Source organism: Zea mays, chromosome 2 (genome assembly GCF_902167145.1).
Source record: "Zea mays cultivar B73 chromosome 2, Zm-B73-REFERENCE-NAM-5.0, whole genome shotgun sequence".
NCBI classification, from domain to species: Eukaryota; Viridiplantae; Streptophyta; class Magnoliopsida; order Poales; family Poaceae; genus Zea; species Zea mays.
In genome coordinates this window covers 240,982,151-241,043,098 of record NC_050097.1, presented here as the reverse complement: position 1 = coordinate 241,043,098, position 60,948 = coordinate 240,982,151, and the positions used below count along the sequence as shown (strand labels likewise).

General features: G+C 44.7%; 2 protein-coding genes and 1 long non-coding RNA gene across 3 annotated transcripts in view; 1 reads left to right on the top strand and 2 right to left on the bottom strand.

Annotated features, from left to right (window-relative positions):
- Positions 1 to 21,294: 21,294 nt before the first annotated feature.
- On the bottom strand, positions 21,295 to 22,247 carry LOC109944635 (uncharacterized). The gene is made up of 2 exons (XR_002267770.2): positions 22,157 to 22,247; positions 21,295 to 21,972 (listed from the first exon to the last, which is right to left on the bottom strand). It is a non-coding gene; the product is annotated as an uncharacterized lncRNA (long non-coding RNA).
- A 1,364-nt stretch (positions 22,248 to 23,611) lies between these two features.
- LOC100383331 (uncharacterized) lies at positions 23,612 to 29,349 on the top strand. Its single transcript, NM_001350036.1, has 2 exons — positions 23,612 to 24,979; positions 28,815 to 29,349. Exon 1 carries the CDS (start codon positions 23,619 to 23,621, stop codon positions 24,939 to 24,941), a length of 1,323 nt encoding a protein of 440 aa, NP_001336965.1. The 5' UTR covers positions 23,612 to 23,618; the 3' UTR covers positions 24,942 to 24,979; positions 28,815 to 29,349.
- A 29,627-nt stretch (positions 29,350 to 58,976) lies between these two features.
- Positions 58,977 to 60,948, bottom strand: part of LOC103649648 (anthocyanidin 3-O-glucosyltransferase 2) — a 2,019-nt gene continuing 47 nt past the window's right edge. Inside the window, exon 1 of the mRNA XM_008675379.4 lies at positions 58,977 to 60,948. This exon is cut by the window's right edge and continues 47 nt beyond it. Within this exon, the coding sequence (XP_008673601.1) occupies positions 59,130 to 60,569 (1,440 nt within the window). The 5' untranslated portion in view covers positions 60,570 to 60,948 and the 3' untranslated portion in view covers positions 58,977 to 59,129.

Here is a 60,948-nt window from a genome sequence, read left to right as displayed (position 1 = left end):
CTATAATAGGGTGGGGGTGTAGTGACATATAGTCCTAAAATATAGTTCTTTCTAGCCCATTTTTTCGTCCACATTCATTTAAAATGTTAATGAATATAGATATACATGAAAACCATATTTATATGTTGTTTAATGAATATATGGTTAATCTAAAACGAATTATATTTTAGGACGCAGGACGGAGTGGGTACTATAAAATATTTAGGTGCGTAAAAAAAACTAGTATGTACCTAGAAAAGCTTCTGTAGTTTAGTGCTTTATAATTTTGTTTTTTTTCTATGCATTCAGCTAATAGAAATTTTAGATGCTTTCTAGACGGGAACCTATGAGTAGGGCTTCCCATCTAGCATCTATTACCTTAGTACTCCTCCGTTCACATAAATTAGTCGTTACTAAATGTTTCATAAGACTTTACACCATAAAAGTAAAATTAGTAAATTCATCATGACTTGAGCTATCATAATATATATAATTCTTTTAGTTTAAAACAATTTAATTATATATATATATTTATTGGTCGAAGTTGATAATAATTAGCTTAGAACAAAACCCAAAACGACTAAATTAGGTGAAGGGAGCGAGGAGTAATTTTTTTGCGATCGATAAAGTGCTTGGAGATTTGTGAGACGGCCCTCTTTGCAAGAAAAGTGGCACTCCTAGCCTACACCTTGCATGCACATTCATTCATGTGTGACCATAAACAAATCAAAAGAGAACCTAACCTCACCTGAAACGATATCTTTACACAGGCTAGGTAGCTAGCTAGCTAGGGTTTGATATATAGTTCTCACAAGTGTCAAGTTTATAGCTGATTAAGACCGCGCCTCAAGGTTCAGATCCAAATGCTGCTGCCCACTAGACCCACGCTCAGGTGGTAGTGTTCTTGCTGCTGGGACACATCGTCATGCCCGAATTTTTTATATTTTAGCCCTTTTTTGGAAAAAAATTCACGTTTAGACCTTATATTAAAATTTTCTAAGATCCAAACGTGAATTTTTTCCGAGGAAGGGCTAAAATATAAAAAATTCGGTCGTCATGCTCATGCATGGAGTTTTCCGTTCAATAGATGTCACCGTCGTCAGGTCATAAAACCCATCCCATCTACCCCTACACAATCCCAACGTATAATGGCTTCTAAGTACAGTCCTATAATTAAGTCAAACTTTAGAGGTTTAACGAAAGATTTATAAAAAAAGAACAATACTCCCTCCGTCCGTCATTAATAAAATGGCTGCAATTCTGTCCTACTATGTTTGGGAGAAATCAAACTTCCTTAAATTTGATCAAATTCTGAAGAACTAATGTCGACGTTTATTTTTCCCCGAAATGTGTTCAGCTTACATTCCAAGTGGCATTAGAATACTGGTACGCACCACATCGGCTTGTGTTCGGGTATGCAGGTTGCCATGTATACGTACTGCTACCACGCTTCTGTCACTAGGACAATACAGCCTGCTGCTCTAGCTCTAGTACTTTCCAAAAAATAGTAGTCTTTTATGTTTTGATTTTTATGTCTATATTTAAATGGATGGTGATGAATCTAGAAATATATGTAAAACACATATATAAAGTACTGTATGAATCTATTAAATATCTAAAACGAATTTTAATTTGGGACAGACGGAGTATACGTGAGAATGTGACCAAATGTGCACAAAAGAGAAAATCAACATATACTACTGAAAATAAGCACATTATGAAAATAAATTCAATGTATGATGAACCCAATAATACATGCGTGTTGTTATCCTAAATATTTACATCTGTGTTTTTTATAAACTCATTTAAAAGATTTAAATAGTTTGACTTAGCACTAAAATTACTTTATTTTTTTCTGAAAGGAGCTAGTTCTAGTAATAGTAACACAGCAGGACAAAGAAATGGTGTGGGGGCTACCGCTACCACGAGCAAAAAGTGCTCAAGCTCTCCGTAAGGGCAGCCACAATGATACCATGTCAGCTATATGTAAGGACTCTATGTCATTATCTATATTATATGACAAGAAATTAAATGAAGAGAGTGTGTTATCTTTGGTGGAGTAAGCCTTACACAGAAACCAATATGGTACAGAGAGAGTATGCAATTATTATATATATATACCATTAGAGCAACTCTACGAACAACTGCAGTAATTCTCTAAAAAACTTCCTAAATCAATAATTTAGTTAGTTAACATAAAAATTCTCCTCCAACAGATTTATAAATGAACATTCCAAATTTAACAACTTCTCATCTAACCTCGTTTCGTCTCTACATTTGGCAACCATTTAGTAACTCACTAAACAAAAATGTTGACTGCATTATATAGATAATGAAGGTAATTGATGACATTTGTGACTTATTTTTTTAATGTGGATAAATAAAAAAAACAAAACTACAACCTATGTTTAAAGAACTATTGGAGAGCTTACATTTTTTTACTCACAAAGTTATTTAACAACTTCTTAAATCTGCGATTTAGAGAACCAAAATTTACATAACTATTGGTTTAAATCTTAAATTTATGGAATGGATAAAAAATGATTCTGCAATGGTTCTCTAAAGAGACTCGTTAAATTTAGTTAGTAGCTATCTAACTCCATTTACTCTCGCATTTAACAACTCGATAGAAACTCTTTAAATTAATTAAGATGCCTCTCGTGTAACTGGTGTACACCCTTTACCTTTAGAAAATCCCACCGCCAAAATTAAGATGCCCGTGCACTCTTTGCCATGGAAAAGCAAAGAATGTTTGTCTAACATCTCCACCAAAACTAAAGACGATGCCCGGCCGCAGATCATGACGAACGCATGCATATGAAGATCACAAAAAGACCGGCCGGTCGTTCCAACAAATAGTCAAATACTGCTATATACTGTCGGACGTATTGACCGTACCTGATCTGCCCCGCATTTCTTTTTTAAAAATCAGCCCATACTTTACTACGGTTTTCATATAAATATGTATTGAAATATTAATTCGAATATAATTATTATTTATTTCTAAACATTAAGATATTTTTGGTCTAGTAGTTAGTCTTAAATTTATAGAGCAGAGAGACGTCCGTTCGAGTGCTTGTTTTGCACTATTTTTTATATAATTATTGTTTATTTTTAAACATTTAACTATGTGTGGTCCTGTATGGGCGGGGTCCGTGGTAGCCAGCAGCGGACTGACGTTATGGTGAGTGGGGGCACAGGCCCCCACTCAAATTTCTGATTACAGTGGACTTTCTATCTTAATTACTATAGTTATGAAAGACTATTTGATAGTAAGCCTCTATTTAGTCCCTCACTCAATAGTTGGGCCCTACTCGGATTTTGGGCTAGGTCCGTCCCTGGTGGTAGCACCAGGTGGCAAGTGCCCACCTTAGAGAGCTTTATGGGCGGGGTACGTGGTAGCCCCAGGTGGCAAGTGCCCACGTTAGGTTAGTTTTATGGGCGGGGTCGTGGTAACATCAAGTGTCAAGTGGCCACAATAGATTTTTTAATAGAGTACATAGAGTACTGTAGATGGGTATATATATATGTATGCTGATATCGATCTGATAGATATATTTGGTACGCACGTATAAGGAAAAGAAGAAAGGCGAGCAAATTTAAAACGACCACAAGTAATTAAGGTGGGCAGCACGCTTTAATTATGCTCTCCTCCTCTCAACCATCCGTTCCCTAAGCTAGCACGCAACAGCCGGATGCGGCACAAAACATTCAAGAGCATCGATCTGTTTGGCTAAAAAAAAGGAGAATGTACGTATGCGTATATCATTGCGTGTACATGCATGCATGCATGAGAAAGTGACTTGTTTGTGTGCGCTGAAGAGTGTAGAGAGAGGTAGTAAGCTGAGTTAGGTAGGTAGGGTGTTGCATGCATTTGCACTCACATGAAATGAAAATGAATGAATGAGCAAAGTGTAGCGCGCGCGTACGAGCTGGGGTGGTGAGGGTGGCAGGCATGCATGGCTATATATATGGAAGAAAGCCGAGGTTTTTAAGGCTCTCTCTCACTCACTCTGTCTCAACACAAGCTCATCGGCCTTTTGTCGACACAAGGACAATCATTGGAGCTGCTGCTTGTTGGAAGCAATGGCTCGATGCAGATCGACCCAGAGAGAGATGTCAATAGTGTGTGGGGAAAAGAAGGCAAGCCATGTGCAGTGACAACCGCAAAAGGACATCACATCATAAAGATCAAAAACATTTGCACCCGGCCCTTTTTCTTCCTCCTGCAATAACTCGGCAGAGATGAGAGATCTCGACGCGCAAGAAGCTAGAAGACGACATGCATGCATGAGCTAATGACCGGAACTCAACTGAACCGTACCGAGCGTTCTTCTAGCACTACTGTATCATATCATCGATCGATCATCAGGACAACTACTTGCTTGCACTAGCCATACATGCATATATGGTGTCGACTGTCGACAATGTCGAGCAGTGAAGCCCAAGTATGCATGGCCTGGGCAGCTGTGTTTAATTTCCTGGCCCCATTTAATTCCTGTGTCCAGTATAGATTAGGTATGTCGTCGTCGTTCATTCTTGGCCCCCATTTAATTTCCAACGAAATACACTGACGATGATGGATGAAGCATGGTGTCGTTGTGGTCTTGTGGACATCGAGCACTCAGGTCGGTTAGCTAGTAGGTTTTTTTTTATTATGGAAACAAAAAAGTTCCGACTTTTGCATCAAATACGTACAGCCATTACACGTCAATTATTAACTCAACGAACATATGCTTGAATAATAAAGCTAACTTGATAGAACTAAATATCGTGACTATGGATAACACTAGCCACACTCAAGTCTTGTATTTGATCGACATCCATGATTCGCAAAGACTTCCATCGCCACCACTTCCAAGGCTTGACACACATCGAGAATTTGTTGATGTGTTTCCTTCTTCTGTAGAAGTCTCCAGAACCTGAACCAATGAGTACCTCTGAAAATGACCTGCACGTGAGTTGCTACGTTTTTTCCGTATATCATATAAGTATGTCTTGTTTAAATAGGATATTTGTTAAACATGTTTTAAATTGTTGGACACCGTATCCTTCAGACCGACGGTCCACGTCTCGAACGATCTGTACGTTTAGCAAGAACTATCGAGGAATAGATTATAGTCTTGATCTCTTGTGAGGCTATCATAATATCTCGCAGGATTTTGTTGGATTGTCGCCTAGGAATAGTTCCAAACCCCAGTATACAAATATGAAGATGTACGACCGATTGGGACAGACCAACAATCGATATACAAAACCAACTTTTATCTTATTTACCTTATAAATTAGTCTTAGGAGTACTTATAATCGTCTTAGTTATAGTCTTTACCTCGCTTCGTCTCTACGTCGTCTTAAGTATTCGATCACCATTTCGCATGTAATCGGTAATCCGTTATGACATAGTCGATCACCGGGCTGTTCCGCCGTACTCGGGCGACCCCAGTCCTTGAGTATTCGACACCTAATGGTCGAAGAAGCCCGAGAGAGCCAACGTTACCTACGCGTGTCATTGCACATATCCTCCACTTGGGCTCCGGTGCCGTGACCGCCGAGGCCTCCCCACAGACGCCACCGCTCGCCACACGGTTCCGCCCGCCATGGTTCGTTCACCATTTCGTAAAATGATCAGATCATAGAGCGGAAGTGGTCGATAGCATTACTTCTATTTGGCTGCATCTAGTCGATTATTTGGACCATTCCACTGTACCCGGCCGACCCCGGCCCTCGAGTATGTCGTCACCTCGCGGTCGAAGAAGCCAGAGAGCCAACATTACACGCGTGTGTTATGGCGCATAGCCCCCACTTGGGCTCCAATGGCGCGACTGCCAAGGCCTCCCCAGATGCCGCCGCTCGCCACACAGGTCCGCTCGCCATGCTTGTAAACTTGTTGTATGTATTATCTTGATTATAAGTTTGGTATTCGGTTTTTACCGAAAAACCGAAGTAAAAAACCGAAACCGAACTTCTCGGTTTTTCATTTTCTAGAAAACCGATCGGTTTCTAATGTTTGAAAAATCGAAGTTTTTTAAAACCGAAAAACCGAACCGAAGTTTAGAAAAAAACCGAATGCCCAGCCCTACAGAGAGCCAACATTACACGCGTGTGTTATGGCGCATAGCCCCCACTTGGGCTCCAATGGCGCGACTGCCAAGGCCTCCCCAGATGCCGCCGCTCGCCACACAGGTCCGCTCGCCATGCTTGTAAACTTGTTGTATGTATTATCTTGATTATAAGTTTGGTATTCGGTTTTTACCGAAAAACCGAAGTAAAAAACCGAAACCGAACTTCTCGGTTTTTCATTTTCTAGAAAACCGATCGGTTTCTAATGTTTGAAAAACCGAAGTTTTTTAAAACCGAAAAACCGAACCGAAGTTTAGAAAAAAACCGAATGCCCAGCCCTACAGAGAGCCAACATTACACGCGTGTGTTATGGCGCATAGCCCCCACTTGGGCTCCAATGGCGCGACTGCCAAGGCCTCCCCAGATGCCGCAGCTCGCCACACAGGTCCGCTCGCCATGCTTGTAAACTTGTTGTATGTATTATCTTGATTATAAGTTTGGTATTCGGTTTTTACCGAAAAACCGAAGTAAAAAACCGAAACCGAACTTCTCGGTTTTTCATTTTCTAGAAAACCGATCGGTTTCTAATGTTTGAAAAACCGAAGTTTTTTAAAACCGAAAAACTGAACCGAAGTTTAGAAAAAAACCGAATGCCCAGCCCTACAGAGAGCCAACATTACACGCGTGTGTTATGGCGCATAGCCCCCACTTGGGCTCCAATGGCGCGACTGCCAAGGCCTCCCCAGATGCCGCCGCTCGCCACACAGGTCCGCTCGCCATGCTTGTAAACTTGTTGTATGTATTATCTTGATTATAAGTTTGGTATTCGGTTTTTACCGAAAAACCAAAGTAAAAAACCGAAACCGAACTTCTCGGTTTTTCATTTTCTAGAAAACCGATCGGTTTCTAATGTTTGAAAAATCGAAGTTTTTTAAAACCGAAAAACCGAACCGAAGTTTAGAAAAAAACCGAATGCCCAGCCCTACAGAGAGCCAACATTACACGCGTGTGTTATGGCGCATAGCCCCCACTTGGGCTCCAATGGCGCGACTGCCAAGGCCTCCCCAGATGCCGCCGCTCGCCACACAGGTCCGCTCGCCATGCTTGTAAACTTGTTGTATGTATTATCTTGATTATAAGTTTGGTATTCGGTTTTTACCGAAAAACCGAAGTAAAAAACCGAAACCGAACTTCTCGGTTTTTCATTTTCTAGAAAACCGATCGGTTTCTAATGTTTGAAAAACCGAAGTTTTTTAAAACCGAAAAACCGAACCGAAGTTTAGAAAAAAAAACCGAATGCCCAGCCCTACAGAGAGCCAACATTACACGCGTGTGTTATGGCGCATAGCCCCCACTTGGGCTCCAATGGCGCGACTGCCAAGGCCTCCCCAGATGCCGCCGCTCGCCACACAGGTCCGCTCGCCATGCTTGTAAACTTGTTGTATGTATTATCTTGATTATAAGTTTGGTATTCGGTTTTTACCGAAAAACCGAAGTAAAAAACCGAAACCGAACTTCTCGGTTTTTCATTTTCTAGAAAACCGATCGGTTTCTAATGTTTGAATAACCGAAGTTTTTTAAAACCGAAAAACCGAACCGAAGTTTAGAAAAAAACCGAATGCCCAGCCCTACAGAGAGCCAACATTACACGCGTGTGTTATGGCGCATAGCCCCCACTTGGGCTCCAATGGCGCGACTGCCAAGGCCTCCCCAGATGCCGCAGCTCGCCACACAGGTCCGCTCGCCATGCTTGTAAACTTGTTGTATGTATTATCTTGATTATAAGTTTGGTATTCGGTTTTTACCGAAAAACCGAAGTAAAAAAACCGAAACCGAACTTCTCGGTTTTTCATTTTCTAGAAAACCGATCGGTTTCTAATGTTTGAAAAATCGAAGTTTTTTAAAACCGAAAAACCGAACCGAAGTTTAGAAAAAAACCGAATGCCCAGCCCTACAGAGAGCCAACATTACACGCGTGTGTTATGGCGCATAGCCCCCACTTGGGCTCCAATGGCGCGACTGCCAAGGCCTCCCCAGATGCCGCCGCTCGCCACACAGGTCCGCTCGCCATGCTTGTAAACTTGTTGTATGTATTATCTTGATTATAAGTTTGGTATTCGGTTTTTACCGAAAAACCGAAGTAAAAAACCGAAACCGAACTTCTCGGTTTTTCATTTTCTAGAAAACCGATCGGTTTCTAATGTTTGAAAAACCGAAGTTTTTTAAAACCGAAAAACCGAACCGAAGTTTAGAAAAAAAACCGAATGCCCAGCCCTACAGAGAGCCAACATTACACGCGTGTGTTATGGCGCATAGCCCCCACTTGGGCTCCAATGGCGCGACTGCCAAGGCCTCCCCAGATGCCGCCGCTCGCCACACAGGTCCGCTCGCCATGCTTGGTTCACCATTTCATAATGTAACTAGATGAGTGCCCGTGCGTTGCAACGGAAACATATAATATCATGATAACTTATGTATAAATATGAGTTATACTGTTAAGATGAGCCGTTTGTTAGCCCTGGATTTGCAAAAGAACATGGAAAATCATGATATCAATGTGCAACACGCACAATTTCTTTATACTTGCAATGTTTGGAGCAACCTTTCTAATGTATTCTTCTCGCTATTTCAAGGGTAAGAGTTTAATGTGTTTGACAAGCTTGCAACAATCGAGCTTGCATTGGTAGCACTTGACACGTTCTATTTGAAACATTACCTGCAGATAATTACTAAGAAGCTTTATTACATATATGTGAATTAACTTGCAATTTTCTTTGATTTTATATAACTGAAAATAGTCCTAACTATTCAATGGCACCTACAAAACTCTTCTTCCACTAAAACAAACAAAAGCAAGCAACACAATTAGCGAGACATGAACAACAACTGCTGCGGATAACTCCTTTATCCCAATGGCATATCTCCTCCACCGCCCACCTTGCTGGAGAATCCCTACAGCAACAGGTTTTCCTTTTTACCTGCACATAGTAAAATGTATGTTTTTAGCTAACGTGGAATTACCCATATTCATTATGACTCACCCTGCTATACACACTGCATTGAATAATATAATCTTTTTGTACCAAAAAAGCCACCAAGTATCGTGCAGGGCGTCATTAAGGAATATTACCTATGGAATACAGATTATATGGTACCTATGCAAATTCTGTGTGAAGAATACAGATTTCATAGAAGTCTTCGCCAGCAGCACACATGTGAAGAAACATTGGCAGTTTTACTACTTCAGCCAACTCAAATTGTTTCTCAAAGTATCTAAATCAAAATAAATCACTCAAATGAATAGATTAAATGCCAATGTGTTTGCATATGAGAACAAGATTGTATACTTCCCTTGTACATCTGCCAGATAGAACTGAAGTTTATCATAATCCGCACCACATTCACCAACAACAACGACCTGTAGAACTTGGAACCCATGTAAGATTGTTAGTGTTTTTCCATGGGGTTGTAGAGAGTGGGAACTGAAATAACCACTGAGTGTCTCACTACAAAAACATCATATCTTAATATTTCAAAACTTAAACACCAGTTCAAATATAAGTGCATGTCCTTTTGTTGAAACTGTGGATTGACAAGTAAATCATTGCACACTACTTCGCAAGCATAGATCGGGGTAATGGTGTGTTTGCACCTGCCCTCTTGAACTATATTTCGTTCTTGTTTCTATTTCTCAAATAGGCATAATTGTTCATCATTTGCATTAAGAAGTAAACATTGTAGATTACAAATACACCCAAGTAAATCTAGCTTGGTGCAAACACACCATTACCCCGATCTATGCTTGCGAAGTAAACATTGTAATGCCAATATCCAATCTATTTCTCTAAAGGAACTACTTGTTTAAGTTATATCATTGGTTTATAAAAAATTGTTTAAGTAAGAGCCTGTCAGAAATTTCAGTAGCTCTAATCATAACACATGACCGAATAACTTTCCCTAGCAATTTATTAATAGGTTACAAGGAAACAATAGTCACAACACATTTTGCATGCTGGGAAACAATATAATCATACATAGCCTTGCCTTTCTCCAAACCCTCCATCGCTTGAGCCAGCAGTGCCAGCCTTTCCTTTCTCTAAACCATCCATCGCTAGAGCTAGCAGTGCCTGAAAATGACCCTTGGGGTCTCCACTATGCTCGAACTCCTAACCATCCAAAATGAACCAGATTGAGAAACAATAGAACCACTAAACAACAGTAGAAAATATCAATTATTCTCTGTTGTCATAGACAAAAAAACCGTAAATCCTTCTGTGTCCAATTTATTTCAATTCAAAAAAGGCAAAGAAAAAGCAAACTAATCCGTGAGTATACTGCGTCTACCCTAATAGGTAGTACGTGCTAGAATGATCGAAGAGATACCTTTATATGAACAACAATGAAACATTGCAAGATGTGACATCTCAGTTAAGTGTGTGGTTCTGAATTCTGGAAGCACCACAACCAGGCATGCATGACTGATCTACCATCACTTCATCATCAGGCTTAAACATAAAGCAACGAACGATTATAATATTTATCAGATATTATACTCGTTGTGCAGTGTGCGCTTCATTAATCATGCATCTCCATCCAGTAAACAGAGAACACTTAAAAATCAAACTAAACAAAGATCAAACTAAAACAGAGATCAAATTAAAATAGAGATCAAACTGATACAAAACATGAATCGAGAGGCGAGCAAGATTATTAACAAAATAGAACAAGCAGCGAGAGATTATAACCACGAAAGAGACGTGCGAAATCCTGACCTGCTTCTTACGCGTGAGGTGCCAGATCCACCAGCACATGTTCTCGAGCTTGGTGATGCGCTCGTGGGCGTTGTGCATGGTGAAGACTTTGATCCACGTCTGGTGGAGCCTTGGAGGTCGCTCTCGTCGATGCCCTTGACCACCTCCTTGATGAAATAGTATTTGCACTGACCGCTACATTTACAATCCGTTCACATCCTTCGTTAACTGAAATAAGGAAAACATGTGGGTTCACAACATTGGTACCATTTTATGAAAACTTGAGTGCCATTTATAAGAACAACACTTATATATTAAACAACTTTGATTGAGAAAATTTGGGAAATCGACAAGCAGACAGTGTATGCTATAGGAATAAAAAAGGCTAGTGGACGAAAACACAAGATGATAGATATCAATAGATTATTCCTGTTATTTATGAAATTAAAGAAAACTATGAAGGAGTATATATATATAACTGCAGATTTTTCTATTCCATAAGAGTGAAAGATATATTACTGATTATGAACGGGACAGTTTGAAGACCGCCTCTTCTGGACGAATGAACATGTTCATCCATATGAGTGCGCTCCATCTTTCACAACAATCATCTCTATGGTGTTTGATATTGTCCATTAAAGTTGTAATATATAGCAATATCGGATAATGGAGCTATCTTCAATGTCGACCGTTTGATAAAATAATAGACCCAATAATATAGTCACAAAATCCAAAAGATAGGAATAGATTCCAGAAGATAGAAAAAATATCACAGAAGGTATATAGTTCTACTTACAAAGAACTTGTAGGATGCCAGTTGTACACAAATTCAAATGATTTCTTCATCATCAATAATTTAAAGAAAATCTAGCTATAGAGAAATGTACACAAACATGTCTTTTTGGAGATGACGTATCCAAAGTTGAAGATAACATGCATATACTATATCAAATATAAGTGTATATAGTATGTTTATATATTAATATAATCTTTTTGTACCAAAAAAGCCACCAAGTATCGTGTAGGGCATCATTAAGGAACAATACCTATGGAATACAGATTATATGGTACCTATGCAAATTCCGTGTCATGATTTCATAGAAGTCTTCGCCAGCAGCACACATGTGAAGAAACATTGACAGTTTTACTACTTCAGCCAACTCAAATTGTTTCTCAAAGTATCTAAATCAAAATAAATCACTCAAATGAATAGATTAAATGCTAATGTTTTTGCATAAGAGAACAAGATTGTATACTTCCCTTGTACATCTGCCAGATAGAACTGAAGTTTATCATAATCCGCACCACATTCACCAACAACAACGACCTGTAGAACCTGGAATTCGATCATGTAAGATTGTTAGTGTTTTCCTTGGGGTTGTAGAGAGTGGGAACTGAAATAACCACTGAGTGTCTCACTACAAAAACATCATATCTTCATATTTCAAAACTTAAACACCAGTTCAAATATAAGTGCATGCCCTTTTGTTGAAACTGTGGGTTGACAAGTAAATCATTGCACACTACTTCACAAGCATAGATCGGGGTAATGGTGTGTTTGCACCTGCCCTCTTGAACTATATTTCATTATTGTTTCTATTTCTCAAATAGGCATAATTGTTCATCATTTGCATTAAGAAGTAAACATTGTAGATTACAAATGCACCCAAGTAAATCTAGCTTGGTGCAAACACACCATTACCCCGATCTATGCTTGCGAAGTAAACATTGTAATGCCAATATCCAATCTATTTCTCTAAAGGAACTACTTGTCGACCTTCTTCATCCCACCTAAGCTCAATTTGAATTGCATCCTAATCTATTCAAAAATGTAATATATACGAAATGGTAACAATTGAATTAAAACTAAGAAACTAAGTTATAGACAACCAATATGATGATAGGAGTTGATTTGGGACCACACGAAGAGAGGGCGACCGGAGAAAGGGGCGGCGACACTTAAAGGGGCGCCGAAGGTGTGGTCAGGTCGACCACAAGCGAATGGGGATGGTGGAGGCTGGGGCGGCGATGGAGACAGAGGTCCAGCGGCCTCCGAAGATATCGAGGTCCGGCGGGAACAGGGACTCGACGGCGAGGTCGGGAGGAGGAGCGCGACGCGAGGGCCTGCTGCTGCGCCACCATCTTTGCCTCCGATGTCGCCGTTGTCGTCATGGAGCATATAATATCACGATAACTATATATAAATGTGTTATACTGTTACGAGAAAATGTTTCATAATCTATTTGTGATTAACCATACATAAATTTTGTTATTTTAATCTAGCTATTTTACCACTACATTGCAACAAGTATCATGCAAACTTCTATATACGATATTAGAGTGCTCGTGTGTTAGGTCACAACATAAATTATTCAATGAAATATTAGTGCACAACGATCACATAAAACTGAACAATACATATATTATCATCAACCTCAGTAAAATCTTTGCCAACAACCAATACTGAACCAAGGTTGATGGAGGTTTGCGTCATATTCATCACCCTTTTGATTATTAATAGCACAATACACGTGCGTTACAGTGTCACACAATCATATTTCATACATATAAAAAATAATTTTTTATGTGTGTAACTAATACAGCTGGAATGATTCTAGACAAGCAATTTTTATGTGTTCTGTAGCAAAGGATTGGATCATGTCACTTTAATTCAAATCAAATTTTGTGGTCATCGGAGATTGTAATTACTAAATCCCTAAGCATAAAACCATGTCCAGCTTTGTACATGCATCCATGAATCAAGTACATTAATGCATCCATGAATCAAGTACATCAGTTGCGTATAGTAAAATATAATTTAAATAAATTGTTTAAAAGCAATTTTTAGGTCATCGGAGTGCTAGCCATGGTAGAGTCACTGCAAACAAAAAAATTGTATGTTTTAGATGTAGACTCACTGCAAACAAATCGAATTTTAGATATAGATATAGACTCACTGCAAACAAAATAAATACATCACACTAAAACCAAATCACTCAACCTATCCCTCATAATAAAGCAGATCACTCAGCCTATCTCATTTTGTGGACCACACTGAGTAAACACAAAGTAGATCTGCTTTTAGTGTTTACTCAGCCTATTCTTTTCTGTAGATCACTCATAAGAAACTAATAAAAACTCATAAGAAAGAAAATCTACAATAGCATACAGTATCTTGAAATCATCACAAAGTAAACCAATCAGCCTATCACGTTCCCATGTGTTTACTCGTTCTATCCCAAAAGCACATCACTCATAAAGTAGTAGCATTCTTTAGCAATCACAAAGCAATAGCATTCTGCAATAATCATCACTCACAAAGCGGTAGCATTTTTTTCATTGTAACCTACACCTGTCTGAGTAAAATTATGCCAAATAAATGATCACGCAGTAAAATATAGATACTGAACACTTGTGCAAGCCATTGTTTCAGTATTGTAACTTGTAAGAGGCTTTCAACATGTTGTAATGGGTTACATACATGAGACTCTAGTTTGGATAGGACAATCAATGGCAGATCATTGACTGAACTAACCACACATGTATGTGATTTGGAAAAAAAACTTTCTGTTCTTTTGTAAACAAGCAGCTTAACATATCATGGAAACAACAATCGTAAGCAAAAAAAATCTCATGCACTACCACTTAGATGATTGTTCAGAAAAGACGTTGTACTACCATGAAAAAATTGCACACATTTTTAGCTGAATACACACGCTTTAGCTCCGATAATTTATGTTCTACTGGTAAAGAATCTCTACTGAGGTTTGAAGCAGCCTATGCATTTGTAGCTACAGAAGAGGCTTAAATTGCATAAGTAGGAGAGAAAGGGGGCAGTAGTAGAGAGTAATAGGCTTAAATTACACATGATTGTAAATAGCAATTCAATCAACTCATCACTTACCAATTAATTGAGCAAAACAAATGGACATATTTGTTCTGGTGATAGTGATTTGCCTGGAGGTAACATGTTTATCCTGATCATGTAATAAAACAAGTAAATCATGAGCTGTGGCATAGATTTAGATTAGCTATTCAGAATAAGCAGGAATTAGTGACAACCAAATTACCAAAATTCAAGTGCAACTACGATTTTACAAAAAAATATTACATTATTACTTCCAAGCGTTTTCAGAATCCCAAGCCATGTTGGTCAAGTAGAAGACCAAAACAACATGAAAGATGAAAAGAAAAGAAATCTTTTAATCTCCATACCACTTGATGTCCAGCACGCTTCATAGTTATCTATTATGATAAATGTCCTTTTCCAGAATACAATGGATAGAATAGCATGTGCCTGCACTCTATTAACTGACATGAGTATGCAGTTATTTTAGATTTTCCAAAGGAATGTCATATCGGAAGTGGGCAGCTGCAAAGCATGGTCGAAGAGGAGGTCTTTTCAGTCACTAGCTGCAGACGAGGCAACGATGTAGAAGCATCACGAGGGCCACGCCGGAGATGGAGAGCTTGGCCACCGGTGATGTGGCGGCGCTGTCGCCGAGGGCCATCAGATTCGAGGAGATGGTGGACTCATCTACTGCCGGAGATGTAGGCGAAGAGCAATGGCTCGATGAAGAGGGTGATGCGACGTTGAGGGCGGAGGCAGACGAGTGTGAGGCCCACCACAGTTGTGACCCCCCGACGGTGACGGCAGTGTTCCAGCGGCGTGGGGGCGACGAGGAGGCCTGCGACCACGCACTCGACGTAGCCCCACACCCACATCGGGCGCAGATCCACGATCTCGGGTGGGGGTATGGGACCTGAGGGAGGGAGCTCTGCGGCGATCTCGGCTTGGAGAGGACGTCTGCGACCAGGGGGAGGAGGCTTGGGGTCGTCTCGTCGGGGAGGGGGTTTCTTTACTCTCAACCAACCGGGCGCGAGGGCCTGCTGCCCGCCGGGGTTACGGCGCGACCGCGTGGGTCGGGACCGCGCGTGGGCAGATCAAGCGAGGTCGAGGTCAAGCGAGGTCGGATCACGATGGGTGCGGCGGGAGCAGGTAGATCAAGCGAGGTCGAAGTCGAGGTCGAGGGCGGCGCCGAGGCAGGGAGGACGGGCGAGGAAGAGCCGAGCGGGAGCGAGGGCGGGCGCCCATGCGTGAGCAGTGGGGGATCCAGAGAAGCTGGCATGGATGGCGTCGGATGGTTGAGGAGTATTGCGGTGCGTGCAGCGGAGGATGCGGGGTAAGCCGAGACAGGCGTCAGGGGCGGGCGGGTGGGATGTGACAAGGCGTGCGAAGAGGAGAGGCATCACTTGCGCGCGGAGGGGAGGGGAGGCGGGGGTGGTCTACAATAGGCTCTTAATAGTTAAAAGTTTGGATAGGACAATCAATGGCAGATCATTGACTGAACTAACCACACATGTATGTGATTTGGAAAAAAAACTTTCTGTTCTTTTGTAAACAAGCAGCTTAACATATCATGGAAACAACAATCGTAAGCAAAAAAAATCTCATGCACTACCACTTAGATGATTGTTCAGAAAAGACGTTGTACTACCATGAAAAAATTGCACACATTTTTAGCTGAATACACACGCTTTAGCTCCGATAATTTATGTTCTACTGGTAAAGAATCTCTACTGAGGTTTGAAGCAGCCTATGCATTTGTAGCTACAGAAGAGGCTTAAATTGCATAAGTAGGAGAGAAAGGGGGCAGTAGTAGAGAGTAATAGGCTTAAATTACACATGATTGTAAATAGCAATTCAATCAACTCATCACTTACCAATTAATTGAGCAAAACAAATGGACATATTTGTTCTGGTGATAGTGATTTGCCTGGAGGTAACATGTTTATCCTGATCATGTAATAAAACAAGTAAATCATGAGTTGTGGCATAGATTTAGATTAGCTATTCAGAATAAGCAGGAATTAGTGACAACCAAATTACCAAAATTCAAGTGCAACTACGATTTTACAAAAAAATATTACATTATTACTTCCAAGCGTTTTCAGAATCCCAAGCCATGTTGGTCAAGTAGAAGACCAAAACAACATGAAAGATGAAAAGAAAAGAAATCTTTTAATCTCCATACCACTTGATGTCCAGCACGCTTCATAGTTATCTATTATGATAAATGTCCTTTTCCAGAATACAATGGATAGAATAGCATGTGCCTGCACTCTATTAACTGACATGAGTATGCAGTTATTTTAGATTTTCCAAAGGAATGTCATATCAGAAGTGGGCAGCTGCAAAGCATGGTCGAAGAGGAGGTCTTTTCAGTCACTGGCTGCAGACGAGGCAACGATGTAGAAGCATCACGAGGGCCACGCCGGAGATGGAGAGCTTGGCCACCGGTGATGTGGCGGCGCTGTCGCCGAGGGCCATCAGATTCGAGGAGATGGTGGACTCATCTACTGCCGGAGATGTAGGCGAAGAGCAATGGCTCGATGAAGAGGGTGATGCGACGTTGAGGGCGGAGGCAGACGAGTGTGAGGCCCACCACAGTTGTGACCCCCCGACGGTGACGGCAGTGTTCCAGCGGCGTGGGGGCGACGAGGAGGCCTGCGACCACGCACTCGACGTAGCCCCACACCCACATCGGGCGCAGATCCACGATCTCGGGTGGGGGTATGGGACCTGAGGGAGGGAGCTCTGCGGCGATCTCGGCTTGGAGAGGACGTCTGCGACCAGGGGGAGGAGGCTTGGGGTCGTCTCGTCGGGGAGGGGGTTTCTTTACTCTCAACCAACCGGGCGCGAGGGCCTGCTGCCCGCCGGGGTTACGGCGCGACCGCGTGGGTCGGGACCGCGCGTGGGCAGATCAAGCGAGGTCGAGGTCAAGCGAGGTCGGATCACGATGGGTGCGGCGGGAGCAGGTAGATCAAGCGAGGTCGAAGTCGAGGTCGAGGGCGGCGCCGAGGCAGGGAGGACGGGCGAGGAAGAGCCGAGCGGGAGCGAGGGCGGGCGCCCATGCGTGAGCAGTGGGGGATCCAGAGAAGCTGGCATGGATGGCGTCGGATGGTTGAGGAGTATTGCGGTGCGTGCAGCGGAGGATGCGGGGTAAGCCGAGACAGGCGTCAGGGGCGGGTGGGTGGGATGTGACAAGGCGTGCGAAGAGGAGAGGCATCACTTGCGCGCGGAGGGGAGGGGAGGCGGGGGTGGTCTACAATAGGCTCTTAATAGTTAAAAGTTTGGATAGGACAATCAATGGCAGATCATTGACTGAACTAACCACACATGTATGTGATTTGGAAAAAAAACTTTCTGTTCTTTTGTAAACAAGCAGCTTAACATATCATGGAAACAACAATCGTAAGCAAAAAAAAAATCTCATGCACTACCACTTAGATGATTGTTCAGAAAAGACGTTGTACTACCATGAAAAAATTGCACACATTTTTAGCTGAATACACACGCTTTAGCTCCGATAATTTATGTTCTACTGGTAAAGAATCTCTACTGAGGTTTGAAGCAGCCTATGCATTTGTAGCTACAGAAGAGGCTTAAATTGCATAAGTAGGAGAGAAAGGGGGCAGTAGTAGAGAGTAATAGGCTTAAATTACACATGATTGTAAATAGCAATTCAATCAACTCATCACTTACCAATTAATTGAGCAAAACAAATGGACATATTTGTTCTGGTGATAGTGATTTGCCTGGAGGTAACATGTTTATCCTGATCATGTAATAAAACAAGTAAATCATGAGCTGTGGCATAGATTTAGATTAGCTATTCAGAATAAGCAGGAATTAGTGACAACCAAATTACCAAAATTCAAGTGCAACTACGATTTTACAAAAAAATATTACATTATTACTTCCAAGCGTTTTCAGAATCCCAAGCCATGTTGGTCAAGTAGAAGACCAAAACAACATGAAAGATGAAAAGAAAAGAAATCTTTTAATCTCCATACCACTTGATGTCCAGCACGCTTCATAGTTATCTATTATGATAAATGTCCTTTTCCAGAATACAATGGATAGAATAGCATGTGCCTGCACTCTATTAACTGACATGAGTATGCAGTTATTTTAGATTTTCCAAAGGAATGTCATATCAGAAGTGGGCAGCTGCAAAGCATGGTCGAAGAGGAGGTCTTTTCAGTCACTGGCTGCAGACGAGGCAACGATGTAGAAGCATCACGAGGGCCACGCCGGAGATGGAGAGCTTGGCCACCGGTGATGTGGCGGCGCTGTCGCCGAGGGCCATCAGATTCGAGGAGATGGTGGACTCATCTACTGCCGGAGATGTAGGCGAAGAGCAATGGCTCGATGAAGAGGGTGATGCGACGTTGAGGGCGGAGGCAGACGAGTGTGAGGCCCACCACAGTTGTGACCCCCCGACGGTGACGGCAGTGTTCCAGCGGCGTGGGGGCGACGAGGAGGCCTGCGACCACGCACTCGACGTAGCCCCACACCCACATCGGGCGCAGATCCACGATCTCGGGTGGGGGTATGGGACCTGAGGGAGGGAGCTCTGCGGCGATCTCGGCTTGGAGAGGACGTCTGCGACCAGGGGGAGGAGGCTTGGGGTCGTCTCGTCGGGGAGGGGGTTTCTTTACTCTCAACCAACCGGGCGGGAGGGCCTGCTGCCCGCCGGGGTTACGGCGCGACCGCGTGGGTCGGGACCGCGCGTGGGCAGATCAAGCGAGGTCGAGGTCAAGCGAGGTCGGATCACGATGGGTGCGGCGGGAGCAGGTAGATCAAGCGAGGTCGAAGTCGAGGTCGAGGGCGGCGCCGAGGCAGGGAGGACGGGCGAGGAAGAGCCGAGCGGGAGCGAGGGCGGGCGCCCATGCGTGAGCAGTGGGGGATCCAGAGAAGCTGGCATGGATGGCGTCGGATGGTTGAGGAGTATTGCGGTGCGTGCAGCGGAGGATGCGGGGTAAGCCGAGACAGGCGTCAGGGGCGGGCGGGTGGGATGTGACAAGGCGTGCGAAGAGGAGAGGCATCACTTGCGCGTGGAGGGGAGGGGAGGCGGGGGTGGTCTACAATAGGCTCTTAATAGTTAGATAAGATCACAGAGCAAAAGTGATATTGTTACCTCTGTTTGGTTGCATGTAGTCGGTAATGCGTCACTACCTAGTCGATTAACGGACTGTTCCTCTGTAGCTGGGCGGCCTTGGCCCTTGAGTGTGTCGATCGAGACCTCACAGTCGAAGAAGCTCGAGAGCCGACGTTCCCTACGTGCGTCGTTGCTCATGGCCCCCACTTGGACTCCACCGCTAAGGCCTCCCAGACGCCGTCGCGAGCCACGTGGCCCCGCTTGCCATGATCGCTGCTGCTCGAATTGGAAGGAAATGAAGGGTGAAACCAGTATATTATACACACACACCAAGCGCAACTGGAGCCGGCCAATGCGCTATTCATGCACATTGGTTGCCTAGGATAAGTTGGACCGTGAGTTAGATTAGAAAAAAGTATAAAGATCTTTTTATGCGGAAGGTATGGCTATGAAAAACATATAAAGTGGTGTTTTAGAGTAGAGACGTAGCGACTCAAGGGATTCTGAATAAAAAAAATTGTTGTGTTTTGATCCTACTACAGGAATAGATTATAGGCGGTTGAAAAAAATGTCACACCAATTATCTCCAAACAGTAGAATGGATATAAGGCTATCTTCAGCGGTTATCCTATCTCAGCCTTTATCTCCTACTAGTAGCTTGCTCGCGCTTTGCGCGAGCGTTCTGACAATTGTTTATTTAAACAATCAATTGGATATGTAAACAGTAAGCAAAAATGGCATTGTATATTTATATAAGCAATATATAGGTCTATTTATATACATGGAAGCAGATACATAGTATGAAAATTGTGTTTAGGAATTTGCAAAGTTTTTTAGATAGATTCAGTGGATGTGGACCTGTGGTGAATATAACGTTTTGACTTGACGTGTTGTACTTATTTATTTTACAACAAAAAATATCTTTTCGTGTAAGTACTTACTTATGTAAAAAGAAAATATTGTCGTGTAGGATGAACAAATAGATGATGTGGCCTCTAATCTGGCCCATACTGGGGAAAACTTGATACAGGAGTTTTCTGGAAACATATGTCAATGATACAATATGTAATTGTTTGTGCAAAACATTTGCTTCGTTGGGACACACTAACTTTATTTAAACGACTGTGGTTGTAGTTCGATGATACACACTAACTTTGCTCACAACTAATAAAGTGATGTGGTCTTTTCATAATATTTCTTGAAAGTTCAAACCTTTTGTTTACATCACGTTTGACGGGACAAAATCGCCCCCACTTAGGAGAGATTACTATTCCCAGAAAATAACTTCTATGTAAATATATTTACTTCTCGTACTGTTTCAAAATCTAAGACGCTTGATTTTTATAGGTTCATAGTTTTGTTTGTGTGACTTTCATTAGCTGTCATCTGACAAAAATCACACTGATGCAATAACAAATTTCAATTGTATAGATGATGGAATACAGCTTGAGGAGTCGATTGATGCAACTGAAACAAAAACAAAGCAAAGTAATAGAAGGAAAATAGATGAGGGTGGGGTTGGGGGCACGCTGCCAGGTCCTTTGTTCAACTGAGTCAGCTAACATCATGAGTATATTTGCAGTACTGAAAAGTTGGAAGGTAGAAATGTAGGATCCAAAACAACATCCTTGCATCCGGACACCTGGTGACACACTACAAAAAAAGGTCACTATAACGTGGCAAATAAAATCAAGCATTGTGCGTGCTTTCTCGTATTGAATTGATCACTGACATGATCTGGAAATAACATCGCTGGCTCCTACTAACACCATCCATCATCAGATGTAACAGTGTCATGCGGCAGTGTGATTGAAGCTCCGGGAGTACTGTTCATTATGCAGTAGAGAGATACACAAACGCACATACACTAACTAAGAAAACACCTGTAAATCAGGATCACTAAAGCAATTACTTGCCTGTAACTAACCAGAAATCGGAAAAAGAATAAGAACGTTAGTAACAACTGGACAAAACAATCAAAGAATCGGAACTTTAGTTCTGCTTCCCCCGCTATTTCCAACCACTGATCCGAGGTGATCCGGCATTGGCATTGGCGTTGCTGAGACACGATCAGTGAGCCTGACATCAGCTCAGCCCCTCCCGCCAGGGCACTGGTCGATTAGCCGTGTGTTCTTCAACCCGGCCTTGATCAGGCACGGCGCGTACACCGGCGGCACCATGCAGTTGTGCATCAGGCAGAGCAGGGCCGTGGAGGGGAGCGACGAAAACGGTGATATCTGTGCAAGGATTAGAAATGCGGCAGCATCCGCTAGGGTTCGCGAAGGCAATGGAAAGCAGGGATGGGTCATCGGCACAGTGGAGCAGACGCGAGACTGCTCACCGAGTGTGAATCGTGGCAATGTCCGCAAGAAGCAAGCAAGCAAAAAAACCTCAGATCTAAAACATGAGGATGGCTCATACCTGTTCGAAGTAGCGCCTCAAAATGGAAGAAGCGAGAGGAGAAATGCTGGAGCAAGTGTCTCTTCGACATTATCTAGCTAGAAAACTCGAGACTTATTGAAAGCGGCCGGCCCGCTGGATAAGGAGGTAGGAAGGCTGCTCGTCGCCGTTGAGATACGATCGGACGACTGAAAAATAAAAAGATAACGTGGACACTTTGGTTGAAGAGCTTTGTGTCGTGCTTTAATAGATAGAAATTTCAAACTTTATTTTTGTGAACAATACAAATCCCATTTTACACGATCTGCTGTGGTGAGATTGAATAGTTGGATGCATAGAGATCTCCCCCAGCTAGACTTTCCACCGGTCCAGCCGTCTGTATGACTGTATCTCACTTCCATTATTCTCTCATCTTGTTCATGGTACTGTACGCATGTTTGATTGCATATATACTGCAGCCTACAAAAGCCGAGCCACGTACTAACGACGGCAGTCCGTAACAGTGCATACAATACAATAAGTACATACAGTGATGCGAACGCGATCGGTCGTCGCTCGGCTTTCTGAACGTGATCGGTCGTCGCCCGCAATTTGGCATGGGTGGTGGTGGTGGATGTGGACGGACGGGACGGACGGCCTCGAACGCCGGCGCCTCTCATGATGGGCGGAAATTCCCCCCGAGTGCCGACATCGCGTCACATCACATCCGCCGCCGCCGAGCCACGGCTGGACAGCGACGAGACGCGTCGCATCAGCCGTCAGATCAGGGAGGCGGCGAGCGGAACCCCGTCCGTCCCAAAGTAGTAGCCAGTGGGGGTCTCTCGTCTCGTGCCGCCGCCACCGTGCGCCGCTGGCCCTGACACTGTCACACTACTCACGGCAGCCGGCAGCCGGCAGCCATTGGCCATTGCCGAACCGGCAGAGGCGGCAGCAGGCCACGCCGTCCCTTCGCTCGTGCCACCTCGCCTCGTGCCGCGCACCTACTACTGCGCTGCCCAGCAGGCAGCAGCTCCCCTTTATCCTCCGCCCCCGTCCTCATAAAATCTCGCTTCTCGCTTCTCGCCTGTCAGTCATCACTAGTCACCACCCACCACCACCATCGCTGGCGGCAGTCAGTCTCAGTCAGGCAGCCACTCCCTCCCTCCCTCCATCCATCACGCTCCCCCAGACCTTCGCCTCCCGACTCCGCGCGCCGCCTGCCGAACCACAGGTCCGATCGCCCGCGCCCCGCCGCCCTCGCCGCTCCAGATCTGGCGACGACGGACCGCACCGCACCGCCTCGCCGATCGCTTGCTCGCTCTCGTCGCGTCCCGCGCGCGCCCTCATTCTCACTGCCACGACTTCCTACCCGCTAGCGCCGCCGCCGAGCGCGCGGCCTCGGAATTACGCCCGTCCTAGTGGGAAGCCGCCGCCGCGAGCGGCAACGGCAATGCGGGGCGCGCCGGCCGGGTGCGCGTGGTAGGGGTCCGCGGCCGCCGCGACGATGGAGGTGGAGGCCATGGGCGGCGCCGGGGGCAAGCGGGGCAGGGCCAAGGGCGCGGGCGCGGGCGCGGGCGCCGAGCCGGAGCCGAAGCGACGCGCGATGGCGGTGGCCGTGCAGCCGCCCGCCGCCGCGCCGTGGGCGCAGCAGCACCCGGCCTCGCGGATCTACCGCGTCTCCCGGGCCTCCGGCGGCAAGGACCGCCACAGCAAGGTGTACACGGCCAAGGGCATCAGGGACCGCCGCGTCCGCCTCTCCGTTGCCACCGCCATCCAGTTCTACGACCTGCAGGACCGCCTCGGCTACGACCAGCCCAGCAAGGCCATCGAGTGGCTCATCAGGGCCGCTGCCGAGGCCATCGACAAGCTCCCCTCGCTCGACGCCGCCGCGGGCTTCCCCGCGCACCCGGCCTCCGCCAAGGACCACGCCCCGCCTGTCGGTGACGACGACGACCACCACCACCAGCAGCAGCAGCAGCTCACGAGGTCCGGATGCAGCAGCACGTCCGAGACCAGCAAGGGCTCCGTCCTCTCCCTCTCCCGCTCCGAGAGCCGGGTCAAGGCGCGGGAGCGCGCAAGGGAGCGGAACACCGTTGCCAGGGACAAGGACCCCGCCGCCAACGACACCACCGCCACCACCTCGGCGCAGGCGGCGTCCTTCACCGAGCTGCTTACGGGGATGGCCGCGGCCAGCGCCGCCCCCGCTCAACACAAGCACCAGCTGCGGCAGTCGTCGGTGTCCTGGCAGCCGACGATTGTCTCCGCCACCACCGACTACATCGGGTTCGCGCAGCCCCGGAAGGGCGGGGGGCACGCGATGGCGCACGCCTTCGCCTCCCCCGCTCCTCACCTCGGCAACATTGCGTCCATCGCCATGGCCCCAGCGCAGCACTTCGGCTTGGCCAGTGGTGCCGTCACCGTCGCCTCCGGGGGCGGCGGCGAGCCGCACGCCGAGATGACGCACTTCTCGTTCTTGCAGGACCATTTCATGCCCGTCCACGCGGCACCGGCGCCGGCCCCGGCGTCGGCTCCCGCCGGAGAATACAACCTCGACTTCTCCATGTCCTCGGGTCTTATGGGTGTCAACACTAGGGGGGCCCTTCAGTCCAATTCGCAGCCGCATATCTCCGGCCACCATCACCAGCAGCAGCAGCTCCAGAGGCTGTCTACTCCACTGGACGCTCCCAACATACCCTTCCTGTACAGCTCTGCCGCCGCTGCAGCTGCGGCGGTCACCACGCCCACCACGGCCGACGGCCAGTTCGCCGCGTTCCAGCTCTGGAACGGGTTCCAGCACGCAGACATGAAGGAGAAGGGCAAGCACTGATCGACACCTGCCCAGCGCAGTGCGCTGCTATCTGGATGGTAAGCTCATCAACTCTCGACCTTTCTTTGCTTTTTGGATGCTTGTGTGCTGGGGGCCTTAATTTAAGGCGAGGTGCCTGCCATTTGGAAATTTGATATGATTATCGCTCCCTTTTGGTGGAACTCGAGGTGCCTTGTGTCCCCAAATCCCATAAAACTCTCGCCTGGTTCTTGGCAATTGACGAGTGTCAAGGCTTTAGTGGGAGCATTCGGCCCAGCTTTACAAATTAGAACAGGTGTCGTTTCGCTACTCACTGGAGAGGGATCTGGTTTGGTGTTCTGTTCCACCCATCAGCTATTTCACAGGAGACAGGCCAATCACATGGTTTCTATTTGCCCGGCACTGGATTTTTAATGCCTTAATTTGTAGTAAGCCTAGGCTACGTTGTAGTAGTATTGCATGACAAGGACCTCTTGTACTATGAATCTATGATCAAATGCAAAAAAAACAGGAGACACTGTATAATGAAAAATATTTACCTGTTCCTTCACTATGTTTGTCCGAAGCAGTGCAAGGTCTGAGTAAATATGCATCAAAAGTTAGCTAAAAGTGAACTCCAACTCATGTTGTAAAATGCTATGATTTTTCTTTTTGAAAGGGAAGAACATGTTTGGTCTTTGGGCAAAGTTGAGATTTCCAATCAAATAAGCTAAAATAGGTATGTCACTTGTTGAAAGGGAAGAACTTGTTTTGTTAAACCACACAATTTACCTGTGCCACTGCAAACATTCCAATCAAATAGGTATGTCACTTGTTGCCCCCGGGGAAAATGTATTTCAAATAGATAGTTTAATATTTACCTCAAAAAGTCATGTTATTATTTGAGAGGTTACAGTATATTTGTTTTTTCTCTTAGTATCTGTAAAATGCCAATCACAATCTTCTGTTACATCATAAATCTCACTTATTTACCAACTTCAAGAGAGAACAGAGCTAAAATTTTTCTGGCTCAAACTTGAATGACATAATGTGACCATGTTAAGATTACAGGGTCAAAAGTGTAGATTTGGTGCTTGCTAAAGAATACATCATTTCATATCCCTAGTGAAGCATTTTATTTCTCATCAGATCGCTTTTGGTACATGGCTGTTGGAGTTTCATCTACCACTCGAAGTTTAGAAATCATTGGCTAAGTCTTTGTCCTCAATAATAGAGATGGACCACAAGTGGCATGTGCAATTTATGACCTGAATTTCTGATTGACTGTTGTATCAACAGTAATAAGTGGGGATGGTAAGTTGTTTCCGGTGAAAACAAATCAACAATATCCCCTTACACGTTTTGTGTCCTGAAAACAAACCAAGATTGTCAACACATATATTAGGAAAAATTTCCCTTATACATTTATTGATGTTCTGGAAAACAAGGTATTGTTGTGTTAGTCTTGTCTTGGGAGTATGCTTATATAACTCTGGTTTATTTGCTCAAGAAAATGACATAGAGATAAAAAGCGCTAGGCTAGGCACTAGGTGGTTATTAGACTCTAGGTCAGATGATGGCATCAAAAGGCTAGGCATGTATCTTTATTGTAACAGTCTTCTAACAAAACAAGGCACTTGTCTCCCTAGAAGGAGGATGAGCAGTTCACCATGGTCTTCTCTCACTATTGTCAAGACTTGATTGCCATAAAGTATTTTCTGGGTGAACTGCCTATGGTGGTCTTTAGTTATGAAACTAGCATGAATTATGTATGAACCATGATTGTTATATTGCATATTGAAAGATCTTTTATATGGTGTATTCTGTATTTTCAACAAACCATGACTTGTAGCCCCAATTACAAATACGTGAGTATTCTTTATTTTTTAGCTAGCAAGTTCATAAAGTAGTTCAAAAATGTTCAAAATGACTAGTTTTTCTTTACTAGATAGGTTTTTCGAAAATTAAGAGACAAGGACAATTGCTTTGTGTTCTTATGTCTGACAAGAAAAGCATATAAATAATACAATAGCAAAAGGGTTGGTCTGTTGCACAATATTACTTTCTGCTGCACCTAAGAGCATCTTCAATAGATTACTTATCTCATCCGTCATCCCCAATACCAAAAATTGCAATTAAATGAATTGTGGTTGTTCCAAGGAATTACTCTTTCTATCCCTAATATCTGAAAGTTTTAAGTAATTACTCAAAATCCAACCCCTCTCCCTTAAATGTTGGAGATGCAACCCTCTCCCATATCCACTTACAAAGGAGAAGAAGAAAAAGCTACACGACCAATAATAGGATGTCACCTAAATAGATTTAGGAGATGGAGGATATGTAATCAGTTGGAGACGCTCTAACAGTTATTAGTAGTTAGTATTATAGTTGTGTCAATACTTTCTTTTTTAGAAAAGTTAATAATGTGTCTGTGGTTTGCATTGATAAAATATAATTGGCGCAGTGGTGAGATATGTCTCACCGAATCACCAGGTCCAAATTCGAAGTAGCCTCAACACATTTACAGAAAAAGACTTGCATCGGTTTATCGCTTCCCCGTACACTCATGTGGGAGCCTCTGACATTGTGTCTGTTGTACTTGTACCCCTTTATTCATATATGATCATCATTTTTCTTATTTTTCTGATATGAGGATGTCCTTGTCAAAACTCAAGACTATAATTTTAAATTTCTAGAACTATTTTTGATAGTTGTTGTTTTCAGTTATGTAGTGCTCTACTTACTGCACCTATTGAGATATTTAATAGAGAAATTAAATAAAGGATACTGCTACGATAGTTATGCTATCATGAATAGGTTCAATTAATCTTGTTGGTATCCACTTATAATAGCAGAACCTTTATATCTTAGATATGCTTCTCTTTAATGATGCCATTGAGATTCTAAAGTATGCTTATTTCTGGAAAGCTTTGAAGGGGAGACTTTATTATGATGCAAAGCTAAGCATTTAAATAGTAAAATTATCCTACATATAGGCTTGTTATAACATACGATTTACTTGCTACATATAGTCTCTGCCTCAAGGTACTGTGCTTTACTACGCTCTGTATTACTGAAATTTATCTACATGATTGATAGTATATAAAGCTACCGGGAATTGTACCCCATTGTGTCAAAATATTGATCCTGGAGTCAAGTCACCGTTGGCTATTTGAACCTGCTATTGCATGCACCTCAAGGAAGGGATTGGTGTGCTCTTGGTTTTTATTCAGCAGCGAAATTAAGCTTGAGAAGGGGCAGGTACAATGGTGGGGGTTATCTCACTGAATCACCATGTTGCGGGTTTGAAGCAGCCTCCGTATTTCCGGGGAAAGGCTTGCCTCGGTTTATCCTTTTCGAATACCCTACTTGTTATGCGCAAGCTGTTGGGATTTTTTTTTTTGTGGGTTGAAATTAAGCCTGGTTTGACATGCTAACAGAATCTTCTTGGGGGGGAGGGTTGGCCAAGTGAGGATATATTTGACATGATACTGTGATTAACCTTAAGAAAGGGCTTCAGTGACCTTCTCTAAAATGAACTGGAATGGGGAAAAAAAGTGCTCTACTGAAACGGAGCACTGAAGCTCTGGCTCTGGCTCCTGCTGGTCTAAAAAGAACCACAGGAAAGAGGGTCACTGAAGTTGAGGAGCCGTTGCACCCAGGAGCCTTGGACCTGACTGTCTGCCCATAGCTTCTGTTTTGAACTGAAAACTAGAAACCGTATACATGAAGTGTCATAGCTCAACCTATCCTGTTTGTCTGTATTGCAGCTTTGAGTAGCAGGAACGTCGTATGCATAATACATTATTGTTGGTTGATAATAATAGCTCACATGAACTGAAGCAGTGAACACACGGCGTATTTTCCTTCATTTTTCGCCCCCTGACCGAAACCACCATTGTTGGCATTTTACAGGACGTGGAAACTGGAAAGGCGTCAAATAATCGCAGCCTGTCCCTACAAAGCACCATCCATTATTGCCTGAAGCTGCTGCCATGATTGCAGTGGGGATGGTTCCTCCCCCCGAATTCTTGGAAGTAGATCATCCTTATTTCAGGCTATCACACTGAAGAACCTCGTCGTCCTTACTCTGGCAAATAACCTTCCGCACTTCTTTTTCTGCCTGCTGCTGTACTCATTTCCTGGAGGCGAGGTTTTCGGGGGCATGATTTGCCAGACCAGAGCGCCCCCGTCAGAGATCTACTGTGATCATTCCCACTCGAAAACTTTGCCGGTGGATGGGTTCGGTTTGGCCCCCTTGATCGGCTCTCTCTCGAGCTTTAGTGATCAGTTAGTTAGTTCTTATATCCCTGCCATTTGTATGGTTCTCGGTTGTGTGTTGCACGAGGAGTGGGAGGACTCCAGTGCATGACGTGTGTGTGCAAGTTTGTGCCCCTGTTGTGTACTACTGGCATAGTGAGAGTTCTCCTCGTATGTAAATTTTATTTTTATTGTTTTGCAGTGGTTATCTCGTGTTGCTCCCTGATTTGCGAAAAGGCTTGCACAACTCGTGGTCGGTACGTACATGCTGGCTATACTATATTGTATTTATACTGAAGAAGAGTTGGGTGTTTAGCACCCAGGCGTGGTTCATGTACTGAAGAGCAAAGGCGATGAAAAGGCGTAGAGTGACTCAAGCGCCTTTCTTCGCCGGCGACGCGTAGCCGTCCTCATCCAGTTCTCGTGCACGTTCCACGTACGGGTACCAGCAGCATGGATGCTTTGATCTCGACGCCAAGTGCCCGTTCCCGGGCTTGACGCGTAGGGGTGAGGAAGATGCAAGCAAGGAAAGGAAATCCTCCCAGTCCCAGACGTCACGTGGATGAGCTGCACAAGAAGAAGCACGACATAGAGTGAGTCAAAGAACCGCGCTGGCTCTGTACAAGAAGATGGGATGATATGTTGTTTTCTGCCACTAATGACATATGTATTCGTGACGTACGCATCGGTATATATATATATATATATAACTAGTCGGTTGACCGTGCGTTACAATGGCTTACAACAATATCATGTAAACTATCTACCAAAAAAATTCAAGATTTTTTATTAATTGTCTCCGCTCTCTGTATAATATTTTTTCGATTTGGCTAACTGATATTATTATTTACTCCATTCAATATATCTTGATACAACACGACCAATGAAGTGAGCGATTAGAAGAGAGTTTACAACGCCTGACTGAACGAACAGAGATTATAAAATGACATAATTTCACCATACAGAGATCAAATAAGAGAAAGTTTGTGAGCTCAAGTTTCTAAAATAAGTTACATGAACTCAAACTTATAAAAAAGATAGATCAAAATATAGAGTGATTGCTAAAGTCAGGCGTCAATAAAAATTGGATGCGCTCCGTATAAATTATGCTACTTCGTAGCAATTACTAACGTTTAAAACCAACAAATAACCTTTCATTTTACTGTTAGTGTGAAAAATCATTGTTGCTCCATCCAATTTAGCAACCTCAAACACCATGGAGTTCATTGCACCAATGTGGTCTCATAAACGACCTAATACTTGCAAGAGCCAAGAACGTCATGTCGTGCTTGGGCTGTCCTCGGCCCATAGTGCTGGTCCGACCCGACATGATTATATATTTTTTTATTTTACAAAAAAATAGATACATATATATAATTTATATTCAACATTAAAAATATTTGAGCATGATGTTCTACTGGTTAGACAGCTTTACCCAGTGTCTCCCGCTCTTCTTCCATCAGGGCATGGGTTCAAACCTCACCTCCTCCACATAAATATAGATATAATTTATATTCAATATTAAAAATATTTGAGCATGATTGAAAGTCGCCTAGAGGGGGGGTGAATAGGCGAAACCTGAAAATTAAAACTTTATCCCCCAACTAGATCCCTTGATTAGTGGTTAGAACAAGATATACAAATATAGGAGTATACAAACTAAGTTCTTGCTTGAAAAGAGTATTGCTAAATAATGCGGGAATGATAAATCAATACAATTAATAAGTTATAGAATAACAAAGCAAGAAGCCTTAGATGAGAAGAGCACTAGGTCAAGTTCTTTCTTACAACGTGTTGCTTCACTAAATGGGAATTTAACTTGAAGCAACACCAAATGATATTAGCAAATAATGGTGCAAGAAAACTTAGAGCAAGGGAAAACAAACAAATCACAAGCAATAAACACAATGGACACGGGTGATTTGTTTTACCGAGGTTCGGCCCGCGAAGGCCTAGTCCCCGTTGAGGAGTCCACTTAAGGACGGGTCTTTTTCAACCCTTTCCCTCTCTCCCCCGATCACACAAGGATCGGCGAGCTCTTCTTCTTCTCAAGGATCACTCTCGATCCCACAAGGACCACCACACTCTTTGGTGTCTCTTGTTCGCTTTTACAAGCCTTCAACACTTTGGAGGAAGTTCGATGGGAGTCAATACTCCACGCACAAATGAACACAAAGATGTAGCACACACTATCTCTCAATAAATCTCACAAGGCGCTAGGGCTAAATTCAATTGAGTAGCTCTCAATTGCTTGCTCTCTCTTTTGTGGCACTTGTGTTGGTTGTAGTGGACTAAATCTTGTGTATAGGATGGATCAATGAATATAGGTGGTTGGGAGGGCTTGAGTATGTCAACTAGATGACTTGGAATGTTGCTTGGGCTCCCTCCCCTTGAAATGGCCGGTTGGGGTGGTATTTATAGCCACCAATCACAAACTAGCCGTTGGTGAAGGCTGTCTGTCGCATGGTGCACCGGACAGTCCGGTGCACACCGGACATGTCCGGTGCGCCAGCCACGTCACCCGACCGTTAGGGTTCCGACCATTGGAGCGCTGACTTCTGGGCCCGCCTGGATGTCTGGTGGCGCACCGAACATGTACTGTAGAGTGTCCGGTGCGCCGTCTCGCGCGTGTCTGACTTCTGCGCGCTCTGGCGCGCATTTAATGCGCCTGCAGGTGACCGTTGGCGCCGAAGTAGCCGTTGCCCCGCTGTCACACCGGACAGTCCGGTGTACACCGGACATGTCCGGTGAATTATAGCGGAGCAGCCGAAACGAATTCCCGAGACTGTCGAGTTCGGAGCCGCGACTTCTTGGAGCACCGGACACTGTCCGGTGTACACCGGACAGTCCGGTGAATTTTAGCGTGCCGGCTCCGAGAATTCCCGAAGGTGAAGAGTTTGAAGTCGACCTTCCCTGGTGCACCGGACACTGTCCGGTGGTGCACCGGACAGTCCGGTGCACCAGACCAGGGTGCCTTCGGTTGGCCCTTTGCTCCTTTGTTTGAACCCAATACTTGGTCTTTTTATTGGCTAAGTGTGAACCTTTGGCACCTGTATAACTTATACACTAGAGCAAACTAGTTAGTCCATTTATTTGTGTTGGGCAATTCAACCACCAAAATTAGTATAGGAAATAGGTGTAAGCCTAATTCCCTTTCAATCTCCCCCTTTTTGGTGATTGATGCCAACACAAACTAAAGCAAATATAAAAGTGCATAATTGAACTAGTTTGCATAATGTAAGTGCAAAGGTTGCTTTGAATTGAGCCAATATAAATACTTACAAGATATGCATGGATTGTTTCTTTGTTTTTAACATATTGGACCACATTTGCACCACATGTTTTGTTTTTGCAAATCCTTTTGTAAATTCTTTTCAAAGTCCTTTTGCAAGACAGTCAAAGGTAAATGAATGAGATTTTGAGAAGCATTTTCAAGTTTTGAAATTTTTTCCCTTTGATCCAAATGCTTTTCCTTTGACTAAACAAAACTCCCCCTCAAATAAATTCTCCTCTTAGTGTTCAAGAGGGTTTTAAGATATTAAGTTTTGAAAATACTACTTGCTCCCCCTTTAGAACACAAAGAGATACCAATTTGAAATTTTCCAATTGAAAACCATTAATTTTAAAAATTAGGGTGGTGGTGCGGTCCTTTTGCTTTGGGCCAATACTTTCTCCCCCTTTGGCATGAATCGCCAAAAACGGATACTTGTAATGAAATATAGGCCCTCTTCTTTCTCTCCCCCTTTGGCAAACAATTGAAATATTCAATTGAAATAGAGATATGAGTGAAGATTATACCAAAGTGAAGAACTATGCGGAATACCGGCAAAGAGTGGATAATACCGATGGAGTTGAGTGGAAGCGGCGTCTTTGCCGAATACTCCATTTCCCTTTCAATCCTATGACTAAGCATGAGAATATACTTGAAAACACATTAGTCATAGACATAAAAGAGATATGATCAAAAGGATATGTCAAATTAAGCATGATCATAATTCTATATAACATAGATTGCTCCCCCTAAATATGTGCATGGAGAGGAACATATATTTTGGCCTTAAATGATAATTGCACATAATTAGGTTAATGAGAACATATCTATATTATACGGAATGTGAAGTGCATTGTGTCATAGTATAAGTGTGATGCTCATAACAGTTTATGCACTTATGAAAGCATGTTGTAAACATTTCAAGCATTTTCCCTTAAGGATTTCAAAGAGGCTTAAGGACCATCCACCTTTGGAATAAAGGCAGCTTATCCTCGTTACAAGGTTAAGCTTTAAGCTCTTTGACAATTAAATCACTTCATCTAGTTTCAACAAAGATGCATTAAAGCATGAATGAATTTTTGAGAAGTTAAACTAGATATGAAGCAGGGATATGCATGGACATGCTTTCTCTTCCTTTTAAACAAGATATGTAAAGAGAGTATAGAAAAGGAAGATTTAGGTACAAGAATAGTTTTACCTTTTTGTACCTTTACATAGGGACGCTCTCTTCATTGTGCTTTGTCCTTAGTCTTAGATGCTTAAGACCTGCTCTTAATGACAATATATGGAAATATTTTGCACAAGAGAGAGTTCTACAACTAGTGATCTTTTCAAGTTATTGTTAGCATATATCAAATGGATCACAAGTTGCATAAATGTATCATGAATTCTCCTTTTAACTTAGTGCATATCAAGAGAGATATCGATTGATAGTATATACGGCACTAAGAAGCATGATTGTTGATTGAAGTCATTCAATGATCAAACAAATAACAGATGTGATCAAAAGAACAACATACGCATTAGATTATCAATTAAGCTTAGAGTAGGAGAATCCAGCAAATATGCTACTTTAGAGTGAAAGACAGGAATTTAAAAATAGTAGCATACTTCATGAGAAACTTATTCTCATGCAAGAGACTATATGAAATTACTGAGATAAAGCAATAGTCTCAACAAAATCAAGATATAAGAATAGACTCCCCCTAAAGATATGCATCGAGTATTTGAATTGAATGGATGTAATTACTTTAAAGACAAATAGGGAGAAGCATTATACATCTTGATCAAGGCTCATAAATTTTGCAATAAACAACTTAAGCCTAGTATTCTCATAATGAAAGTATTTAGAATACTCAACCACACCATTGATTGCTTTGTAGACCTTATTATCCAAGTAGGTGTTGTTGTTCTTGATGTCCTCCTCTTTCATTTGAGAGTCCTCCCTTTGTAGTTGTTTCCTTTTCCTTTCAAACTTATTGAAAATACTCAAGAAAGATGTTAATAGCACAAGGGAGTAATGATGAAAGATGATCTCTTTAGATAGAAAATATAGACAGTTCATCATTCATAAGTCACACAGACATGAAGTAAAATCCTTAACATTAATGCATTTCATTTGAGAAATATGAGTGAGCACCTTTTAAGCATTTTAATAATCATTGGAGATTTTACTTTATCATATTGAATTTAGTTAATCATTACTTGGAAGCAAATCAATATGATAATTTAGATTAAATGGCCATTGAGATGGGAATTAAATTTGATTAAGAAGATGAGTTCCCATACCTTTGCTTCTACCTTTCTTCTTTTGGGTGAAGAACAACCCATGAGGCTTGTGCACTCTCCTTTTTGTAGATATTCATAAGTAGGCTCAAGAGATACTTTGTTAGTAACACAAGCACTAGTTTCCATTTTTGTAACCATTTTTTGATAAGGAATGAAAAGCTAGATTACTAAAACATGGAAACTTCATAGCATGAACTAGATTATCCAGAGATGATGTTATGCTCAATTTTAACTCATAAAAACAAGCATAAATAATCCTTAGGAATAAATCTAATTCATGATTTGGAAAGTGATAAATGTGAAAGAATCATATCCAATTTGAGCAGGTAGAAATACATCATAAACATTGGATTGATTTTTCTTTTCATGTTAGATTACATGCTTCCAAAGAGAAACTTATTCTCTACAAGTGAGACTACTTGGGTTATTTAAGAAGATCAATAGTCTCACTATTCTAGTTATAGAGAGAGTTTTCCTTTCATAAGTGTCCTAAGGATTTGAATTCCTTACATGACACCTTATTCTTTTAAGAATTATAAATATCTCTCTATATCTAGAATCATGGCAATAATAAAACAACTTAGTGAAAAAACATGCCATGAGATACTTGCAACATTTTAAAGTATGTAGATTGCGATAGGATGGAAATAATGAGAATGCAATCTACCATATGAGAGGAAAATCTTCAAGGGATAGCAAATAAAATTTAAAGATATTTGAAGTGCTATATATATTTCTATGTGACTACACAAGACACATAAGAAATGATATTCTAAACTATTTAAAAGATAAGTGTTACCATCCTTTGACTTTCCTCCATGTTGTAGGCCTTGATTTTTCCGCATAAGATAATTCTTTATTTCCTACAACATCAATATCTTTCCCGAGATGATATGAGTTTAAGATGTAGTAATTTGAAGAATAACCTTGGGCCAGTCACGGATAAAGATCATTGAAGATTTGACAGCTTGAGTTAAATTGAATCAACTTTCTCAAGCACCCCAAGGCTTCATATCATCTTGTTTTCCTGCAGAGCTTGTCAAGCATATTTTGGTACCCATCGCTTGATGGGTCCATCATGGTTAGTCAACAAAGATCTAGGAACCCAAAAGTCCTTTGTGTTAGCACTAGGTAAACTCATTACCTTTCTAGCACAAGTTGCAATTTTGGGTTGCCTAGTTACATGAGAATTAATTGACAAGCTAGGAGTGGAATTGTTACCAATGGGACAATCCTTGCATTGATGTCCCTTCTTTCGGCAAGTGTAGCAAAGGCGCTTTTCAAGTTTTGAAACTTCCTTCTTTCCTTGTTTGTTGCTTGCTACATGGTTAGTAAAAACTTTCTTTTCTAACCCTATGCCTTTTTGTTTTAAATGGGGACAAGATCTAAGCACGTGTCCCTTTTTGGAGCATTTAAAACAAAGTCTATCATCCTTGTTAATAATCAAGCCATTTTTAATGTAGGGACAAGACCTAATCAAGTGTCCCTCTTCAAAGCATTCACTACACTTCTTATTTTTCATAGTGTGAAGTGTGGCTTGATCATTACCTTGGATGTTACCTTTTGTGGAGGTGTGGTTGAGGCTTTTGGAGGAGGCATTGAATTTCATCTTTTGTTTCTTCCTCTTGGCAATCCTCAAGTCCTTGACATTTTCTCCAAGGGATTTAGTGCATGCCACGGTTGTTCCCGTCTCAAGCTTCTTCACCATGTGATCACGGTTATCTTGAGAAGGTCGAGCAATGCCCTTCCCTTTAAGTTGTGTCAAGCTCATCTTTAGCCTCTCATTATCTTCTTTGAGCTTTTGATATGTATCATCATTTGTTCCTGCAAATTCTAGCTCCAAAGAAGATTTGCTTGTCGACGGACAACAAGCATTAGCACATGGTAATATAGTATTAATTTGAATACATGTGCATGAGTGAGGTTGTTGTGATTTTAAGTTTTCTATCACAACCTCATGAGCAATATTTAATATGATATGATCATCCATAAGATTTTCATGAGAACATAGAAGCATATCATATTTTTCTTGAAAAGCTAGATTTTCAATTTTTAGCTTTTCTACTTGGTCCTTAAGCAAGGTATTCCTATTTACTAATTGAGCGATACAATGTAAAGCGTTATCTTGCTCAATTGAAATAGTTTCATACCTTTGGACCAAATCATCATGAGAGCACTTTAGCTCCTCATGTTCTTTAGTCAACTCGTCAAAGTGTAGCATTTTCATGGAGAGAGTATCTTCTAGCCTTTGACGAGCTTCGCTTTGCTCTCTCGCTCTTTCTAGAAGTTTGAGCATGACCGCCTTATCTTCTTGGCTTAGGCGAGCGTAGAGTTGAACAAAGCTTCTTTCTTCCTCCTCATCCTCATTTGTGCTTCCGCTATCATTTGCATTAGCCACACAACACATGTGGGAATCAAAATGGGAAGACAAACCTTTTGGAGAGGTGGATTCATCGTTTGGTCTCCATCGTTCATTTTCTTCTTCTTCCTTGCAAGGGTTAGTATCACAAATACCAAAGGAAGTAGAAGCATAAAATGAACTATCATGTTTGGACTTATCAAATTTGCTTTTAATTCTAGTCCAAATATCATGCGCATCATGAATAGGTTCATCATATTTTGATATGAAGGCACGATAATCTTCTTTGCTAAGAGAATTAGTTAAGATGTCAAAAGCTAGATAGTTTAAGCGATAACATCTTTGATCCTCCTCAGAATTAATTTCTCCATTGAAATTAGAGGAAAAAATACTCTTGTCTATAATTTGTTCTAATCGTGGATCTATGGTCATAAAAGCATTTATCACACTAGCGGACCATGAGTCATAATTAGAACAATCATCAAATAATATTTCAAGAGTTACCTCCTTCTGAGTTACGTTCGATGGAGGAGTCTTCTTGTTCTTTTGGGATCTTCTACGAGCCATCACTTCGAGTTGTTAGACTCAAGATGAAGTGCCTAGCTCTGATACCAATTGAAAGTCGCCTAGAGGGGGGGTGAATAGGCGAAACCTAAAAATTAAAACTTTATCCCCCAACTAGATCCCTTGATTAGTGGTTAGAACAAGATATACAAAAATAGGAGTATACAAACTAAGTTCTTGCTTGAAAAGAGTATTGCTAAATAATGCGGGAATGATAAATCAATACAATTAATAAGTTATAGAATAACAAAGCAAGAAGCCTTAGATGAGAAGAGCACTAGGTCAAGTTCTTTCTTACAACGTGTTGCTTCACTAAATGGGAATTTAACTTGAAGCAACACCAAATGATATTAGCAAATAATGGTGCAAGAAAACTTAGAGCAAGGGAAAATAAACAAATCACAAGCAATAAACACAATGGACACGGGTGATTTGTTTTACCGAGGTTCGGCCCGCGAAGGCCTAGTCCCCGTTGAGGAGTCCACTTAAGGACGGGTCTTTTTCAACCCTTTCCCTCTCTCCCCCGATCACACAAGGATCGGCGAGCTCTTCTTCTTCTCAAGGATCACTCTCGATCCCACAAGGACCACCACACTCTTTGGTGTCTCTTGTTCGCTTTTACAAGCCTCCAACACTTTGGAGGAAGTTCGATGGGAGTCAATACTCCACGCACAAATGAACACAAAGATGTAGCACACACTATCTCTCAATAAATCTCACAAGGCGCTAGGGCTAAATTCAATTGAGTAGCTCTCAATTGCTTGCTCTCTCTTTTGTGGCACTTGTGTTGGTTGTAGTGGACTAAATCTTGTGTATAGGATGGATCAATGAATATAGGTGGTTGGGAGGGCTTGAGTATGTCAACTAGATGACTTGGAATGTTGCTTGGGCTCCCTGATAGTCGCCTAGAGGGGGGGTGAATAGGGCGAAACTGAAATTTACAAATATAAACACAACTACAAGCCGGGTTAGCGTTAGAAATACAAATGACTCCGCGAGAGAGGGTGCAAAACAAATCGCAAGCAAATAAAGAGTGTGACACGCGGATTTGTTTTACCGAGGTTCGGTTCTCGCAAACCTACTCCCCGTTGAGGAGGCCACAAAGGCCGGGTCTCTTTCAACCCTTCCCTCTCTCAAACGGTCCCTCGGACCGAGTGAGCTTTCTCTTCTCAAATCAAAGCCGGGAACAAAACTTCCCCGCAAGGGCCACCACACAATTGGTGCCTCTTGCCTTGGTTACAATTGAGTGTTGATCACAAGAGCAAGTGAGAAAGAAAAGAAGCAATCCAAGCGCAAGAGCTCAAAAGAACACGGCAAATCTCTCTCGCTAATCACTAAAGCCTTGTGTGGAATTGGAGAGGATTTGATCTCTTTGATGTGTCTAGAATTGAATGCCTAGCTCTTGTAAGTGGTTGGGAAGTGGAAAACTTGGATGCAATGAATGGTGGGGTGGTTGGGGTATTTATAGCCCCAACCACCAAAAGTGGCCGTTGGGAGGCTGTCTGTTTGATGGCGCACCGGACAGTCCGGTGCACACCGGACATGTCTGGTGCCCCCGCCACGTCATCACTGCCGTTGAATTCTGACCATTGGAGCTTCTGACTTGTGGGCCCGCCTGGCTGTCCGGTGCACACCGGACATCTACTGTTCCTTGTCCGGTGCGCCAGTATGGGCGCGCCTGACATCTGCGCGCGCGCAGCGCGCATTAAATGTGTCGCAGAGAGCCGTTGGCGCCGAAATAGTCGTTGCTCCGTGGTTGCACCGGACAGTCCGGTGTACACCGGACAGTCCGGTGAATTATAGCGGAGCGGCTGCTGCGCGTTCCCGAGGCTGGCGAGTTCCGGAGGCCGCGCTTCCTTGGAGCACCGGACACTGTCCGGTGTACACCGGACAGTCCGGTGAATTATAGCGCGCCGGCCTGAGAAATTCCCGAAGGTGGCGAGTTGGAGTTGGATTCCTCTGGTGCACCGGACACTGTCCGGTGGTGCACCGGACACTGTCCGGTGGTGCACCGGACACTGTCCGGTGTACACCGGACAGTCCGGTGCCTCCAGACCAGAGGTGGCTTCGGTTGCCTACTTGCTCCTTTGTTGAATCCATAACTTGATCTTTTTATTGGCTAAGTGTGAACCTTTAGCACCTGTATGACTTATACACTAGAGCAAACTAGTTAGTCCAATTATTTGTGTTGGGCAATTCAACCACCAAAATTAATTAGTGACTAGGTGTAAGCCTAATTCCCTTTCAATCTCCCCCTTTTTGGTGATTGATGCCAACACAGACCAAAGTAAATATAGAAGTGCATAATTGAACTAGTTTGCATAATGTAAGTGCAAAGGTTGCTTGGAATTGAGCCAATCTAACTACTTACAAGATATGCAAGGAATGTTTCTTTCTTATTTACCATTTTGGACCACGCGTGCACCACACGTTTTGTTTTAGCAAACTATTTTGTAAATCCTTTTCAAAGTTCTTTTGCAAATAGTTAAAGGCAAATGAATAAGATTTTTGCAAAGCATTTCAAGATTTGAGATCTCCCCCAGTTTCAAATGCTTTTCCATTGACTAAACAAAACTCCCCCTAAATGAGATCCTCCTCTTAGTGTTCAAGAGGGTTTTGATATATCATTTTTGAAATACTACTTTCTCCCCCTTTTGAACACAATAGGAAACCAATTGATACTATTCTTGGAAACACGAAGTTTTTGAAATAGGTGGTGGTGCGGTCCTTTTGCTTTGGGCTCATACTCTCTCCCCCTTTGGCATGAATCGCCAAAAACGGAATCATTAGAGCCCTCGAAGTGCTATCTTCCCCTTTGGTCATAAATAAATGAGTTAAGATTATACCAAAGATGAAGTCCTTTTGCTCTCTCCCCCAAAGATGGAGAGACACTTGGAGCGACGGCGAAGGATGAGTTACGGAGTGGAAGCCTTTGTCTTCGCCGAAGACTCCAATTCCCTTTCAATACACCTATGACTTGGTTTGAAATAGACTTGAAAGACATATTAGTCATAGCATATGAGAGAGACATGATCAAAGGTATATAAATGAGCTATGTGTGCAATTAACAAAAGAAGTTCCTAGAATCAAGAATATTGAGCTCATGCCTAAGTTTGTTAAAAGATTGTTCATCAAGAGGCTTGGTGAAGATATCGGCTAATTGATCTTTAGTATTGATGTAAGAAATCTCGATATCTCCCTTTTGTTGGTGATCCCTAAGAAAATGATACCGAATGGCTATGTGCTTAGTGCGGCTATGCTCGACGGGATTGTCGGCCATTTTGATTGCACTCTCATTATCACATAACAAAGGGACTTTGGTTAATTTATAACCGTAGTCTCGCAGGGTTTGCCTCATCCAAAGCAATTGCGCGCAACAATGACCTGCGGCAATATACTCGGCTTCGGCGGTGGAAAGAGCAACCGAATTTTGCTTCTTTGAAGCCCAAGACACCAAGGATCTTCCCAAGAACTGGCAAGTCCCCGATGTGCTCTTTCTATTGATTTTGCACCCCGCCCAATCGGCATCCGAATAACCAATCAAGTCAAATGTGGATCCCCTAGGATACCAAAGCCCAAACTTAGGTGTATAAGCCAAATATCTCAAGATTCGTTTTACGGCCGTAAGGTGAGCTTCCTTAGGGTCGGCTTGGAATCTTGCACACATGCATACGGAAAGCATAATATCCAGTCGAGATGCACATAAATAGAGTAAAGAACCTATCATCGACCGGTATACCTTTTGATCTACGGACTTACCTCCCGTGTCGAGGTCGAGATGCCCATTGGTTCCCATGGGTGTCTTGATGGGCTTGGCATCCTTCATCCCAAACTTGTTTAGAATGTCTTGAGTGTACTTCGTTTGGCTAATGAAGGTGCCCTCTTGGAGTTGCTTCACTTGGAATCCTAAGAAATACTTCAACTCCCCCATCATAGACATCTCGAACTTTTGTGTCATGATCCTACTGAACTCTTCACATGTAGACTCGTTAGTAGACCCAAATATAATATCATCAACATAAATTTGGCATACAAACAAGTCATTTTCAAGAGTTTTAGTAAAGAGTGTAGGATCGGCCTTTCCGACTTTGAAGCCATTAGCAATAAGGAAATCTCTAAGGCATTCATACCATGCTCTTGGGGCTTGCTTGAGCCCATAAAGCGCCTTAGAGAGCTTATAGACATGGTTAGGATACTCACTGTCTTCAAAGCCGGGAGGTTGCTCAACATAGACCTCTTCCTTGATTGGTCCATTGAGGAAGGCACTTTTCACGTCCATTTGATAAAGCTTAAAGCCATGGTAAGTAGCATAGGCCAATAATATGCGAATTGACTCAAGCCTAGCTACGGGTGCATAGGTTTCACCGAAATCCAAACCTTCGACTTGGGAGTATCCCTTGGCCACAAGTCGAGCTTTGTTCCTTGTCACCACACCATGCTCGTCTTGCTTGTTGCGGAAGACCCATTTGGTTCCTACAACATTTTGGTTAGGATGTGGAACCAAGTGCCATACCTCATTCCTAGTGAAGTTGTTGAGCTCCTCTTGCATCGCCACCACCCAATCTGAATCTTGAAGTGCTTCCTCTACCTTGTGTGGCTCAATAGAGGAAACAAAAGAGTAATGTTCACAAAAATGTGCAACACGAGATCTAGTAGTTACCCCCTTATGAATGTCGCCGAGGATGGTGTCGACGGGGTGATCTCGTTGGATTGCTTGGTGGACTCTTGGGTGTGGCGGTATTGGTTCTTCATCCTCCTTGTCTTGATCATTTGCATCTCCCCCTTGATCATTGCCATTATCTTGAGGTGGCTCATTTGCTTGATCTTCTACTTCATCAACTTGAGCTTCATCCTCATTTTGAGTCGGTGGAGATGCTTGCGTGGAGGAGGATGGTTGATCTTGTGCATTTGGAGACTCTTCGGATTTCTTAGGACACACATCCCCAATGGACATGTTCCTTAGCGCGATGCATGGAGCCTCTTCAATACCTATCTCATCAAGATCAACTTGCTCTACTTGAGAGCCGTTAGTCTCATCAAACACAACGTCACAAGAAACTTCAACTTGTCCAGTGGACTTGTTAAAGACTCTATATGCCCTTGTGTTTGAATCATATCCTAGTAAAAAGCCTTCTACAGTCTTAGGAGCAAATTTAGATTTTCTACCTCTTTTGACAAGAATAAAGCATTTGCTACCAAAGACTCTAAAATATGAAATGTTGGGCTTTTTACCGGTTAGGAGTTCATAGGATGTCTTCCTGAGGATTCGGTGTAGATACAACCGGTTGATGGCGTAGCAGGCGGTGTTGACCGCCTCCGCCCAAAACCGATCCGAAGTCTTGTATTCATCAAGCATGGTTCTAGCCATGTCCAATAGAGTTCGATTCTTCCTCTCCACTACACCATTTTGTTGAGGGGTGTAGGGAGAAGAGAACTCATGCTTGATGCCCTCCTCCTCAAGGAAGCCTTCAATTTGTGAGTTCTTGAACTCCGTCCCGTTGTCGCTTCTAATTTTCTTGATCCTTAAGCCGAACTCATTTTGAGCCCGTCTCAAGAATCCCTTTAAGGTCTCTTGGGTTTGAGATTTTTCCTGCAAAAAGAACACCCAAGTGAAGCGAGAATAATCATCCACAATAACTAGACAGTACTTACTCCCGCCGATGCTTATGTAAGCAATCGGGCCGAATAGGTCCATGTGTAGGAGCTCTAGTGGCCTGTCGGTCGTCGTGATGTTCTTGTGTGGATGATGGGCACCAACTTGCTTCCCTGCTTGGCATGCACTACAAATCCTGTCTTTCTCAAAATGAACATTGGTTAGTCCTAAAATGTGTTCTCCCTTTAGAAGCTTATGAAGATTCTTCATCCCAACATGGGCTAGTCGGCGGTGCCAGAGCCAACCCATGTTAGTCTTAGCAATTAAGCATGTGTCAAGTTCAGCTCTATCAAAATCTACGAAGTATAGCTGACCCTCTAACACACCCTTAAATGCTATTGAATCATCACTTTTTCTAAAGACAGTGACACCTACATCAGTAAATAGACAGTTGTAGCCCATTTTGCATAATTGAAATACGGAAAGCAAATTGTAATCTAATGAATCTACAAGAAAAACATTGGAAATAGAATGGTCAGGAGATATAGCTATTTTACCAAGACCTTTGACCAAACCTTGATTTCCATCCCCGAATGTGATAGCTCGTTGGGGATCTTGGTTTTTCTCGTAGAAGGAGAACATCTTCTTCTCCCCTGTCATGTGGTTTGTGCACCCGCTGTCGAGTATCCAACTTGAGCCCCCGGATGCATAAACCTACAAAAACAAGTTTAGTTCTTGACTTTAGGTACCCAAATGGTTTTGGGTCCTTTGGCATTAGACACAAGAACTTTGGGTACCCAAACACAAGTCTTTGACCCCTTGTGTTTGCCCCCAACATATTTGGCAACTACCTTGCCGGATTTGTTAGTTAAAACATAAGATGCATCAAAAGTTTTAAATGAAATGTCATGATCATTTGATGCACTAGGAGTTTTCTTCTTAGGCAACTTAGCACGGGTTGGTTGCCTAGAACTAGATGTCTCACCCTTATACATAAAAGCATGATTAGGGCCAGAGTGAGACTTCCTAGAATGAATTCTCCTAATTTTGCTCTCAGGATAGCCGGCAGGGTACAAAATGTAACCCTCATTGTCCTAAGGCATGGGAGCCTTGCCCTTAACAAAATTGGACAATCTTTTAGGAGGGGCACTAAGTTTGACATTGTCTCCCCTTTGGAAGCCAATGCCATCCTTGATGCCAGGGCGTCTCCCATTATAGAGCATACTTCTAGCAAATTTAAATTTTTCATTCTCTAAGTTATGCTCGGTAATTTTAGCATCTAATTTTGCTATATGATCATTTTGATGTTTAATTAATACCATGTGATCATGAATAGCATTGATATCAACATCTCTACATCTAGTACAAACGGAAACATGCTCAACACTAGATGTAGAGGGTTTGCATGAATTAAGTTCAACAATCTTAGCACGCAAGATATCATTATTATCTCTAAGATTGGAAATTGTAACATTGCAAACATCTAGTTCTTTAGCCTTAGCAATTAAATTTTCATTTTCTACTCTAAGGCTAGCAAGAGAAATGTTCAATTCTTCAATCCTAGCAAGCAAATCATCATTATTATCTCTAGGATTGGAGATCGAAACATTACAAACATGTGAATCAACCTTAGCATTTAAACTAGCATTTTCATGTCTAAGGTTGTCAATCATCTCATGGCAAGTGCTTAGCTCACTAGATAGTTTTTGACATTTTTCTACTTCTAGAGCGTAAGCATTTTTAACCTTAACATGCTTTTTATTTTCCTTGATTAGGAAGTCCTCTTGGGTGTCCAAGAGATCATCCTTTTCATGGATGGCACTAATCAATTCATTAAGTTTTTCTTTTTGTTGCATGTTGAGGTTATGAAAGGAAAATGTGCCCTTGGGCCATTTCTAAAGTATTTTGGTGATTAAGTGTCAACACAAGTGCTTAAATGTGAATCTATGCCCATGGATGAAAAAAGTGCGAATCAAGAGCAAAGGTATGTTTCTAAGTCTTAGTACATTGGTTTTGTGTACTAATATACTTGTCTAAGTATCAGAAACAGAAAGAAGAAGAAAAGAGAAGAGTTGGTTGTGTACAGCCAAGAGGTGGTTTTGGTCTGGGGCACCGGACTGTCCGGTGGTGCACCGGACAGTGTCCGGTGCGCCAGGCTGCCTCGAGCGAAGTGGCCGCTCTCGGGAATTCGCCGACGGCGTACGGCTAAAATTCACCGGACTGTCCGGTGTGCACCGGACTGTCCGGTGTGCACCGGACTGTCCGGTGAGCCAACGGTCGGCCGGGCCAACGGTCGGCCGCGCGATCTGCGCGGGACACGTGGCCGAGCCAACGGCTAGAAGGGGGCACCGGACTGTCCGGTGTGCACCGGACATGTCCGGTGCGCCAACAACTCCAAGTCTGCCAACGGTCGGCTTCGCTATTTAAGGAAGGAAATCGGGCACCGGACAGTGTCCGGTGTGCACCGGACTGTCCGGTGCACCCGACGACAGAAGGCAAGAAGGGCCTTCCAGATTTGCTCTCAACGGCTCCTAGCTGCCTTGGGGCTATAAAAGGGTCCCCTAGGCGCATGGAGGAGAACAACCAAGCATTCCTTGAGCACTCTTGATCACTCACACATCAATCTTGCACACTTGTTCGACATTCTAGTGATTTGAGCTCCGTTCTAGTGTGCTAGTCCCTTGAGCTCAAGTCTGGGTCTTGTGTGTGCGTATTCGCTGTGATCTTTGTGTCGTGTGTGAGTTGCTAATCCCTCCCTTGCTTCGTGATTCTCTGTGAACATCTTTTGTAAGGGCGAGAGGCTCCAAGTTGTGGAAATTCCTCGCAAACGGGATTAAGAAAAGCAAAGCAACACTATGGTATTCAAGTTGATCATTGGATCACTTGAGAGGAGTTGAGTGCAACTCTCGTCCGTTGGGACGCCACAACGTGGAGTAGGCAAGTTTTGTACTTGGCCGAACCACGGGATAAATCACTGTGTCTTCTCTGTGTTGAGCTTCTTGTGATTATCATATTGTGCAAGATCTTCGCTCTAGCCACTTGGCATTAACTGTGCTAACTCTTAACAAGTTTTTGAGGCTATAAGTTGAACTTTACAGGATCACCTATTCACCCCCCCTCTAGGTGCTCTCAATTGGTATCAGAGCCGTTCTCTTCAAGAAAGGGACTAACCGCCCGAAGAGATGGATCATAAGGGGAAGGGAATCGTGATCAACGATAAGGAGAAGGAGGCCTTCGTCAACGAGCCCAAAGATGACAAGCCTACCGACTCCGGCTCGGGCCATAGACGGAAGGAAGGGAAGAAGAAGAAGACAAGGCGTATCAAGGAGATCGTCTACTACGACGACAGCGACGAATCTTCCTCTTCCCAAAAGGACAACGACGACAACGACTATGACAAACAAAAGACGGTTAACTCAAACTTTTCTTTTGATTATTCGCGCATTCCGCATAGCTCAAATGCTCATTTGCTCCCCATTCCACTTGGCAAGCCTCCCCACTTTGATGGAGAGGACTACGGATTTTGGAGTCACAAAATGCGTACTCACCTATTTTCTCTCCATCCAAGCATTTGGGAGATTGTGGAAAGTGGAATGAAATTTGATAGCTCGGATAGCCCTTCGTTTATTAATGAACAGATCCATAAAAATGCACAAGCTACTACTGTGTTGCTAGCCTCCTTGTGCAGGGACGAGTATCACAAGGTGAGCGGCTTGGACAATGCCAAGCAGATTTGGGACACCCTCAAGATCTCTCATGAGGGGAATGATGTCACCTTACTCACCAAGATGGAGTTGGTGGAGGGCGAGCTCGGACGATTCGCTATGATAAGGGGCGAGGAGCCGACACAAACATACAACCGGCTCAAGATCCTTATCAACAAAATAAGGAGCTACGGAAGCACGCGATGGACGGATCACGACGTCGTCCGCCTAATGCTAAGGTCATTTACCGTTCTTGATCCTCACTTGGTGAACAATATTCGTGAAAATCCTAGGTACATCAAGATGTCGCCCGAAGAAATTCTTGGAAAATTTGTAAGCGGGCGAATGATGATCAAGGAGGCGAGGTACGTGGACGACGCGTTGAATGGCCCAATCCATGAGCCTCAACCCATTGCTCTCAAGGCAACAAGGAGCAAGGAGGCGCTACCCAGCAAGGTGGCGCAAATTGAGGCGGCCGGTCTTAATGATGAAGAGATGGCCCTCATCATCAAAAGATTCAAGACGGCACTAAAGGGTCGCAAGGGACAGCCAAGCAAGACTAAGACCAAGGGAAAGCGATCATGCTTCAAATGCGGTAAGCTTGGTCATTTTATTGCTAACTGTCCTGACAATGATAGTGACCAGGAGCACGGGAGCAAGAGGGAAAAGAAGAAGTATTACAAGAAGGCCAAGGGCGAGGCACATATCGGAAAGGAGTGGGATTCGGATTGCTCCTCCTCCGACTCCGACAATGAAGGACTCGCCGCCACTGCCTTCAACAAGTCATCCCTCTTCCCCAACGAGCGTCACACATGCCTTATGGCAAGGGAAAAGAAGGTATGTAATCAGAACAATGTCACTTATGATTCTTCCAGTGATAATGAGTCTAGTGATGATGAAATAGATTACTCTAGTTTGTTCAAGGGATTGGATAGAACTAAAGTAGATAAAATTAATGAATTGATTGATGCCTTGAATGAAAAAGATAGAATCTTAGAAAAACAAGAGGACCTTTTGTATGAAGAGCATGACAAATTTGTAGAGGCACAAAAATCTTATGCTTTAGAAGTTAAAAGAAATGAGGTGCTTTCTAGTGAACTATCTTCTTGTCATGAAACCATTGCTACTTTAAAGAGTGTTAATGATGACTTAAATGCTAAACTTGAAGTAGCTAGTAAATCTAATTCTTGTGTAGAACATGTTGAAATTTGCACTAGGTGTAAAGATTTCGATATTGATGCTTGTAGTGATCATTTAGTTTCAATTTCCAAATTAACTGAGGAATTGACTAGTCTTAATGCCCAACTTAAGACTAGCAAGAATGAATTTGATAAACTGAAATTTGCAAGGGATGCCTACACGATCGGTAGACACCCCTCAATTAAGGATGGACTTGGCTTCAAGAGGGAAGCCAAGAACTTAACAAGCCATAAGGCTCCCATTCCCGCTAAGGAGAAAGGGAAGGCCCCTATGGCTACTAATGCTAAAAAGAACCATGCCTTTTTGTATCATGATAGGAGACAAACTAGAAATGCTTATAGGAGTTATAATGCGTACGATGATTTTTCCCATGCTATGTTTGCTTCCAGTTCTTCATATGTGCATGATAGAAATGTTGGTAGAAGGGATGTTGTTCATAATATGCCTAGGAGAAATGTTGTTAATATAACTAGGAAAGTTAATGAGTCTTCTACAATATATCATGCTTTGAATGCTTCCTTTGCAATTTGTAGAAAGAATAGAAAGGTAATTGCTAGGAAGTTAGGGGCAAGATGCAAGGGAGACAAAACTTGCATTTGGGTCCCTAAGAATATTTGTGCTAACCTTGTAGGACCCAACATGAGTTGGGTACCTAAAACCCAAGCCTAAATTTGCCTTGCAGGTTTATGCATCCGGGGGTTCAAGCTGGATTATCGACAGCGGATGCACAAACCATATGACGGGGGAGAAGAAGATGTTCACCTCCTACATCAAGAATAAGGATTCCCAAGGTTCAATCATATTCGGTGATGGGAATCAAGGCAAGGTAAAAGGGTTAGGTAAAATTGCAATTTCTAATGAGCACTCTATCTCTAATGTGTTTTTAGTAGAGTCTCTTGGATATAATTTGCTATCGGTTAGTCAATTATGCAATATGGGATATAACTGTCTATTTACAAATGTAGATGTGTCTGTCTTTAGAAGAAGTGATGGTTCACTAGCTTTTAAGGGTGTATTAGACGACAAACTTTATTTAGTTGATTTTGCAAAAGAAGAGGCCGGTCTAGATGCATGCTTAATAGCTAAGACTAGCTTGGGCTGGCTGTGGCATCGCCGCTTAGCACATGTAGGGATGAAGAACCTTCACAAGCTTCTAAAGGGAGAACACGTGATAGGCTTGACTAACGTGCAATTCGAAAAAGATAGACCTTGTGCAGCTTGTCAAGCAGGTAAACAAGTGGGAGGAACACATCATAGCAAGAATGTGATGACCACCTCAAGACCACTGGAGCTGCTACATATGGACCTCTTCGGACCCGTCGCCTATCTGAACATAGGAGGAAGTAAGTATGGTCTAGTTATTGTTGATGACTTTTCCCGCTTCACTTGGGTGTTCTTTTTGCAGGATAAGTCTGAAACCCAAGGGACCCTCAAGCGCTTCCTCAGGAGAGCTCAAAATGAGTTTGAGCTCAAAGTGAAAAAGATAAGAAGCGACAACGGGTCCGAGTTCAAGAACCTTCAAGTGGAGGAGTTCCTTGAAGAGGAAGGGATCAAGCACGAGTTCTCCGCTCCCTACACACCACAGCAAAACGGTGTGGTAGAGAGGAAGAACAGGACACTCATCGATATGGCGAGGACGATGCTAGGAGAGTTCAAGACCCCCGAGTGCTTTTGGACTGAAGCCGTGAACACGGCTTGCCACGCCATCAACAGGGTCTACCTTCATCGCCTCCTCAAGAAGACGTCGTATGAGCTACTAACCGGTAACAAACCCAATGTATCTTACTTTCGTGTATTTGGGAGCAAGTGCTACATTCTAGTAAAGAAGGGTAGAAATTCTAAGTTTGCTCCCAAAGCTGTAGAAGGGTTTTTGTTAGGTTATGACTCAAATACAAAGGCGTATAGAGTCTTCAACAAATCATCGGGTTTGGTTGAAGTCTCTAGCGACGTTGTATTTGACGAGACTAATAGCTCTCCAAGAGAGAAAGTTGTTGATCTTGATGATGTAGATGAAGAAGATGTTCCTACGGCCGCTATTCGAACCATGGCGATTGGAGAAGTTCGGCCACAGGAACAAGATGAACGAGATCAACCTTCTTCTTCAACAATGGTGCATCCCCCAACTCAAGACGATGAACAGGTTCATCAACAGGAGGCGTGTGATCAAGGGGGAGCACAAGATGATCATGTGATGGAGGAAGAAGCGGAACCGGCACCTCCAACCCAAGTTCGAGCGATGATTCAAAGGGATCATCCCGTCGACCAAATTCTGGGTGATATTAGCAAGGGAGTAACTACTCGATCTCGATTAGTTAATTTTTGTGAGCATTACTCCTTTGTCTCTTCTATTGAGCCTTTCAGGGTAGAAGAGGCCTTGCTAGATCCGGACTGGGTGTTGGCCATGCAGGAGGAACTCAACAACTTCAAGCGCAATGAAGTTTGGACACTGGTGCCTCGTCCTAAGCAAAATGTTGTGGGAACCAGGTGGGTGTTTCGCAACAAACAAGACGAGCACGGAGTAGTGACAAGGAACAAGGCTCGACTTGTGGCAAAAGGTTATGCCCAAGTCGCAGGTTTGGACTTTGAGGAGACCTTTGCTCCTGTGGCTAGGCTAGAGTCCATTCGTATCTTGCTAGCATATGCCGCTCACCATTCTTTCAGGTTGTACCAAATGGATGTGAAGAGCGCTTTCCTCAATGGGCCGATCAAGGAGGAGGTGTACGTAGAGCAACCCCCTGGCTTCGAGGATGAACGGTACCCCGACCATGTGTGTAAGCTCTCTAAGGCGCTCTATGGACTTAAGCAAGCCCCAAGAGCATGGTATGAATGCCTGAGAGACTTTTTAATTGCTAATGCTTTTAAGGTTGGGAAAGCCGATCCAACTCTCTTCACTAAGAAATGTGATGGTGATTTATTTGTGTGCCAAATTTATGTCGATGACATAATATTTGGTTCAACTAATAAAAAGTCTTGTGAAGAGTTTAGCAGGGTGATGACGCAGAAATTCGAGATGTCGATGATGGGCGAGTTGTACTACTTCCTTGGGTTCCAAGTGAAGTAACTCAAGGACGACACCTTCATCTCTCAAACGAAGTACACGCAAGATCTGTTGAAGCGGTTTGGGATGAAGGACGCCAAGCCCGCAAAGACTCCGATGGGAACCGACGGACACACCGACCTCAACAAAGGAGGTAAGTCCGTTGATCAAAAAGCATACCGGTCAATGATAGGGTCTTTACTTTATTTATGTGCTAGTAGACCGGATATTATGCTTAGCGTATGCATGTGTGCTAGATTTCAATCCGATCCTAAGGAGTGTCACTTAGTGGCAGTGAAGCGAATCCTTAGATATTTAGTTGCTACGCCTTGCTTCGGGCTCTGGTATCCAAAGGGGTCTACCTTTGACTTGATTGGATATTCAGATTCCGACTATGCTGGATGTAAGGTCGATAGAAAGAGTACATCAGGGACGTGCCAATTCTTAGGAAGGTCCCTGGTGTCGTGGAAATCTAAGAAACAAACCTCTGTTGCCCTATCCACCGCTGAGGCCGAGTATGTTGCCGCAGGTCAGTGTTGCGCACAACTACTTTGGATGAGGCAAACCCTCAGGGACTTTGGCTACAATCTGAGCAAAGTCCCACTCCTATGTGATAATGAGAGTGCTATCCGCATGGCGGAAAATCCTGTTGAGCACAGCCGCACAAAGCACATAGACATCCGACATCACTTTTTGAGAGACCACCAGCAAAAGAGAGATATCGAAGTGTTTCATGTTAGCACCGAGAACCAGCTAGCCGATATCTTTACCAAGCCTCTAGATGAGAAGACCTTTTGCAGGCTGCGTAGTGAGCTAAATGTCTTAGATTCGCGGAACTTGGATTGAAGTAAAGCATACATGTGTTTATGCCTTTGATCATGTTCATTCTGCATTTTTGTTGCTTATTGTGGTGCTCAAGTTGTACAAACACTCCCTGGACCTCACAAGTCCGTTGCAAAGTGATGCACATGTTTAGGGGGAGATGTATTACAACTTGACCCTTTGAGACTAACCATATGCTTGAGTTTGCTTGATTTAGTCTCGAAGGAGAAGTAAAAGGGAAAAGGTGGACTTGGACCATGAAAGACTTCCACTGCACTCCGATGAGAGGGTAACTTATTCCAAGTCCATCTCATGAACTCTTATTGCCATTTGCTCTTAATTGAAGATTTTGGTGAGGCAATGGGGTTAAAGGGCCAAGATTGATCCCGTTTTGGTGCTTGATGCCAAAGGGGGAGAAAATAAAGGCCAAAGCAATAGATGGATCAGCTACCACTTGAGAAACTTTGAAAATAGTAGAATAGAGCTTTTGGTTTGTCAAAACTCTTGCATTGTCTCTTTTGTCAAAAGTTGGCTTCTTGTGGGGAGAAGTGTTGATTGTGGGAAATAGGGGGAGTTTTTGAAATCTTTGATCAATCTCTTTTGGAATGACTCTCTTTATGCTTCAACATGTGTGTTTGACTTAGAGATAGAGATTTGAGTTTGATTTACAAAAACAAACCAAGTGGTGGCAAAGGATGATCCATATATGCCAAATTGAATCAAAATAAATTTGAGTTTTTATTTGAAGTGATATTGCACTTCTTCTAGTTGCTTTATGTTGTGTTGGCATAAATCACCAAAAAGGGGGAGATTGAAAGGAAAATGTGCCCTTGGGCCATTTCTAAAGTATTTTGGTGATTAAGTGTCAACACAAGTGCTTAAATGTGAATCTATGCCCATGGATGAAAAAAGTGCGAATCAAGAGCAAAGGTATGTTTCTAAGTCTTAGTACATTGGTTTTGTGTACTAATATACTTGTCTAAGTATCAGAAACAGAAAGAAGAAGAAAAGAGAAGAGTTGGCTGTGTACAGCCAAGAGGTGGTTTTGGTCTGGGGCACCGGACTGTCCGGTGGTGCACCGGACAGTGTCCGGTGCGCCAGGCTGCCTCGAGCGAAGTGGCCGCTCTCGGGAATTCGCCGACGGCGTACGGCTAAAATTCACCGGACTGTCCGGTGTGCACCGGACTGTCCGGTGAGCCAACGGTCGGCCGGGCCAACGGTCGGCCGCGCGATCTGCGCGGGACACGTGGCCGAGCCAACGGCTAGAAGGGGGCACCGGACTGTCCGGTGTGCACCGGACATGTCCGGTGCGCCAACAGCTCCAAGTCTGCCAACGGTCGGCTTCGCTATTTAAGGAAGGAAATCGGGCACCGGACAGTGTCCGGTGTGCACCGGACTGTCCGGTGCACCCGACGACAGAAGGCAAGAAGGGCCTTCCAGATTTGCTCTCAACGGCTCCTAGCTGCCTTGGGGCTATAAAAGGGTCCCCTAGGCGCATGGAGGAGAACAACCAAGCATTCCTTGAGCACTCTTGATCACTCACACATCAATCTTGCACACTTGTTCGACATTCTAGTGATTTGAGCTCCGTTCTAGTGTGCTAGTCCCTTGAGCTCAAGTCTGGGTCTTGTGTGTGCGTATTCGCTGTGATCTTTGTGTCGTGTGTGAGTTGCTAATCCCTCCCTTGCTTCGTGATTCTCTGTGAACATCTTTTGTAAGGGCGAGAGGCTCCAAGTTGTGGAAATTCCTCGCAAACGGGATTAAGAAAAGCAAAGCAACACTGTGGTATTCAAGTTGATCATTGGATCACTTGAGAGGAGTTGAGTGCAACTCTCGTCCGTTGGGACGCCACAACGTGGAGTAGGCAAGTTTTGTACTTGGCCGAACCACGGGATAAATCACTGTGTCTTCTCTGTGTTGAGCTTCTTGTGATTATCATATTGTGCAAGATCTTCGCTCTAGCCACTTGGCATTAACTGTGCTAACTCTTAACAAGTTTTTGAGGCTATAAGTTGAACTTTACAGGATCACCTATTCACCCCCCCCCCCTCTAGGTGCTCTCAGGTTAGCAAAAAGAGTGCGCAAATTATCTTCCTCATCACTAGCATTATCATCACTAGAGGATTCATATCTAGTGGAGGATTTAGATTTAACCTTCTTTTTGCCGTCCTTTGCCATGAGGCACTTGTGGCTAGGGCTGGAAAAAAAGCTCGAGGCTCGCGAGCCGGCTCGGGCTCGATCAGGCTCGGCTCGGCTCGGTGAGGCTCGCGAGCCTAAACGAGCCCGAGCCGAGCCTAATTCTGCGGCTCGCTACACTAACGAGCCGAGCCGAGCCGGCTCGGTGAGGCTCGCGAGCCGGCTCGAGGCTCGGTCCAAACTACTGCTTACTCGAATCTCCGTTGACCAGTGTGTAATTGTGCTGTTTTGGTCACAACTCACAAGGAACTAGAGTGAAGGGACATAATTTTTTATTACATGGAACATATTGTGCTTCAAATTTGAGCTAATGACTATAATTAATGTTGTTGAGTACTTGAGTGTACAGGCTCGCGAGCCGAGCCGAGCCGGCTCGCGAGCCTATACCGAGCCGAGCCGAGCCTCATTACCGAGCTCGCTAAGTGACCGAGCCGAGCCTGGCTCGGCTCGCTATTCCACCGAGCCTCACCGAGCCGAGCCGAGCCAGGCTCGGCTTGGCTCGTTTCCAGCCCTACTTGTGGCCGACGTTGGGGAAGAGGAGTCCCTTGGTGACGGCGATGTTGGCGGCGTCCTCGTCGTCGGAGGAGTCGCTTGAGCTTTCGTCGGAGTCCCACTCCCGACAAACATGGGCATCGCCGCCCTTCTTCTTGTAGTACCTCTTCTTCTCCTTTCTTCTCCCCTTCTTGTCGTTGCCCCTGTCACTATCACTTGATAATGGACATTTAGCAATAAAGTGATCGGGCTTACCACACTTGTAGCACACTTTCTTGGAGTGGGACTTGTGGTCTTTCCCTCTCATTTGCTTGAGGATTTGGCGGAAGCTTTTGATGACTAGCGCCATTTCCTCATTGTCGAGCTTGGAGGCGTCGATTGGTTGTCGACTTGGTGTAGACTCCTCCTTCTTTTCCTCCGTCGCCTTGAATGCGACGGGTTGAGCTTCGGATGTGGAGGGATCATCAAGCTCGTTGATCTTCCTCGAGCCTTCGATCATGCACTCAAAACTTACAAAATTCCCGATAACTTCCTCGGGGGTCATTTTAGTATATCTAGGATTACCACGAATTAATTGAACTTGAGTGGGGTTAAGGAAAATGAGAGATCTTAGAATAACCTTAACCATTTCGTGGTCGTCCCACTTCTTGCTCCCGAGGTTGCGCACTTGGTTCACCAAGGTCTTGAGCCGGTTGTACATGTTTTGTGGCTCCTCCCCTTTGCGAAGCCGGAACCGACCGAGCTCCCCCTCGATCGTTTCCCGCTTGGTGATCTTTGTGAGCTCATCTCCCTCGTGCGCGGTTTTGAGCACATCCCAAACCTCCTTTGCGCTCTTCAACCCTTGCACTTTGTTATACTCCTCTCTACTTAGAGAGGCGAGGAGTATTGTTGTCGCTTGAGAGTTGAAGTGCTCGATTTGGGCCACCTCATCCTCATCATAATCTCTATCCCCTACCGATGGTACCTGTGCACCAAACTCAACAACATCCCATATACTTTTGTGGAGTGAGGTTAGATGAAATCGCATTAAATCACTCCACCTAGCATAATCTTCACCATCAAAAGTTGGTGGTTTGCCTAATGGGACGGAAAGTAGAGGTGCATGTTTAGAAATGCGAGAATAGTGTAGGGGGATCTTACTAAACTTCTTATGCTCTTGGCGTTTAGAAGTTACGGAGGGCACATCGGAGCCGGAGGTCGATGTTGATGAAGTGTCGGTCTCGTAGTAGACCACTTTCCTCATCCTCTTTTGCTTGTCCCCACTCCGATGCGGCTTGTGGGAAGAAGATTTTTCCTTCTTCTCTTTGTGGTGAGAGGAAGATTTCTTCTCCTTCCCTTTGTTGGAGGAGCTCTTCTTCTTTTCCCTCCTCTTGGTGCGGGACTCTTCCGATGAAGTGCTCCCGTGGCTTGTAGTGGGCTTTTCGCCGGTCTCCATCTCCTTCTTGGCGTGATCTCCCGACATCACTTCGAGCGGTTAGGCTCTAATGAAGCACCGGGCTCTGATACCAATTGATAGTCGCCTAGAGGGGGGGGTGAATAGGGCGAAACTGAAATTTACAAATATAAACACAACTACAAGCTGGGTTAGCGTTAGAAATACAAATGAGTCCGCGAGAGAGGGTGCAAAACAAATCGCAAGCAAATAAAGAGTGTGACACACGGATTTGTTTTACCGAGGTTCGGTTCTCGCAAACCTACTCCCCGTTGAGGAGGCCACAAAGGCCGGGTCTCTTTCAACCCTTCCCTCTCTCAAACGGTCCCTCGGACCGAGTGAGCTTTCTCTTCTCAAATCAAAGCCGGGAACAAAACTTCCCCGCAAGGGCCACCACACAATTGGTGCCTCTTGCCTTGGTTACAATTGAGTGTTGATCACAAGAGCAAGTGGGAAAGAAAAGAAGCAATCCAAGCGCAAGAGCTCAAAAGAACACGGCAAATCTCTCTCGCTAATCACTAAACCCTTGTGTGGAATTGGAGAGGATTTGATCTCTTTGATGTGTCTAGAATTGAATGCCTAACTCTTGTAAGTGGTTGGGAAGTGGAAAACTTGGATGAAATGAATGGTGGGGTGGTTGGGGTATTTATAGCCCCAACCACCAAAAGTGGCCGTTGGGAGGCTGTCTGTTTGATGGCGCACCGGACAGTCCGGTGCACACCGGACATGTCCGGTGCCCCCGCCACGTCATCACTGCCGTTGGATTCTGACCGTTGGAGCTTCTGACTTGTGGGCCGCCTGGCTGTCCAGTGCACACCGGACATCTACTGTTCCTTGTCCGGTGCGCCAGTATGGGCGCGCCTGACATCTGCGCGCGCGTAGCGCGCATTAAATGCGCCGCAGAGAGCCGTTGGCGCCGAAATAGCCGTTGCTCCGTGGTTGCACCGGACAGTCCGGTGTACACCGGACAGTCCGGTGAATTATAGCGGAGCGGCTGCTGCGCGTTCCCGAGGCTGGCGAGTTCCGGAGGCCGCGCTTCCTTGGAGCACCGGACACTGTCCGGTGTACACCGGACAGTCCGGTGAATTATAGCGCGCCGGCCTGAGAAATTCCCGAAGGTGGCGAGTTGGAGTTGGATTCCTCTGGTGCACCGGACACTGTCCGGTGTACACCGGACAGTCCGGTGCCTCCAGACCAGAGGTGGCTTCGGTTGCCTACTTGCTCCTTTGTTGAATCCATAACTTGATCTTTTTATTGGCTAAGTGTGAACCTTTAGCACCTGTATGACTTATACACTAGAGCAAACTAGTTAGTCCAATTATTTGTGTTGGGCAATTCAACCACCAAAATTAATTAGTGACTAGGTGTAAGCCTAATTCCCTTTCACTCCCTCCCCTTGAAATGGCCGGTTGGGGTGGTATTTATAGCCACCAATCAAAAACTAGCCGTTGGTGAAGGCTGTCTGTCGCATGGTGCACCGGACAGTCCGGTGCACACCGGACATGTCCGGTGCGCCAGCCACGTCACCCGACCGTTAGGGTTCCGACCGTTGAAGCGCTGACTTCTGGGCCCGCCTGGATGTCCGGTGGCGCACCGGACATGTACTGTAGAGTGTCCGGTGCGCCGTCTCGCGCGTGCCTGACTTCTGCGCGCTCTGGCGCGCATTTAATGCGCCTGCAGGTGACCGTTGGCGCCGAAGTAGCCGTTGCCCCGCTGTCACACCGGACAGTCCGGTGTACACCGGACATGTCCGGTGAATTATAGCGGAGCAGCCGAAACGAATTCCCGAGACTGGCTAGTTCGGAGCCGCGACTTCTTGGAGCACTGGACACTGTCCGGTGTACACCGGACAGTCCGGTGAATTTTAGCGTGTCGGCTCCGAGAATTCCCGAAGGTGAAGAGTTTGAAGTCGACCTTCCCTGGTGCACCGGACAGTCCGGTGCACCAGACCAGGGTGCCTTCGGTTGGCCCTTTGCTCCTTTGTTTGAACCCAATACTTGGTCTTTTTATTGGCTAAGTGTGAACCTTTGGCACCTGTATAACTTATACACTAGAGCAAACTAGTTAGTCCATTTATTTGTGTTGGGCAATTCAACCACCAAAATTAGTATAGGAAATAGGTGTAAGCCTAATTCCCTTTCAATGATGTTCTACTGGTTATACAACTTTACCCCCTTCTTCCATCAAGGCATGGGTTCGAACCCCAACTCCTCCACTGTTTTTAACAGTCAGCAAGCTGTGGCCCCCGGGGCGTCTGGCCCGTGCCGGGACGCCGTTTGGCCATCTATAGGCGTGGAGCGGGTTAACTTAAAATAACTGTAAGGGTTTATTTGTAAAAAAATGACGCGGGACGACCGTTGAAACTGGTGCTTTAAGTATAGTATATATATATATATAAATATAGATATAATTTATATTTAATATTAAAAATATGTGATCATGATGTTCTACTGGTTAGACATCTTTACTCATGTCTTTGTCTCTTATTCCATCAGGGCATGAGATCGAACCCGACGTGCCTGGGCCAGAGTTGTGGCTCGTGCCGGGTTGCCGTTTGGTCATCTATTGGCGTGTAGCGGGTTAATTTAAAATAGTTGTGAGAGTTTATTTATAAAAAGATGACGCGAGACGATCGTTGAAACTAATGTTTTAAGTATAGTATAGAATTCTCGAAATTATAAGGCCACGAGAGGTCCGGAGCTTCTTGTATTTTTTTTCTTTTTGCACGTGATTGGATTCTACTACTTGCTTGCTTATTTGGTCTTTGTGAGCCCTTTCTTTCAACAACAACAATCTTTTGATGGCTATGTGCTAAATTGAATTATCTGTAATATTTAATATAGGATGTTTATCTAGTATACTCCTTGAACAAGCTAGTTATGTTCTATTTTATAATAATCAACTTGTCCAAAATAACAAAGGAAGGAGGAAAGCGATATAATTTTCCAAAACGGAGCTCACTGATTATATTTCAAAGATAAAAAAAGGAAAAAAATGACCTCACCGCACCGCTAGTCATTACGACAGAGAGCGTTAGAGAGCTTCGTCAGCGTGGCCGTCGACGACCCTCCATCCTCCACGGCCTTCCGGCACCCCGCCTGCATCTCGGCGGCCTTCTCCCTCGCCTTCCTCCCCTCCTCGTTGTCGCCACCCATGAGCGCCCTGACGGCCCGCTCAAGCTCGGCCGCCTCCACGAAGTTACCTCTCCTCCTGTCCACGTCCATGGCCACGGCGACGCCCATGGCGGCCACCAGCGTGAACGCGTTCAGGTGCTGCTCGGCGTACAGCGGCCAGGGCACCATGGGCACGCCGAACCACAGGCTCTCGAGGACGGAGTTCCAGCCGCAGTGCGTGACGAAGCCGCCCACGGCGGCGTGCGCCAGGACCTCCTTCTGCGGGACCGCCGCCGGCCACACCAGCCCCCTGCCCCGTGTCCGCTCGACGAATCCCTCCGGGAGGAGCTCCGCCAGGTCCGCGTCCACGGGGCTCCACGTCCCTGGCGCCGGCGGGCCGCGCAGCACCCAGAGGAAGCGGTGGCCGCTGCGCTCCAGGCCGCGGGCGACCTCGCGCGCCTGCGCCGCGCCGAAGAACCCCCTGCTCCCGAAGCAGAGGAGGACGACGGACGCCGCGGGCTGCGTCTCCAGCCACCGCACGCACGGGTGCGGCGGCTCGGTCGGCGGGGCGAACGAGACGACCGGGCCGACCGGGTACAGCGCCGGGGCAGCAGGGCAGCCGGCCCCGCGCCTGGCGATGGCGGAGAGCACGCCCGGCTCCAGCTCGGCGGCCGTGTTGACGAGGATGCCGTCGGCGTCCGCGAACCGCCTGCCGTGGTACGCGTACCACTTGCACTCGGGCAGCTCCCTCCGCATGATCGGCGTCGGGAGGGCGAGCGGCGGCACGGGGGGCAGCCCCGGGATGTCGGCCGCGCCGTCCATGTCGCCGAACTCGCCGGCCACCTCGTCGCACATCGCCGGCAGGCGCAGGAAGAAGGAGAGCGCCGCGGCGCTGCAGGTGAAGTACACGTACGCCGGCGGCGGCACGGCGGGGGCCACCAGATCGCGGGCCACGTCGAGCAGCGGGGTGCAGAAGAGGTCGAGCAGCAGCGCGGCCACGGGGCACGCCAGGCCCGCCACGGCCGCCCTCACGTGCGGCGCGTGCAGCTCCACGACCCGGGAGATGAACTCCACGGGGCCCGCGCACCCCGCCGGGGCCTCCACGCCGGGGAGGCGGTGGAAGCGCACGTCGAGGCCCGCGGCCGCCTCCTCCGCCCGGCGTATGACGCTCTCGAGCCCGCGCGCCTCATGCTCCGTCGGCGGCCGCATGACCAGCACTGTCACCGAGAGCGCGCGCCCCCCGCCAACGCTGCCCAGCAGCCGCTTGCCCGCTTCTAGCATGGGCATGAGGTGGCCGGCGCCCCAGACGGGAAGCAAGACGACGGTCGGGGTTGCCATATCGATCTCAGGTGCTCACGCAGTCAAGCTACAAGAAGCGATACGAGTGGTGCGTGGACGGAAACGCCGGAAAGCACAAACGGGGAAGAAGAGAAGCAGCAGCAGCAGCAGCACGGGGCGAGAGATGCAGCAGAGCACAGGGACGAAAAGATCCGGTGGGGAAGGAGCACGGCGCAAAGCTGGAGGCCCTCGCCAGTCGCCACCCACTCTTGGCGGCTAGCGGAACATGGTTAGGCGTGTTACAACAAGATCCAAAGATCGGGTCAGGAGCACCTTCTCTCCTACAGCTAAAGCAGCAACAGTATATGACATCGTACAGATACAAAGTCACGTGGAGCAACTATAGGTGTGACAATAGTGTACAGACAATAAGGAGAAA

What these genes read in the sequence shown, in the direction of transcription:
- LOC100383331 (NM_001350036.1), top strand. Translation starts at nt 23,619, where the DNA reads ATGGAGGTGGAGGCCATGGGCGGCGCCGGGGGCAAGCGGGGCAGGGCC.